The 72089-nt window shown below is 38.2% G+C and overlaps 3 protein-coding genes across 3 annotated transcripts; all 3 read right to left on the bottom strand.

The window, feature by feature from the left end:
• Window positions 1-17911: 17911 nt before the first annotated feature.
• On the bottom strand, window positions 17912-25336 carry LOC139709763 (uncharacterized). The gene is made up of 10 exons (XM_071621727.1): window positions 24996-25336; window positions 23856-23924; window positions 23390-23458; window positions 22932-23000; window positions 22505-22573; window positions 21555-21623; window positions 20639-20701; window positions 19390-19647; window positions 18815-18955; window positions 17912-18595 (listed from the first exon to the last, which is right to left on the bottom strand). The coding sequence occupies exons 1-10, from the start codon at window positions 25275-25277 to the stop codon at window positions 17912-17914; spliced, it is 1773 nt and encodes a 590-aa protein (XP_071477828.1). The 5' UTR covers window positions 25278-25336.
• Window positions 25337-28235: 2899 nt separating this feature from the next.
• LOC139710247 (uncharacterized) lies at window positions 28236-31096 on the bottom strand. The gene is made up of 2 exons (XM_071622181.1): window positions 31033-31096; window positions 28236-30187 (listed from the first exon to the last, which is right to left on the bottom strand). The coding sequence occupies exons 1-2, from the start codon at window positions 31085-31087 to the stop codon at window positions 29277-29279; spliced, it is 966 nt and encodes a 321-aa protein (XP_071478282.1). The 5' UTR covers window positions 31088-31096; the 3' UTR covers window positions 28236-29276.
• Window positions 31097-39267: 8171 nt separating this feature from the next.
• LOC139710237 (mitochondrial glutathione transporter SLC25A40-like) lies at window positions 39268-66179 on the bottom strand. The gene is made up of 11 exons (XM_071622170.1): window positions 66115-66179; window positions 53971-54194; window positions 53322-53381; window positions 49729-49847; window positions 49036-49103; window positions 47059-47186; window positions 46352-46525; window positions 44490-44599; window positions 43656-43740; window positions 42839-42910; window positions 39268-39477 (listed from the first exon to the last, which is right to left on the bottom strand). The coding sequence occupies exons 2-11, from the start codon at window positions 54110-54112 to the stop codon at window positions 39380-39382; spliced, it is 1056 nt and encodes a 351-aa protein (XP_071478271.1). The 5' UTR covers window positions 54113-54194; window positions 66115-66179; the 3' UTR covers window positions 39268-39379.
• Between the last annotated feature and the right edge of the window lie 5910 nt (window positions 66180-72089).

Here is a 72089-nt window from a genome sequence, read left to right as displayed (position 1 = left end):
TCCAAGCGGAGATAAGGTAGGCTAACACGGAGCTGTCTTTCCAAACACTCCACTATAATGTTATGTTCTTTCTTCGTTTCATCGTCTTCGATGAACAGAATTACGGCTGCGTAGGTGTTTTTGCATAGTTACAATATATATATATATATATATATATATATATATATAATGTTATATTTTTATGATATCTATGTTTTGATATTTTCATTATTCCCTTTATGCTTTTTAATGCCACGGGACAGTTGTAAGAAAATTAGTCTTCAAGTTTAGATGAATACGGGCGAGCAGATATTTGCCATTTTAAAAACAAAACAAGTAAGCCTCGGAAAACCATCATCTAGAACCATGAAATCTGGAAAATTTTAGATAAGGAAAAGAATCTCAAAATATCCCTGGGGTTAGGCAGAATTAAACTTGAAAAGTTTTCAAATTTTGATATCTGAAAAAAAAATCGTATTTTATTCTCCCCAATTATCATATTTGGTATTCTGTCTTTTTGTCTTTAATGGGTAACGTAGTAGAGTGCTATGTTTTACATTCATATTTTTACAAAAATGGAAGTATTGATATCTACTTACTGATATTTATTCCTGTTCCCATCTGAACACTTTCTGCAGGGTGTTGAAAATCACTTCATGGATGCTGCAAAGTATTTTGCTCTGGCGTTCTGGAAGCAAAAATGTCAATGTTCGGCATGGAGAAACCGCCTTGGCAAATGCATCGAGAATTGTCTTCAAGAATTTCGAACCTGGATATCTCACATGACGGTCAAGGGTGAGGGAATACTTGCAAACATCCTTACTGAATTAATTAAGTGATAATAAAGGACCCATTTTCAATATGAACATAATATTCTTAGATCATTCTACGCCTAAGAATTTGAGTTTGACACTTCGGACACATTACTGGGTTCTGTCACATAATAGGAGAATATAAAATAGGCAATTTATCTATTCTGTTGTTTTAATTTCGAATGAGAGGCCATTATTTATCTTCATCACGTTAAAAGTACTATGAACATTGCCTTAATTGGCTCCGAAGTATGATAACTTTTTAATTTCCGTATATTTCACACCAAACAATATTCTTTTTTTTGTAGGCAATGGTTGACAAGTAACACCGCCACTGTCCCCTTTGTCATCTCTGAAAACATAACGACGATTACTTAAATCAAAATCTGTTCAGTGTATACCTATAAGGCAACAATTCACCTAAAGCTACTTTAAAATCTGCGTTACATTTAACATGGCTCATCCTTCTTATCGAATAATCCAGTGAGGTGAGACCTCCCTGCTTAATCCCACTCGATATATAAATCTGATTCAGTCAAACAGATCACTGCTGCATATTTATTGTGAATGCGTCAGTATATGTCTTTGTCATCGTATGTATACAGCAAAATGATCATATCTCTGTTTTCACGATGTGTAAGCGACAAGACATGAAACACTTGGAATACATGTGCTTATGCTTATCAGAAAAAGAATTTCTCTCGAAGCTTTTAGTTTGAACGACTTGAAGTATATAGGCAGCTTTTGCCGGTTATCAGGCCGATTATGTACTGATGTTAAACCGGAGAGCCTATCCCTGCAGAAGCTAACATAAACGGTATATAGAGTATTGAAATGAATGATAGAAGTGTAGAGCTTGCATTAAGATAAAAAAAGGTAAGACAGTTATAAGACAGCTTTTCAAATGCTGGTATGCAAGCAACTGTTTACTTTATTCCCTCTTGTAAAATGAAATTGAAGAAATAACAAAGAATAAGGTCTATACATTTAACAACGATATCTTTCGACCATGGGGATATTGTTGCTTCATAGATTTTGCTTTATAAAACAACATTTTCATATGAAAACGAATTCTTGTGCTTGTGCAATTGTGACGATTAATCTGCTACATGAAAGACATGATAGAAACAAATTCATTTTCATTTTCTCTAAATATGTCAGATAGTGATGAAACCTTCATTGTTTGTATTTTACTCAGCGGAGAGACATTTGTGTTCAATCAAGTGCTGGGGCACTTCAGAATATCATCATCCTGTTATTAATTGGAACTTCTGAATTCTACTTCATATCTTACATTATGTTCGTAAAATCTACACGAAATCAAAACAAAAGTTACAAAATCCGTAATTTTGTGAGAGAGACATATTCTATAGGCTTCTAATATGTCTGAGTTTGAAATTTGAAAAATCCTGAGACTATAATCTGGCAACTAAACTTAGTGTATGAAGAAACAAGGAGTGTAACTTGATACAAAATACTTCCTTTTGCTCTACCTCACCGACGAACATTAAAAAATCATGAAATAAGATCATGAAGAAATCATAAAAATCAAAGGAATATGTTTCCTGAGACTAAATTGGTTAAAACTTAAGCAGTATGATGTCACTTGTCATCCTAAAATTTGGGGGAGAACATAACGATGTATCTAGGTCCCCAATACTACAATGCTGAAAAAAAAAACTTTTGATGCCAGATTAAACACAAAAAGTAACGGGTTTGCTCTTGTGGTTTATGTTGATAACTGAAATCCGTTCACTCGTTGCATTGCGTTCTCTCATGTACAGTCAAGGCTGCTAAACTGGAAGAATATCTTGAATGCCTACCAAATTATCACTCTAAAGCGGTTGGTAAAGTGATGCTCGCCCAATATGCGTACAACATTGGCCTGGAAGCATCCCAAACCGACGACTACAAAGAGTGTCTAGGGTATGCCATGCTACGTTTCATTTATAGTAAAACATTATTCATTAGAATTTAATTTGATTTAGTACGGTAAATGATAATTTGAAATTTTCAAATCCCCTATACTAAATATAATCCCGATTATCATATAAGTTATTTCCAATGAAAAGGGGAAAAAGAGATGTGTGGTTGAAAGTGCATGTATCACTTTATGTTTCTGAATCGGCCGTATCGGTAAGCAGTGTCGGTCTCGTGGGTCTTTTTTTTTTTTTTTTGCCTAGTGTCGGACTCATGGGTCACTTATTATCATACCTCATACAAGATCGCCTTAACTCAGCAGGGTTCAATTTCACCCCCTCGGGACATCATTCTGCTACATTACAAATTCATCATTCCGGGGAAACTCCCAGCAATGTTCAAGTTTATATCAAATGAAAAAGTTTAGTGATTGTAATGAAAACGGAATTAATGGAGTTATGGAATGTGTCGATGTAGAATGATTTCTCGTCAAAGCGGCATCGATGACAATCAAAACGCAGTACGACGGATGATATTGTCGCGAGTCCATTCTTGCATTGTTATTTTGCTCTGTGAAGATATGAGTCCTTTTTAGAACGAAATACTTTTGGTCTATGAAACAGGCAGTAGTCTCTCTTTGAAAGAGTCATCGCTTAAGTGCAAATCAAGAAAACTGTATGTGTTTCCGCTTTTGGACATAATTATTACATGGACATATTTAAAAATGTGTACATTAAATGACTTATTCACAGGTAATTAGGAAATTTGAAATCTAATGACGTCGTCACTTCCTTAAGAAGAGTTTTCAGAGCTGCTTGTGAATTAAGCACAATGAACATAAGCCGGTCTGTTTCTCACACATTATTAAACGATGACGAACTTTGTCAGAAAAACAAAATGAAATGCATTTTTTCCTGTAATATCTATTCAAAGATTTGATTCCTGTCACAATGTGTTTCAGGTACATGAAGAGATGCTCGCTTTTGTTGGATGATGCCGAGAGAACGTGTGGCGGAGAAGCACATGTAATGACAAACGTGCGTACCCTTCGGAAGAATGTGGAATGTGTGCGGAAGCTCGTGGCTGCTGCAGCAGGTTCGTATTAAAATAGGACGCAATAGAAATGGGACCCGTATAAGCGTACATGCATGCACTTGTCTTGATAGGAGGGCTCCTTTTCATAACCCATATTCCCTAACAATTATTGTGACACGATGAGATAGCCTCCGGGTGAATTTAAAGGACATCTTCCTGCTGTGGATGTACTGATCTTCCCCGAAATGACGTGTATTCTTAGTTTTCGACCCATCTTTTTCTACATAGTCTGTGCTTTGTACTGGGCCATCTTGTCGCGCCAGGTATTGTACTGTGGTATAGATTATAGAAAATAATTACATGGTAGTATCCACTTTACACACACCCACCCCCCCCCCCCCACACACACACATGTCACACAACTGTATATCAAGTGTGTGTATATATATAATATATATATATTTATCATCAAACACAAAACTGAAACAAAGTTCATTCTGTTTTCGAGCGATTCGCTCTTTCTGAAGTGTTGATACTGAGAAATCAACACTTGAGAAAGAGCGAATCGCTCGAAAATTTGTGTGACGAAATAAACTGTTGGTGAATCCAACATAAGCTTTATTTCAGTTTCGTTTTTGATGATATTATCACGCCAACACGTGGACAACTTACTCAATAATTCTTATAATAATAAATATGTATATATGAATAAGGCAACAAATGTTTGGTTCTCATTATATCAACCCCATAAAGCCCAAGCTATTTTGACCCCTTCCAGACCCAAGGCGGGGGGGGGGGGGGGGGGGGCACATTGTGCCCATTGTGCCCCCCTATACAACGTCTTTATCATATGACGTTTTACCGTCATATTTGGCACATGGGTAGCGCAACTCATACTCTACATAACTGAACATTTGAAATTTCTCAAGGTCCCCCATTGAGGGCGCCAATTACCAAAATATAAAGAAATACATTGGAAATATATGCTAAAATCGTGTTTTTTCTTTAGATTTCTTTCTCCCCAGTATACATGTTTTTGTTTTGTATCAATCATTTTCATATTTGACAGAAAGGAAAAGCAAGTCAAACGTCACTATTTGTTACTGTTGAAATTTCTCAAGGTCAACACATGGGGGCGCTATTTATTACAATGCAATATAAAGAAATATATGAGACCTATGATATATTTCTTGGGATAGGTACATTACATTGGTGTAACATTTAATATTTCCATAATATTGCAATTTTCAGTTTGCAGATTGAAAGACAAATGGGCCGTGACGCGAGAAAAAGGCCTTAGCGCCGCTGCGCGCAAACGCCAGAAAACGGCGCGGTAGTTTGACAAAGCAATACGCGCAAAAAAAAAAAAAAAAAATCAACCTGCTAACTGCGCGCACATCCATAGACGCATCAAAAAAGTGACAGGATTTTGGACAAAACATGCTTTTTTGAATGTCGTAATGGGGTCATTTAGGATTGGAATTTCAGAAAAACGTTTGCATATCTAAATACGTCAGAGTTCCTTCTGTGGAGGTAAAAACTCATTTTCGGTATTTAATGCCCTAAGGGCCCTTTTCTCGCGTCACGGCCCATGATATTACAGGCAAAGCTTGTATAAAAAATGACACAAAATAAAACGGTATAGTCTTTGGAAAATGCATTTCGATTATTTCTATTATATCTGTTGTTTGATGCCTGTGTCATTTGAAAATAAAGGAAATAATAACAAGACCATTTCAGGGTAATTCACGATCATTATTACTTCACATTTTGGTCCTTCAGCAAATTACAGCCTAGAAAACCCCATTTCATCCATTATTTGAAATTGAAACAGAAAAACATGCAAAATCTGAGTGACATTGTTGTCAGTTTACGGTTACCATGGCAACCAGCAATATCAGACATAGCCAAATCATATATCAAAATGATTGCAATTATATTTTATGAAAAAGGTATAAAGTCACTTAATTTGATTGAAAAAATCGGGTAAAGGGCGTAGGAGTGGCAAATTAAAATATGGTGCATGGGGCTCAATGTCCCCCCCCCCCCCCGCCCCCTTGGGCTTTATAGGGTTAAAGCTGATATTTTTGTGTACGCTTGCTCAGTGTATGTCCTCATCCCATAATCATGTATCAAAATTATTGTAGAAACAGCATGTCTTGTGCTTATCAACACCATTCAAGTGCATTACGTGCAAGCTTTTCCTCCAGATTTGAATTAAAGAATGATAATGTGGCATGGACTGTTTAGCTCTTAGACTGTTTCAAGTTTCAAACATCAATGCCTATCCTCTTGTAGAACTTCAAAGACGTCTGGAGCGGGAAAAGCAAGCGACTGAGAAGAAGAATATAATAATGGAGTCACTGAAACCCAAGCTGAAGAAACTCGATTCACTGATGGCAGCTCCCCTGTCCCCTAAAATGCTTGTAGAGGAGCTCTTCGACACTTGGCCCCCTAAATCTAGCACGGTTGACATGAATAAGCACGCAAAGCCATCGGGATCAGCGATGAATTGCCTTCTCGTAGCAATCGCCTGCTACCATCCCGACAAGGTGGACAAAGCAGCCCATGGGATGGGGTAGTACTACTTCTGCACCAAAGTCACGAAGTGCCTCTACAAAAGGTTGGCAAAATACGAGTAGTAGTGCAAGAATGTGTTCCAATCGCCTTCACGCACAAAAATTGAATTATACCTGTCTTGGATTGCGATTCAAAACGAACTACCTGATCTAGTGATCTGCTCGCATGGGATAAGATTATCCCAGCTATGAAGAAGATTTTAGTCATCCATCCCTTAAAAAAAGGAAAGTGATTAAAATTGGAACGTTGAGAGGCTAAATCAACATAAAAATTGATATTCTTCTCTATACGTGTACAATTCCTTGAGGATTCATGGCAATACCACGATTCAATTCAGATCAATTTCAATTAAAATTTTTCCGTCATTCGACAGTAACATATTATGGACCTCACTTCCTTAGTGGCAGAAATCATGTAAACCAAATAATTTGGATTGAATAGAGTAAACCACAATAATTGTAAACTTACAGAAATTTTACGGTAAGGATACATTGTAATGAGACTGAAGTAATCAAAGTGAAAAAGCAATAGATGCATTGTGCGGAAAAACAGAGGGACCCACTGAAAAGACAATGCTTGTATAGAGTGTGGGCCCCTCGTGTAGAAAAAAAAATCCATGAAAATATTGATAAAAACCGGCATCTAAGCAACAACAAAAAGTTTTGAACAAAAAAAAAATGGGACAGCACAAAATTATTGACGACACGTTAGAAAGGACCAGACTAACACAAGAGAGGCAACGATCCTCGGAGGTTCGACAATAAAAAGAGCAATACGATACCTATCTACGTTATCATTATGTAGCAAACTATTATCACACTATACTTTGAGCAGAAGCATTTCACCTGAGGACAGGCTGAGAATAATGTCCTAAACTTTTTGTGACATTCTACTCCTCTTTCACAATTCTTTTGACATCCTTATGTTGAAATCTTCTATCTTTCCCTCTCTCTCTCTCTCTCTCTCTCCCTCTTTCTCTCTCTGCCTGCCTCTCTCCATCTCTCTCTCTCTCTCCACCTCATTCACTCATTTAGGTTACTTGTAACAAATTTTGAGGAGCAAGATATCCAACTTTTCAATGATAATCTATTTCCGACCAAAAGAAGTTCACAACATGATACAAAGCAAACGTTTCACAAGTCATATTTTAGCACTGTTTTGTATATAAGAAATATGTTTCGCAGACGGTGACTCATAAAGTACGATTCAGAATGTACAAGTACAACATGAGTTTACGGCTTCTACCAACCTTTATAGCAGTTTTGTGGGCTATAACTTTCATTCACTCCTGTGGGCTTCCTCAAGCCAAGTGATCACACATAGTATCTATTTGATCTCTACTTGTCTTCTGATCGTTGAAGCGAAGATCGGAAAAAAAATGTAGCCTGAATCCTTGTTGAATGTTTTCTCTATAACAAGTACAGATTTATTTAATGATAAATAGAAGCAATGCACATAGACCATGAATGGTTGACAATAAAAAAATGATGTGACGATGAAAAAGACTGATCCACAGAAAAGCAGAGCTTGTAAAACGTTGATCACTTAACAAACAATGTGAAGGTAACATATCATCAAAAATTGCTATGTACAGCTACAGTAATGTGAATTTGATCTATATAGGTTTTGTAATATAAAAACAGATTGTGAACAGTAATCATCTTAAGCTGAACAGGAGATACACAAATTAGGAATATAATACCAGTGGCGGAGCCAGGTGGAGGCTCACCGGGTGCGCGCCTCCCTTTTATTTTTTTCTAAACAAAAGAAAAACAGAAAGAAAGGGGCGTGCGCCCACCCCTTTTTTACGGAATTCCTGGATCCGTCCCTGAAAATTATAGTTTTAATTTACAGTACAACATGATTATTTTCTCAAAATCTGAACACGAGATATCACATCAAAACATCCAACGTTTTCTGCACGAGAAACGTGATCATACCTGAACATCGTGTGAAGAAGTTTAATATGTATATAAAAAAAAAACACGCTTTTTGTGTAAATGGTCAAATATTCGATATTGTTTATTTCATCAAAACCATTCATTGCCAGTTAATTGTCGGTATGTGGGTGAAAGAAGTGTGTTTTGGGTGTCTTTTGGTATTAGTATCACCGTATGGCGTTTCCACGCTAGTTTAAGTTAATGAAGTACGTGACGAGGTCAAGTTGTTACATTGTCACAGTAAGTTGTCCTATCTGTTAAATGTTATGGAGACGTAACAACTTTATCTCGATGAATTTCCAATGAATACATGTTTTGTGTTTCTTTTTTATACTTGATACATGTAATCTGATTTATAATGTCATGTGGTTTTTCGTATACCTCAAGCTTATGTCAGACATTATTCGATCAATCATATTCCAATGTAAAGAGCTACACTCTTCAATCAACTCTAAATTATATAAGTGTCTTGCATGTGAGCATTGCTGGAGAACACATTCTCCCACAGTATGTTCTCAATGTGTTCTCCTTATAGTCGGCTATCTTTAGTGAAAACGCTCGAACTTGACAGCGTGAAGATGATTCACATTGTGGCGTGGTTTTCACACAATGGTCACGTAGTCGTGTTGTCATCATGAATTGATATAATTCACATGGTGTTCACAATGTTAAAATGTTCGAATTTAACAGTGAAGACATTTCACACTGTGCATGTTCACTATTTGTTCACACTACAACTGTTCTTTGCAGCAGGGGTATAGCTACGTGGAAAAAATACTTATGCTGCATGATTTACCTATGTATCACTGTTCGGTACTTATTTCATTTACTTTGCTGAGAAGAAAACTTGCTTTGTAATCACGTGGTAGTGAAGAGTAAACTTAATTTATCCCGTTCATTCATGATCAATGTCGTTAATGTGAATTTACATGTATCGTGTCGTATCCATCTTATTTTTAACTTCTCATGTAAGTGTAGCATCCCATCTGAGTCACGCACACGATGTGCACTCGCAAACAGACAGACATGCACACACATACACATGCACACATAAGCGCGCGCGCATATGCACATGCATGCATATACAATCCCTTGCATGCATCCAGTTCCGGTTCATCTGCTTGCACATCAAAAGAGAAAATGATACTTTCAGAATTTACTATTAAAAATTAATTTTTCAATCTTGCGAAAGTTTATCTCAATTCCCCATTCCGATATCACACTGACGTCACTATAACGGTGTCTGTCTGCGGTATAATGTGTAGCAAATGGACAAATTTGAACAATTTCACTGTGCCGCTGGACTATATGCAAAAATTTGTTTTGAACTCTCATTGTGCTATACATAACAGGCACTGCATTTTCAATCTTGCGAATGTTTCTGTCAATTCTTCCATTCTGAGATCATTATTGACGTCATTTGACCATTTCTGTGTGTAATCGGTACTGTGTAACAAAATAACATACAAATTCAAACATTATTATTTCACTATGCCGTTGGACTATTTGGAAAAATTTGTATTGAAACTCTCTTTGTCTACATAATACTGCATTTTGTCAATCTGGCTCATGGCTCAGAAACGTTTTCAGACTGTTTAACGATTTGTGTTTGTATGGCTTAGGTTATCGTTGTTTTAAAGTAATATTGTTATCATGCCTTGTCATCAGCATTATATCATTTGCATGGTAGCAGTAAAACGCTAAATATTATTCTATTTTCATGGTTTATAATAAAAATCGGTGATAATCCCAGTAATAATCGTCTCGATAAAAACGAAAATATTATCTTATCTGCAGATTATGTGGGAGTGGCCACTAGTCCTATACTAATGCACTGACATCTTGAAGAAAAAAAAACATATCAAACTCGGGTGACGAGGAATCTTGCAAGCGCAATACAGGTGGCTATTTCGTTATGCTCTGACATACACTCGTGTATTTCATTTCTTTCTCCTGCCTTATTTGCTCTCTTTTCCTTTACGTCCCTTTCCTTCTTTTCATTGTTTTCGTTATCCTTAAGAAGACAACATTGTCATCTATATAGGGACTTTTACATTACAAGCTGTGCTTTTTAGTGGGTCCCTCTCATTTCATGATTGTAAAATTGCCTTCTCTTGTTATTTGTAATTACGACGCTATGTCCAGTCTTATGTTCAATCATTTGTATCATGCTATTTGTGTTTGAGATGTGGAACAATAAATCAAATCGAATCAAATCAAATCAAACTAAATATTTCATCGGAATCTGCGTAAGTTATTTCTTTCTTTTCCGATTCCAATGAAACTTTCACCCGTCCACTCGTTCGCTTGATTAAGTTTATTTATCAAAGTCAATTATACAGTGGAGGGATTTTGTTTTCTCTTTATGTGGCTATACAAATGAAAATTGTCAATATTTCCAAGCATGGAATTCATCAAGGATACCGAATACATTGAAAATTCGTCTTCACACATAATTATTATGTATAATATATATATATATATATCGCAGTTATTCTTTTGTGTGAATGGGGCTACAGCAGCAAGAGCTAGGAAGGGGACAAGCTTTGAAAGAATCATCCAAAATTTTGATTGCAATTTGAGGGCTTACTATAGTAATCTGCCGTAATAGACTGCGCTCTTTCCCCCTTCACTTACATGGAATCGTTGCACCTACTTACACAACCATCATGTGAGAACGTACCCTGGTATATTTATATAAATATAAATGAATAAATGAATAAATTATATATATATATTGTTACGACCAAAATCACTCCGAGAATGATCGCACAAAAGAAACAATCAACTGATGTTCAGGCGGTTTATTAACAGTGATATTGTTGGTACAGACTGGTAATCGGCGTCACATCAGTACAACAATGATCAATAGAAACAGTTATAAATCGGTAGTGGAATCACTTACACGGATTAAGTAATCCTTTGAAAGTGTCCAGATACGATGTTCGATGCACAGACGAATGCTCCTTGACGCACCAATGAATGATTCCTCCGACGTAACTCCAGAGGTGCAGGTAACGATAGTCCACGGTATAGATCCGGGGTAAAATCCACGATATATGTTCACAGCGAAACGTGCAGAGTCCAAACGTTATGACGACCACGTCCAGTCGATGCGTTGAATGATGATTCACTTTATATTGTCCAGCTAGGAATCCAGCCCATCACAGCTTTGCCGTAGCAATGTCCATTGACACAAACATGGTGTCTATCTCCAATGAGGGCACATTAATTCTCTGCAGGCAAAATGTCTCCCAGGCCTTATCTCCACAAACATAACAGGTCAGCAGGTAACACAGGACTGACTATAAGAAGTCGCTTCAGAGCCAGAAGTGACGTAACTCTCAGAGCAGAGGTGTTGGGTACTCTCCCTACTGCAGAATTTCTCTGGCTTATATACTATCCATTCACCCCCTTCTAGCACATTCTGTAACTCTCTCCAACCTGGGGCCACACATTCTAGCTAGTCCAAGTTCCAGGAATCCTGGATGATTCACTGCCTATCTATGTACAAAACATCATTGCCAAGAATAACTACCAATCACATTGGGCTACAGGGACAGTGCCTCACTCAGCCAAATATGTTAGCACTTCCCAGAACATTCTGGAATGGGTGAAATCGATCTAGATTGAGTGAGCTATAATGTATTTCCTGCTACATGCATGTACTGTATAGCTACATTGTATACCACCTAGAAAATTCTCCACTGATCTGGTCAGCCTGTATGTACTATATCTATACCACATAGAATGTTCTCCATTAATCTGGTCAACCTGTGTACATACACATTAAAACAACCATGCATACAGTACATCATACATAATATGTACAGTGCACTCCCGTTATAACGAAATGCTCGGGACCGGCAGTTTTCTTTCGTTATAACGAAATTTCGTTATAACCGAACAAATACAATATATAACGAAAACAAAGAAACCACGTATATATATATCATATTCTGTTTGCTGCATACTCATCATACACTGGAAAGCTATGTGAAATGTGATGGGATAACTGTATTACAATAATAAACGGAAGTTCCCCTCAGATACTGTGCGTGACACAAGGAGCGAACACACAGTGGTGTGAAGCGTTCACCCTATCGCTTGCCCGGAAAAAGGGAACGAGCGCGCGAATACGCGTAAAAATAGATTTCGAGAAAATCGCAATTTAAAGTTTCAATTGACTATATCTTTGATATTTGAATATCAATACTGCTGAAAATTCACAAGTGAACAGATAATATTCCAATTTGGTACTAGCTAAAGTGGCTATAATGAATAATCTACAAATTTTATGATATTGCTTATGATTTTACCTCATGTCCGTTCGTTCCCTTTTTCCGAGCACACAACTTGCGGGCGGTGTTCCCAGTAAAAGGAAACGGAGCTGAGCTGAGTGACTCGTTCCCTTTTACCGCGTAACCGGGACGCGTACACGCGCGCAATGTTACCAGTAGAAGGACACGATTCATGTGTTTGTACAGGTTTCTGTGGAATGCGCGAGTCGGTACGACATACTGCTCACTGTGTACCCACGTATGCATTTTTCTGTGGTCGATTAATAAAAATTCATCTGAGGACCCAAAACAAAATGCGGGCTAAGCTATTGAAAATTTCATATCACAGCAGGCAAGGCGAAATACAGCTAGATCTGGGAAATGCAGCAGGTCAACCGTGTACTGTAATAACTCGGGCCTGGGCTAAGTAAAGCCTGTCATTCTAGTCTAGGGTCCTAGGCCTAGCCTAGTCTACTTTAGTACCGGTACTTTATTTTAGGCTAACTTATTAGAGTCTTAGTAGTAGAGTCTAGAAGTACTAGAGTAGGCCTACTAGTAGGCTATAATTATTGTCCAGATCTCGACAGATCGGGGTCTAGGTTACGGTTTAACTTGAGCCTTAAGGTACAATATGAAATAGGCCTATGTTTTTTTCTTTTGGTTTTCACTTAGGAAACATAATAGGCCTAGAACCCTATAACGCAAAATCAACAAGTTCCCCCGCCCCCCTTATTTACCGTGATGTGTCTTGCTGCCAGGCCCAGGGTTCATGGTCCATGACCTGAGGTTGGGGCAGGATCGGAGTTCTAAATCTATATTCAAAGGCTTAAGCCACGTTCCCAAACTTTGGCTCTCAGCGTTCGGGTATGGAAATGCAGCACGGTGACAAATACCGGTAATTGATGTGAAAGCGGACTCATGCCATGGGACCCTCTATACCGTAAAACGGGGTGAATAGGGACAAATTTAAAGTTCTCATGATTGTATTTTTTTTCATGCAGCCCAGAGACTCAATCTTATGTGGGGATTTTATGTCCACCTAAAATACCTTTAATTTGGTATTGTGAAAGAAAATGAATATTTTGGGGAAAAGTATGTTTTTTGATAAAATGATGCTGTCCCTTTTGACCCCAAATTTGGGGTCAACAGGGACAACACTTAATTTTGATCCAAAAAAAGCTGTTTGAAGGCATTTTTTTTCAATCCATCCAATGAATTGGATTAAGAGAACAACTACAGAGTTTAAAAATGATATACAAACATTTAAGAGCAATCTATTCCATTGTTAAATCAATCTTTAACAAAAATTTCAACAGCCCAACAAAATGAGCTGATATAAAAAAATGTGACCCATCAGGTCAAAGGTTAAGATTGAAAAGTAAGTCAAAACTTTACTAATCCATTTAATTACACTCAAATATTAACCCATTTCTTCTTCAAGTGGCAAATCATGATGTACAATCTTATTCATACACTCTAAATTCAGTGTAACTTGACTCTTATGATGTCGGGAATATTTTGGGAGTTCTTACAGCAATTATAAGCTGGCACCTATAGTATGGGTCTGACCCAAACAGATGTGTTGTTGGCATTAAAACATGCAGAAGACAGAGAAAAGGGTCATGAAATACAAGTGGTAAAGTCCTAGCCTGTCTTAGGCAGTGAAAAAAATTCCCAAGAGGGTGGGTGGGGCCAGGGTTCCCAGACCCTTCCTCCCCAAGTTAGGGTTAAGACAGCGAAGTTCACTCTCATCTATGTATACAAAAGTGAAGCCACATATCCAAAGATCTTATTGCTCTCTTGTCAAGAGATTTAGAATAAAAATTCACACTATTGGAAATAGCTGGACATAACAAACATTTCAGAGCAATTTATGACATTATAATAGTTAATCATACAGAAAATTTAAAGGGCCAATCAAACAACACCATGGTGTCCCTATTCACCCCAGTCTAACTGATTTTTTGCCCAAGAGAAGAAAAAATGTGCTGTCACAAATTCCTGTTGAAATAATTATTTCAAATTTAAAGGTATGTTGTAGGACCTAATAGGCTAGATTCATGAACCTTTTTTAGCAGATTTCATTAATCAATGGCCACAGGAGCAGAAAAGTTTTGACCGCCCTGATTTTTTTGTGATTTTTTGAAAACTTTTTATTTGGACCTCCAGTACCCTTTTAAAAAATTTTCACATCAGGAGGACCACTTTCTGGACACTGTTGGATGGTCCTTCCATCCTGTGATAAAAATAAGAAAACAAGTTCAAGCAAATTTGAAACATGCACATTCAAAAAACTTTTCTCGGTTTTGTCCCTATTCACCTCGCCGTCCCTTTTCACCCCGTTTTACGGTATTCTGTATTCCAATGGGAACTAAAGCTTCTTGTTCTTAATATGTGACTTTTAGCTATGACTAGAGCCTACATTTTATTTTTTGTTTCAGTTTTTAAGTAATTTTTTAATGAATTTAAATGTAGAGTATATCCAGCATCTATTTTTTTCCCATGGAGCTGAAAATTTTGGTCAGCTTCGCATTAATTGTAATAATGACCTCCCAACATTTGTGAAGCCGTGATATTATTAATCGACAGAGCCTTATCGCCTTCTATTTTGGGGTTGAGTAAATGTACTTATAGTTATACATCCTACTTAATCGAGACATCCGTATTGACTTTTAATTTGGGGTGGGATGCATACAGATTCTGTCTATAATTACCATTAAACTTCGGTTTATTTTTTCTTGTAAATTGGGAATAGTTTTCTTCCTTGTATTTTGTTTTCCAATCTAGGATGGGGTGAACCCCTGTACATTAGTTGTTTTTATTTTGTGTGTGTGTGTGTGTTTTCTTTCTTACATTCTTTTTTCTTTTCTTTTTTCTTGCCTGGAGAGCTGGCGAGGCCTGTAACACTTCCTATCTAGAACGTATAAAAAACAAAAAAAAAACCAAATTAGAGAGCATACACGTAAATGAAATATTCATCGTTTATCTTCTACTTCTAATGACCTTCAACCATACCCTCACTTCATCAGACAAGGAATAGTACAGGGAGAATGGAAATATGCAAAACATAAATCTCCCCCCCCCCCCCTTTAACCTCTCACTCACTTTCATCTACTGTATTTCCTTTCAGCCTTATCAAATGAAATAGACACAGACACACAATTCCTGCTCACATCTTGCTCTTCTCTGAGACAGTAGGAAATAGATATTGCATTGTTCCTTGTTATAAGGTATGATAGTATATTTATTTGAAAATAAATAAAATGGAGAGAATTTCATTCACAACAGTAATAAATAAATTCATCAATAGCAATTAGACAATTCATAAATTATTCATTAAATACAGCAACATCAGTGTAACCAAAATGAATGCCTTAAATAGATCTACTCATGTAACTATTATCCCGATATCTAGAGTCTGCATTTCTTTCGGCATTTATGCAACATTCTCCAGAAATATATATGTATGGTCTTCAAAATATGATCACATTTCTAAATGAAAAGTACACATTTCATCTTTGATATTCATCACCTCAATATAAGCTCCTAAAATCCATCAGCATTGTTTCATGATAAATTATATGGGTATATAATCATCTCTTTCTTTCCTCATGTACCTAAAATAGACAGTTTTATAAAATAAATTATGTCCCTAAAACACCATAAGAGTTCTAAATTTCCATTTCTAGTGTGTCAGGAATCAAGTGGTTACAATTTATTTTAGTCAACAGAGCTGCAGTCCTACCAAATTGAGTCATATCATTTCTACAAAATGTTCTCCAAGCTTTTTTTTTTCCAATATCTAACTTTTTTTAGAGCAGATTTTTTTTTTCAGTTAAGATACAACAGTAACAGTTTCAGCATCACTGTCTAGGAGGTTTAATTATATTCTAGTGAATTAAAAACAACTGTGTTTAGTATAAATAATTATATACATATATATATATATATCACTAAGGAAGCCAATCCTGGAAAAGAGCACCTCATTCCAGTGAAAACCAGTAGGTAAATATGTATATTTCATGACAATCATCATTTCAGTCATTCACAATTAAACCCATTAGACCAAAGAAATTACTTTGCAGACTTTACAATCCAGTTAACAGCTTCAAGTTTGAGTCATACTATCATTTGAATAATAAACAGTAGATTATCATTACAAGAAAATTATATCTAAACTCAAAATTAAAGAAATGATTAATTTTAATTTATTAATTAATTTTTTTCAGGAAAATCATGATTTTTCCCAATCCTGAGTGCAACACATGTCAAATGTTGAAATTAGCTTTAGCAACAGCCACGTTGTGTTTCATACACTAAGAACTGAATTGCATTCCATGAGCAAATGCCCACTCTCAAGATACTTCTGATCGATGATACTGATGCGTGAAGTCCGAACAATATACATCAGAGCAGCCGAAATAAATCTTTAAGATGAAAAGCCCTTGGTTTAACTCGTTAAAAAGTTAAAGTTTTAATGTACCACTGCACAACAAAAAATTATTGGAGGCATACTCTCAGTATACATTGTATCTGATAAACATTTAAGATTTTCTCTTCAACTACACACATTGAAGATTAGTTTTTCAGCGCATCTGAAAATCATTGGAGACATTCTTGTACACTTATGCAAACACGAACATCACTAAAGACTAACTCTTCAGCAAACTTGAAAATAATAGAACAGCTAGTCTTCAGCAAACGTGAATATCACTGAAATTTTACTCTTCAGCAATCCTGAAAATCATTGAAGACTTGCTCTTCAGCAAACTTACAAAACATTGAAGACTTACTCTCCAGCAAACCTGAATATAATTGAAGACTCGCTCTCCAGCAAACCTGTAAAACATTGAAGACTCACTCTCCAGCAAACCTGTAAAACATTGAAGACTCACTCTCCAGGAAATCTGAAAAACATTGAAGACTCACTCTCCAGCAAGCCTGAATATCATTGAAGACTTACTCTCCAGCAAACCTGAATTTCATTGAAGACATACTCTCCATCAAACCTACAAATCATTGAAAACTCACTCTCCAGCAAACCTCAATATCACTGAAGACTTGCTCTCCAGCAAACCTGAATATCATTGTAAACTTACACTACAGCAAACATGCAAATCATTGAAAACTCACTCTCCAGCAAACCTCAATATCACTGAAGACTTGCTCTCCAGCAAACCTGAATATCATTGAAGACTTACTCTCCAGCAAACCTGAATATCATTGAAGACTTGCTCTCTAACAAACCTGAAAATCATTGAAGACTTACTCTCCATCAAACGTGAATATCATTGAAGACTTGCTCTCCGGCAAACCTGAATACCATTGAAGACTTGCACTACAGCAAACTGAAGATCATGAAGAGCTATTCTACAGCATGCTCCACATAGCTCTCATTGTCTTCAACCTGTGAGCCAGCAGCATGTGCAGGAAGATCTCTGTAAAAGGAATGGTATACACGAGGAATAACCAGGGTGTCACAGAGGTTGATGAGATCTGACTTCTTTGCTGAGCTGATCTTCAACATGTCCTTGTACAACATCTCAAGTTTGGGTACCTTCATTCTGCGACAAGAGGCAGAAACCTTGAGTTCACTGAAGTCGTCGTCAAAGCTGTAGCGAAACTTGATGGTCAAGGGAGATGCCTTCTCATACCTCAAGTGTTTCAGTTTCATCCACTGCACTTTGTTCCCTTCCACATCTCTCTGTGTGTTCGGGAGGATTTCAGAGGCCAGTCCTTTCAGATCAAAGAACTCTTCATGGCTCATTTGTTTAACCTCATAGGGCTTCTTTTGGCGGGACATGGTGACAACTGTGGACCATTGATTTGGGTGATACACTGCCACTTTGCGTTTTGTACGCTCTATCGCACTATGAACTGAATCGCATTCCATTTGCGTATGCCCGCTCTCAAGATACTTCTGATCAATGACCTTGATGTGTGAAGTCCGAACAACATACATCAGAGCAGCCGAAACAAACTTGTTTCTGTTTTGCCCCCCACAGCAATCGCTGTAGAGGGTTACATGCGTTACTGTGTCTGGCAGAGCCTGGAGAAGATGAATAAGGCAGGAACCAACTTCACAAGACCCTCTGTTACCTTGAACCTCACTCCAGAGAAAACAAAGTACATCACTGTTTGCCTGGTTATAGAACGTAAGATTATATGATGATAATTTACGTTTGTAGTAGAGTACAGATGTAAAAGCAGATGGACAACTCAGGACCTGTTGCAAATCAAAGGTAAATGAAGCACTACTTTGACATGCCTGGGCCCTGGCTTTGTCCCGCTCTTTCTCGTCTCTCGCCCTCTGCTTGTTGTGCAAGTGCTGCTGGTGCTCTTCTTGCAGATCTTCTCTTTCCTCCAGGGTGGCATTGTCATACCTTGTGCAACTTTTGCACTCATCTTTCTTCGGAACAAAGAAACCCAGGTTAAACTCGTTGTTAAACACTTTTCGATAGATCTTACTTGATTGTGTGTTTGTTGATGATTCTTTGTACATATTGTACATTTTTGAGATACTCAGCTCTGTAGGAAGATACTGGCCGGAGCTGGAAGATCTGCAATAATGGGAATCAATGACCTTGAAACTCTTGATATGAGAGCGAATTTTATCTAATGCCTCTTCTGGGGTCTTGTTTTTAGGTGACTGTTTGCCCCTTTGGTCTTTTTTTGGAGAAGGAAAGACCAGCTTTCTTTTTTAAGGTGTAGTACACCGTCTTAGCCTTGATGTCAAAGGTACTCAGGAAAAATTTCTGACATACTTTTTGCAGCCCATTGGTGGTAGGAAGGAAGTACTTATTGCGAGGGATTTTTTCCACCTGTAACCTTTGTTGGCTTTACATGCTGACAGATAAAATCTCTTTGCCTCTCGTAAGAGCCACACTCCCAATAGCTGTTAAACAGCTCCTCCCTTACATCTACTGAGATCTTAGTACTACACTTAACTTTACAAGAAGCTCCGCATGGAGGGCCTACACAGCGTGCTTGGTGCTGTTTCCCATCTCTGGCCTTGTATGGGAGCCCATGGCTCCTTCGCTCTTTGCGCATGTGTTGCTTCCACCTGGTCGGATCTGCAGTCTTTTTTCTTGCTTTCCCATTCTGTGAAATAACAAACATATGAGAAATTTATTAATGATACAATATGCATGTGTGTGTGGTGGAGGGGGGGGGGGGGGGAGGGGAAGTGATATAACCACCTAATTTTTTTTTTATAATTACAAGCATAAATTACCATAATATTGTAATCTTACATTCTATACCCAGACAAACAGTGATGTCCTTTTTTTCTCTGGTTCAAGGTAACAGAGGGTCTTGTGAAGTTGGTTCCTGCCTTATTCATCTTCACCAGGCTCAGGAGACAGTAACATATGTAACCATCTATAGAGATTGCTTGGGGGGGGGGAGGAGAACAAAACCAAGTCTGCTTTCGGTTGCCCCGTTGTATGTTGTCAGGTCTCACATGAGATTACAGGCCATAGGTTTCTTGGATACAGAGCAACAGAGCACCAAATGCGCAAGGTGGCTGGTTATCACCCAATTTAGCTGGGCATACGTATCATGGTGTGCCCAAGTCATAACGTGAGGCCAAACAAATGAGCCATAATGAACTCTTTGATCTGAAGCCTGGGGACATCATTTAAGTTTGGAAGTCAGTATAGTTTTACCTATCAAGGAGGAATAACTGCATATGATGTGTCACGCAGGGGGGGGGGGGGGGGGGGGAGCAAATAAGAGTGTGATCAGTTTGTCACGGACAATCTGAAAATTTTCAAAGTTTGAAGGTCTGTCATAAAGAAAGGATGATATGTGATGAATTGGTTTATGTTTTATTGTAAAGGGTTCCACTAAGTTTATTGGCAGTATCCCGAATTTGGTTACCATGGTAATCAATCTGCATGATAATCCATGAAATGTGCAAAATCACGGACAGACCAGATAGAAATCTGGTGCTTTCTATTACTCTTTTGCGATCTTTACCTTAAGAGCTTTGATTTGCCCAAAACTTTTAATTGCAGATGTTAACCAGATATCTGTAAGATCCTATGACCTACGTTTAGTCAAATGCCTGAACAGAATGAACAAACTTTACCTCAGAGAGTCTTGGAATGTCCTCACCAACACGAGTACTTGACAGGCCGCATACCGGTATTGGCTGCATTAAAAATATGTACATATGAATGAATATTATAGTAAGGATTGTTAACCAGTTGAGTGTCAATCAATCAAATGGTATACAATTGACACAAACATAAACTTAGAATTCAAAACTTTATTCAGGTACAGCAAAACTTTTAAAGCCATAATTTAACATTTTCCACATTTAAGAAATTGGAGCTGCATGGTCCTACATGCTATCAGAATGTGTAATGGGGTGTAAAATGAATCTGTGAAAAAAATTATGCTTCCTTGTTTTCATTTAGTGCTTCAAAAAAGTGAACACCTAAAATATCACCTCCATAGATTACTGTGTTGGCTTATTTGGTGGGAGATGCTTACATAATAAAAGAAAATGTGAAAGGAAAGGGTTTGGAAACTCAGTGTGAGATTCAAGACTGTTCAATTCCCTTTTTTATAGTAGGCCTAGGGGGTGCATCTCTGGTCTGATAGACTATGTAACAAAACAGTTTTATGCATATTTATATATTTTTGCATTTACATTTTGTCACAAATTTGGCCAGAGTAGAATTTTCAATGTGACTTTGTTACTGAAGCAAGACAAAATATGACCACATGACCAGAACAGTATTCTGGCACCTCAAGGCCAATATAATGTAAACATGCCAGCACTAAGCCTCATACAAAGAATCTTTAAAACAGCAAACAATGTCTACTGGCTGTTTCACGGATATTTTTCAAACTTTACTAGCCTGATGCCTTGTAAATATCACAAGGTAACAGACGTTTCAATGATCTTGGTTAATTACGACATTGAGGTGTATATTGGAAATATTTGCAAGTGAGATCTCTCGTCTTTAAATCATAAATTACAAGTACACGGTATTTACCTCAGACTGGAGTGTCTTTTCTTGACTTGGATCTAAAGAATTCCCATCATTTTCAGTAGATGCAGGTGCCTATTATGGAAAAGAATTTATGTACATGGACATCAAATTAAAATACAGCTATTCAAATCTAATAATTTAGCAATCTGGTGGGCATTTCATCCAGTGTTTTTGTCAGTGATTTCACTTATTAATGTGCTCTTAGCCAATCAGATGCAAGGATTTCAGTAGCTTATAACAACTGTCGGTGACGAGCAAGTTTCATGATATGCTCCCCTGGTAGATGAATATTTTTTTCATTCACTAAAGACCAACGTTACAAGGCAAAGTACTTCTGACATTTGATTAAACACTCAATCACAAGGCCTGATGCAAAGACTATAGATTAGCACACCGGCCCGTATTCTCGAAGGAAAACCGTGGTTTAAACCATGGTTTATGCAAATTTCATGGTACACCGGAGCACCACTGCTATAACACGCTCTGGTGCGTACACTAAGGTCCAATCATCCCGATGATAATCGCATGTGTTGGCAAAGGGCGCGAAGTTCACGCTTGTTGCCATGGTTTAGACCACGGTTTATGTAAATTCATTATGCGTCAATTTACATAAACCGTGGTCTAAACCATGGCAACAAGGGTGGAATTTGCGTCCTTTGCCAACACATGAGCGCTAATCATCGGGATGATTGAACCTAAATGTACGCGCCAGAGTGTGTTATAGCAGTGGCGCTCCGGTATACCATGAAATTTGCATAAATCGTGGTTTAAACCACGGTTTTCCTTCGAGAATACGGGCCACCATGTCTAATGGCTGTTTAATAGATATATTTGTTAAATATCTAGTCCAATCTCTTATGAACCTACATTTTAATGTTCCTGGTTAATGACATTGAGGTGGATATTTGGAACTTTGATCTCCTGCTTTTAAATCATAAATAACAACTATTTACCTCAGAGTGGAGAGTCTTTTCTGGACTTGGTTTTGAAGAATCCTGATCATTTGCAGTTGATGACGATGCCTATTATGGAAAGAAGGCAACTGATAAATTATATCGAAATGACAACAAAACTACTCAAAACTAATCATTTGGAAATATGGTAAATTACATTTTTTTGTCATTCACTGTCTTAATCTTGTGTTGAAGATCAAAAATCATAAGGTGATTATTTCTGACATTTGATGTAAACACTCCAGCACTAGGTTTGGTACAAAGACTTAATAGTACAGCGAACATTTGGATATGGATATTTAAATTCCAAATCTACCAAAACCTATACCTTATAAATTTCACGATTGCAACTTACATTTTAATGTTTTTGGTTGATTATGGCATTGAGGTGAATCTCCTGCCTTTACAATAAATAATAAGCATTTACCTCAGACTGTAGAGTCTTTTCTTGACTTGGTTTTGAAGAACTCTGATCATTTGCAGCTGATGAAGGTGCCTACAAGTATTATGGAAAGGAAATACATCTAGAAAAGATATCAAAATGACAACAAAGCTACTCAAAACTAATAATTCAGAAATCTGGTGAATAACCCTTTTTTTTTTTGTTTCATTCAGTGTTGCAAACTTGTGTTAAAGATCAACGACATAAGGTAGATTTCTTTCGACATTCGATGTAAACACACCAGCAGTAGGCCTGATACAAAAGCTTTATAGTATAGTACAGTGAACAATGTCTACCAGCTGTTCTATGGATATTTCTCAAAACCTACTATTACTGTACCTAAACCTTGTAAATTTCACAAATGCAACCTAAATTTCATTATTTTTGGATAATCATGGCATTGAGGTGGATTTCTGCCTTTATAACAAATAACAAGTATTTACCCTAGACTGGAGAGTCTTTTCTTGACTTGGTTTTGAAGAATTCTGATCATTTGCAGTTGATGACGGTGCCTGTTCAGGGAAGAATGCATGTGAAAAAGATCTAAAATTGACAATACAGCTAATCAAATATAATAATTCAGAAATCTTGTGAATCACTTTTTTTCTTCATTTGCTGTTGTAAGTGTTACAGATACATTATACGGCAGATTACTTCTGACATTCGATGGGGTATCTAAGAGGATATTAAAATGTAACATTCAATGTAAACACTCAACCATTAGGCCTGATAAATAGTTTAATAGTATATCAAAGAATATCCAATGGTTGTTTTATGAGTATTTTTTTGTTGTTGTTGTTGAAATATTCTAGTCCATTGCTTTGCAAATCTTACAAATGCTACTCACATTTAAACGTTGTTGGTTAATTGTGACTGCCATTTAATACATCATGAATTACAAGCATTTACCTCAGACTGGAGTGCATTTTCTTTACTTGATTCTGAAGAATTCCCATCATTTCTGGTTGATGAAGGTACCTATGCATGTGAGGTAGAAAGAAAAAACATAATTTAGAAAAGATATAAAAATGACAATAGAGCTTAATAAATCTAATGATTAAGAATTCTGGTCAATTCCTTTTTTTCCATTCACAGTTTTAAGTGTAAAAAATTAGTATTCTAAGGCAGATTACTTCTGACATTTGATGGGCTAAGTAAGAGAGCAATAAAATGTAACTGGAAATTGCAGATGTTTCCTAACACAACATAATTTCATAATGAGAAATCAAGTACACAAACACAACTGGATCTACAAACAAATTCCATTATTTAACTTTATGTAGTAACATGTTTTAAATCATAATTATTGAATTTTAATAGTAGTAGCCCATTTCAAGTGACTGCAAATATACACAAGAAATTCTTCAGATAACTGCTGATCCTAGAACAGTGCTTTAAAAAGAATTTTCAGCCACCAGTATTTTACAGATCAAGAAGCTGCAAAAAAAGGGATTTTCTTTTGTTTTTCTTTACTCTGAATTTGATGTGACATCATGACAAAATTCTAATTAACCTTTATTTCTTATAAGTGATTTAGTGATATCCTTATTACCAGCTTACATCATTTGTATGACAGTTCTCTATCAGTATTTCTTTCACAATACTGCAAAGTTCCAATAAAGTCATGATAATGATGGAATCCTGTACCTTTAAATCACGAATTACACAAATCATGAATTACACACAAACCCAGAATGAAGTGTTTGAGTGGCCATTTATTAGCTAATTGCATCTGCTGTAGACTACCAAGAAGTTGTAGGCCTACATGTAGTTGGTAGAAGTGCTAATTATGGAAATACATGAATAAAACAAATCAAAACAGTGATGAGGCAATGGATCAATCCCTCCCAATGCCATTCTTCCAATTTTTGAAGAGTTATCATAACTACTGTATACAAGATATTACATTTTGATGCCTATTTTGTGAGTATGCCAATTTTGTCAGCCAATTGTGATAAGATATGTGTACTTCAGTTACCATAACTTGCTCACCACTGTACTCACGGTTTTTAAAAAAATATATTAATTTTATGTTTGAATTGAACTTACTTGTGCAGAAAATCTGGCAAGCGGAATGTTATCATCTTCTTCCTCTGAACTCTCTGAATCCACCATCATACTTTCCTCTTCTTCTCCTTCATCCTTTTCCTCTGGAACACGGAGGACTGTGCCTTCCCATATTTCAGTTTTTTTTTTACTAGTCTTCCACTCCATGATAATTGTGGATCCTGGGTGCGGCGGTCCATCGGGGCAAATGATGTCCTTCACTGCAACTGTATTTTCTTTGCCATCTCTTTTCCACTGCACAAGGATGAGATCTTCTGGGTCCATTGATCTATCATTAACAAAATAAAAACAAAAGGAATCTTTACTCTTAATCAATATGAATCTTTCTCTACTTTCCCCATCTTTCTTTGAATACTTAATTAATCAATTTATAGATCTAAAGAGTTTTATGAAATATTTTATCATTTATATGGACATAAAATTATTGCATATAAATATATGTATAAAATAGTTCATAAAACTCTTTAGATCTAATGTAGTATTAAAAAATAGCTGGGACCTTAGAGAAAGACTGTGATCCTATATAGAGCAACATTGGCATATGAGGCAATTAATAATCATTATTCATCATTAACTACTTAAGACTTCTAAGTAAAGGTCAATTTAATTCACCAGAAGTTAATGGTACTATGTCTGGTCTATCAGCCAAAGCCTATTTTGAAAGTGTTTTATATTTGTGGAGCCCAAGAACTTGAAGCTCAATTTACCATACCAGACAATGACATTCATCTGTAAACTTTGATATAGACTTAGAAATTTCAATTTAAAAATTAAATTTGAGTCAAAAGCGTTGATAATTTTTTTTTCATTTGAAATGCCGGAAGTTGACGACAAGGGCTGAAGAGCACATTTGAATTTTAATCCGATCAAATACAAGTGTAGTCTGAACGAATTGTAAGATCTTGAATGTGAAAATATGGCCATGGGCCATCTTCGATCGATTCATTGCATTTAATCCTACTTATTAAGCCTGAGAAATGTTTCCACGTTTTAAATTTCTATTTTCATTTCAGTCAGAGCAGTCAACTAGAAATTTTAATCTAATTAAATGAAGGCGTAAATCGGCATTTAAAGATTATTAGATAAACTGTAACAGTACTAGACTGGACAGTCACTAAATCATTATAAAGATCTGGAGCATTTTTTTTACTTTAATTTGTTTTTTTGTATTTCTTATCCATCGAGTATTATTGTGGACCTAAAATTGATCGAGATCTTATGATTATCCAACTTAATTAGATCTAAGCCTAAGTGCGTTTAATACGCCTGCAGAGTTTGGGTAAGCGCAGTTGAAATATTTTTATTTCTAGAGTAAACCGATTTTAAACCTAAAGTTAGACCTTGGCAAGACTTCAGAGAATGAAGGACTCACTTTAGTTTAGACATCTATCAGATAGATCGACGGCAAGCAACTGCAACTCCTAATCCACACTAGTCCAGACAGTACGCGCACTTACGTCCAGTACTTACGCGAGTAATGTCAGATCCAAGAGTAATGCCTAAGACTAAGTCACAGATCCACTCTGGGGCCCGTACGGCGAGTAGAAATGCCAAACGGACATTTTGATCAGTGGCCGACCAGTCCAATGTTTTGTTCGGCTACGGAGATATATTCGCCGTTATTTGTTGACAGGTGACTGATTACCACAAGAAGTCGAAATCCAAGTGATTCACAAATTCGTACAGGGCCCGGCGGATATAACTAAGACTTAGGCTTACGACTAGAAGTGAGTCTTAAAGTTAGGCTAATCAAAATCAGACTTCGATTTCGTCACACCTACTACATATGTGTTCAGTTATAACAAGCTATATACTGACCACATACATGCAACCCATAGAAAAACTGTAGGACCAAACTTGCATCTTGACAGCTGAAATGTGCATCTAAAATAATTTCTCATTTTATTAAACTATTTTTGTAATCAAAACTAATATTTGAATGATACAAGTACTAAATCTCTGTTTGGTAACAGTTTTGTGACCTTGTACTCAAAAATGTAAAATTAAAAAATAAAAATTTTTACATTTTTAAAAAAAAATTGTGACAAAAATCTCTCGTGTCATACACTTTGTACATGTACAGTGTTTCACAGCATTGATATTGCACTGTGGGTGTGTGTGGATTTCGTATTCTATTGACTTTTGTATTTCTATCGACTATTGGAATGCTTTTCTTTATCAAATCGTGAATCTTGAGGACAGGCATATTCCTAGTACTATAAGTCTAGAATCTAGCAGAAGTAGCAGCTGTGATTGCGCGTTCAGAATTAGAAGTTAACCTGTTCAATTTCCATCATCCTTTATAAAACTTAAAAGTTTATTATTTACACAACACGTTGCACTGCACTACACAAAATATTGCGTTTGGGACTAAGCGTAGTTCGCAGTGATCGAAATACCGTGTAAATTATGTTTTGTAGAGAAAACTTGCGATCAAAGTGGCATTATTTATTACTTATTACAGAGACTCGTGCAAATTTGGGAAAGAGATATCTAGACCGACTGACACAAATTGTTTAATTCCTTCTTGAGTAACTTTTATCGGTAAACTTACCAGTTCTTTCTCAACACAGCAGACTAAAACTGTTGCCAATACTCGCATTCGTGCCGTTTTGCAGGGAAACGTCTGCGATTATCGTTGACCGGGAAAACGGCGCGTATGCATTCGTTCCCTTTTACCGGGAAGACTTTTCGGCTTTGGGAGCTCGTTTCCTTCTACAATTCATTGATTACGTCATAATGACGTTCATTTTGAGATTTTGAGTAACATCTCATAAAACTTCTTTACATTCCCTATCATTTTCTGTTAAAATTAAAAAATTGAATATTTTGATGAAATTCGGTGCTCGTTCCCTTCTTCCGGACAAGCGACGCGATGATGCAGAGACGCTATAAAATGCTTGTTCCGCTACGTATTTTCGAAAGCAATTCGCATTTCGTTATAACGGAGCACATTTCTTTTTTTTCCTTTGTCTGTAGCGCTCGGAGAAGACTTCGTTATAACGGAAATTTCGCTATAACCGTGTTCGTTATAAGCGAATTTTGCACCATAGACTTTAATGGTGATAAATTCGGGACCAGAATATTTACTTCGTTATAACGAAATTTCGTTATAACCGTGTTCGTTGTAACGGGAGTGCACTGTACATAACTACTAGTGTGTACATTTGTGACAATATATATATATATATATATATATATATATATATATATATATTCATTTCTGGTCAGTTTTCCTCTGTTTACGTTTGTTACATACTCAAAAAGCTGCATCACTTCGGTGATCCCTCGTATTTATCCCCAAGTTGAATTATCCTTCGGGGTTTATGCAAGGTTTAAGTGCGTGCGTGTATGTCACACACAAAGCGCACTGCTAAAGCTTCTGACCATCCGAGCATTGAGAATTTAGGGTTTCTGGGACGAACACTGAACTAGGGCCTTCTATAGCTCAGTCAGTAGAGCACCGGGCTAGCTCCGGAGGTCTCGGGTTCGAATCCCGATTGAATCCCATTTTCTTTGCTCAATTTTCCAATAATGAATTATATTCATTTCTGGTCAGTTTTCCTCTGTCAACGTTTGTTACATACTCAAAAAGCTGCATCACTTCGGTGATCCCTCGTATTTATCCCCAAGTTGAATTATCCTTCGGATTTATGCCAGGTTTATAAGTGCGTGTGTGTGTGTCACACACAAAGCGCACTGCTATAGCGTCTGACCATCCGAGCATTGAGAATATTTTAGGGTTTCTGGGACGAACACTGAACTAGGGCTTTCTATAGCTCAGTCGGTAGAGCACCGGGCTAGCTCCGGAGGTCTCGGGTTCGAATCCCGATGGAATCCCATTTTCTTTGCTCAATTTTCCAATAATATTTATTTCGATACATTATGCTAAATCACTAAAATCAAATTAATCAAGGACATTACGCTCTAACGTTATCTTCAAGGCCATAATAAGGTCCATCATCCTCGCAAACGCAAAGCCAGAATGTTTACCGCGGTCATTATAAAAGGAGGGTTAAACCCTTTGCACTGCATATAGACCTAAAATCGCCAGGGTCACAACACCTGAATGGCTACTTGGAACAAACATAATTTAACACCTTGTTGTCATTATTGACATTATATGCTAACATTTCTTTCCTTTGCCAATCTTCAAACTTTCAATGGTCTGGTTTCTTCCTAAACACGACTATCCCCTCCAAAATTGTTTTCATTGTATTAAGTTCAGATGAACAAGTAGAAGGAAAGACTGTCACGCATAGTCTATAGATACCAGAGACCGTATTCTTTGAATCTCTGGATTTTCACGTCGTAACCTTCTATCCAGTTACTATGCAAGACCACTGGATCAATGTCAGGGTGAGCATTTCGCCATGCTTGGTTAAAGAACTCGTTCCCATTTGGAAAGTAGACCGGGTCAAGGATGCTGATGTTAAGAGACTCATTGGAAACCGAATCTTTTAGTACGTCGTTAAGAAGGATTTGGTCCGGAACTTTGGGTTGCAGCTTGACGCGCTCAATCCATCGCCGGACGAATCCCCGGGTCGCTTCGGTTGCCCGGTAGAAGACGAACCCGGCGCAGCGAATATCTCTGTAGTCTTTCCCGTCGTCGTGTTGGTCCATTTCTAATTGTAGGTCGAAGTCGTTCCTCAAGAACGGCATGGGATTCTTCAGCCATACCGTATCGACATCCGTAAAGAGCACATCCATTTTCCGGTCTAAAAAGTACAAGATGTAAGTCGGTCTTCGGTTGACGAGCCGGATGTATTTGTCGGAACCAAAGTGCAGGAATTCCGTGTCGTTCGACAGTTCGGCTCTGTCTCCGAATGGGAGCCAGACTTGTAGGTTCGGATCCGATCGATTCCGAAGGAGACGAAAGGTGGGCTCGTCTTCGGCGACGATGATCACACGGTCGTTGAGTCCACAGCGTTTCAAACTTTCCAGCCAGTTACAGGTCATGTCTATGTACGCGTAGTTGGTTGTTGTTAAAATGACAACATGTTCGTTGTCAGGCTTCCTTACCTCTGAGGCAACAGATGGTTCGCGTTTTGAGCTATTTCGGAGCAACGAAAGTTGTGAATCTTTCTCAGATAGCAAGGATTTAGCGTTTGACGATCTAACAGAGTGAGATACGGGTCGTCTCACCATCGCAAAACCTTTATTCCATTTTAATCCTGCAGAAAAAACGAAAATGATGCTAAACGACGGTGACAATGAAATCAACTGAGATCAGTTATATTGCTTTTCACCTGTTTTCAGAGGGAAAACATAACCCACCCCCTTATCAGTTGATTTTTATTCTTGTCTCTGACCGCCATGAAAATCAAAAGGATAATCGAAATGGACTTGCTAGACCAAAATTGCAACGAATATTGATTTATCCACTCCATAAACTTGAAGTAACCTGCTCCCGGAATGAATGAAAAGAATAGTCCCCACCCTCTTTATGAAAAAAAAAAAGAAATTTAAAGAAAAGAATATTACTCGATTCCTATAGACACTCAAAATAATGCCAGTAGGGGTATGATAATAATGATTATAGCAGATGCAATGCATTGAGTATAAGATTTTGTAAGATAGAAATCACATGAATACTCTGATGATAATGTGTAAGAATCGAAAGAGGTTTATTCCATATAATCATTATCACTTGCAGTCGTTTTAAAAAGTATCTTGTGTATAAACTTTGAATCAATATACACAATCATACACAAAGACACACTACGTGCGTGCATATATATATATATATATATATATGATATATATATAACAGATAATATATAATATATATTATATATTTATTATATTATATATATATATATATATATATATATATATATATATATATATATATTTGATATAAAATGCGTGCATGCACTTAGATATGTCTGTGTAGGTGTGTGCGTATACAACTGAAAAATTCGTGAATTATTTTGCATAGGCCTATAGATTCAAGAATAGACCCTAGCCAACAACGTTTTGACATTATGTGACGGACATAAACATTGTCCCAACACACCTGCTTCGGAGAGCCGGCTTGAAAGAAAGTAGTAAGCAACACATAGCACCGTCATGCAGACAACCACCTGAAAAAAGCAAAGAAGAGAAATCTAATACTAGTACACAGACAACAACAATAACAAATGTAACTTACAGGTGTCATGAGATTTTCTAATGCTAAACATCAGTGCATACAATTATCAAGACATACCCCGTCCCTCATAGGTACGGAACATGAAAATGAAAATCATCTGGTTCAGCTACCGTCTTTGCGTAATCATAAGCCAGTACATCCAGTCATGTTATAATTTTGCTCCTAATACTAATTAGGTTGCAATTTTCGATCCTTTAAAAATTAGTGAAAGTTTATCATAATTAAATCTGTATACTTTATAAAACATGTATAATACATACATGTATACATACAGGACCTATAGACAAACACATAATCTCAATATACATCCGTGCACTCTAATAAATCAGTACAACATGTATGCTGTCAATTATTTACATCATAATTATATCAAAATCAACTAAAGACAGATGAATATAAGGTGTATGTTATTCATGATGTATATGGAACATGAGAATATGCTAACTTTGATTCAGCAAACTAAATGCGTAAATCATCGCCGCTGCCATTATTCATCTTTTAAGTTAATCTTTTCATCCTAACTCGTAAAAATAATAATTATGGAGGCGGTCGCATGCTGCGTCACCTGCTTCCCCAGACGTCTTCCGATCCGCAAACGCATGGTCACCCTCGTACACTGCTCCTTGCTCCTTGTTTCTTGTGTGGCTACTTCTATACCAGTGGTAAACTTCTGCTAAGATAATAGCAGGAAAAAACATAACAAGGAACTATCTATAATAATGGGGGAAACTACTGGGAATTTCATTACAAATTTTCCCACCTATGTATATATGTCTACATCTATGTAATTATATCATATATCTCTATATTTCTCTCTATTATATATATATCTTATATACATTTATATTTAATTAGATCTACCATGTTTCTAAATACATTATATTTCATCTACATTCACACACGAACACGTACACACACACACACACACACACACACATATATATATATATATATATATATATATATATATATATATATGTGTGTGTGTGTGTGTGTGTGTGTGTGTGTACGTGTTCGTGTGTGAATGTAGATGAAATATAATGTATTTAGAAACATGGTAGATCTAATTAATATATAGTCATCGCTATCAACACCTATACTTTTACTTCTTCCAATTCGATTCAAATGAAATTTCATTTCCAATAACACATGTTTGTTATCGATACAGATTCAAAAAATACAAAAGGTACAATGTATTACAACAACGAATGTGCATGTATACTAATATGGAACTAATTGTTCAAAGTAATTGTGGACTGAGTTGGGAAAGAGGGACCCACGTAAAAGACAAGCTTATAGGAATGTGGGCCAATCAATACATCGAACTTACAACTTCTTGTAATGAATCTGTTATCAATACACGTATCTACTAAATTCGAAATCAAAACGTTCCATATTGCCAGTCATCATGGATGGATTTTTTTTTTCTTCAGGTGAAAATTACAGGACGAGTCATCTCCTTATTGGTCTTGCAATGACCCAAAGTTCGCTATGATGCTCTGTGTAAATAATAAAACAGATAATCATCTTGGATCAAAGAAGAAAAACAAATTAGAAAATACTTACCGTAAAAAAACAATGTTAAATGATAAATCGTTCTGTGTGACGATGTCAAGAATATACGATCATCGTTGTCCTGTTTCTCAACGCATATCGGTCATTATAGAGTCACTCTGCTGTAGCTCTTTCTCCGAAATATGATTTTGCCAGGTATATAGTCCACTCCCCAGTTATTCTCAAAGGCCACAAGAATGAAATTAACTAATAACCAATCCATCTTCCTGCAGACCTCAAATATTTACGCTTGGCTAACATGAAGGCCTATCACACAAAGAGTTCACTCCCACTCCTTTCTCTCGGCTATACTAATCCCCAAGTTCGAGTGACACGAGAGATCCATTTTCTTATTTCTTTGAAGATGAGTATATTAAACATGTAGGGAAGACATATTAAGCACTTTTGTTATGTGGGTAAAAAGTGTGTGACTATTCCGTTACTTTGTACAGCAATATCAGCTTATGATATTATAATTGTATTGTTTGCATGTTGATACATAAAGATTATTGCAAAAAATAGTGCGCACGTTGTGTATGTGTGTGTGTGTGTGTGTGTGTGTGTGTGTGTGTGTGTGTATCTGTCTGTATGATCGACCATATTACAAAGTATCTGTTCATACAAAATCGTGCTTATTGACCTATATCCGTCATGCAATACTGAATGAAGTGAATGACAAATCACTCATGAAATCCGAATCCCTTAAACACCTGCGTCTTTAAAATAAATTGCTATCCCTTGAAGTGCTCGCAAGGTTTACATCTACTCATTTTAAAAGAATATGGACGTAGGGCGAAAATCCACCGAATCGTAAACGCGTGGTATTTGCAAAGATCTTGAAGCTGCAGCTCGCAAATATTTGAGGCAGCGTGGGCTCACTAGACCTGGAACCTCATAATATGGGCTGGTTTGATCTTACATTTTGGTCATCTTTAAGGACTATAATATCACACTACGCAGGCTATGGCTATTTATGATTGACACGTTATTCCGACACACACAAATATGTGCACTTTGTAATCTGGAGTATATAGCAGCAACATCAGGTATTCACATTGTTTACTGATTTGCCTCCACATACCTCGGATTTATTTTCTCTAAAAGTGTAAATTCTTCCACACATAATCAAGTGTGGATTCAGTAACCTGATGCAGAAAGAGTAGTGAAACATTTGATTAAAGGTTTTAGGAAAGTCGGACTAATCATTCAAAAGGTTGGAATTCGTAAAGTTTGGTTTGATTTCTTGTGCTACTCTCTCTCTCTCTCTCTAGCTCTAGAATGCACTTTCAATATATTTGGGTACATGACTATGTATACACACCAACCCAATCAATAATAATTGGGGATATTTTTCATGACAAGACATGATATGACTATGTTCATTGTTTGTAAAAAAAAAAAAAAAAAAAAAGAAATGTGCATTTTAAAGTGTAATCTTCATTATTAGTAATGTGAATTATAATCTGCAGTATCATGCAAACATTTCTCTATTCATTATACATGTTCTTACAAACTGAACATGATTATAAACTCGGTGTTTTGTGCAATATCCTGACCAGTTTGTTTGTTTGTATGTTTGTTAATGTCATCAGTAAACAGAAATTAATATTTTTCCTTTGTACATGTGTATGTGTATTGAAAGTAAATTGTTAATTATGGCATGTTTTGTGATGAGATTGTAAAGCGCATAGGGAACATTCATTTGTTTTATGCACTATATAAACAATTTCATTATCATTATTATTATTATTTGCAAAATTTACAATGTGACATTTTGCCACTAACACCTTGAAATATCCTGCAATAGGGACAATCAAATTTATTTTACAAAAAAAAGAAAAAGAAAGCATACATGTTCAGTCTGTTCCAAAAAAGATATAATACAATGATGACCATAATCTCGTACTGGGATATCAAATTTTATTCTCACAATGCATACAAGTGCATTGCACCAGGATGATTACACATGGGTGACATAAAATCATTTGTACAATACAAACCAATGCTGCCAAGTCCCTGCCTGGGCATACAAGATTTATATTTACAATTTCTGTACAATAATAATTAATAATATAAAGGCCAGGCGGGACTTGAGAGTATCACAGACATTTTGACTTATTATTTCTTTCAGTACTATAAAGACATGCATAAGAAACATAATATCTTCATTTTTTTTTCTTACTTCAAAGTTCATACACTTACTTAAATGGTAAGGGTTTCATTGTCAAACAGCATGGAACGGAAAGCATTGAGAACCATTTAAATTAATTTCATGCAGTTTTTGATCTAGCACGAGTGGGAGCGGGAAACAACACAACCGGCACTTTTCACCTCTGAGCATTACTAAAATGGCAATTTTTGATGTGTCTCTATCTTGATTCTTCTCTATCAACTATGAAATACATAATACTTGTAAACCCTGCAACACTGCTCAATATCAATCACCACAACTAATTATATCAAGCAAACCACCTTTGTATTAAAAAAAGAAAATGAAATTAGATCAGAGCAGAAGAGATAAATGACAACTAACTGAGATGTGAATAAAGGTTTTTTTTTCTGGTTTAGTGACTCCATTGTTTGAATTACCTTTAAAAAAATAACAAAATGAAAATATGGAAAAGCTGCTGGAACCCCTTCCCCTTAGAAAATGAATAGAGCAAAATTACATGGAATTGGAAACTGAAATTTGAAACTGTTACTAAAAAAAAAAAAAGTTTCAAACAAATGTATTGACAGCGCATATACAGTGTATCATATCCGCAGTGTCTGGTACCAAATTTCTTCTCTGTGAACACAGTCATATCAAACTTGATCAAATTGAAACCAACATATGAAACATGGTCCTGCAGAAGCTGGACATTTTCTGATTTTTTTTTTTCTTTTCACCAAAGCAAATAGAACCCTCCTCGCACACAGCAATCTTAAAATTTCACAGACGACTTTGGCAGATAGAACATTAAATGTGCATTACTTCCAATGCTAAATGATGATCCTTGGCAAGCCTGAGAAGGAAATTCACTAGATTTCTGGCATCCCCTAAAACAAGCACTAGCTACTAGACCCTCCATGTCCCTGGCAAACAATCCACTAAATGCAATCATACAACAACATGAGGCCATATCCCTTCTCCAAATCCCTGTTTCAACTAATCTGCCTATTAATCAGGGGTACCTTAAATAAATGTCCAGCAAAACAACTCAAACCCTACATCACTAAAGCAAAATGGTTTTAACTACATAATCCAGTGTCCACAACCAAAGAGAATTAAACATGAACATTAAAAAACTAGATATATCGCTACGGCGACTGATATGCCTCCGCCATAATGCATGGTTCTCCTAATAGGTCTATAGTACAATGTCTTGACAATGTGTGATGACAGTTTCACACAATTGGCAAAATATTAAAATGACAGGTTTGACACAAATGTGCTGAATGTTCACTTTCCTAGAACTAGGTTCAATTGGATGAATGATTAAAATGTAAGAGTGCAGGTATTTGGGGAACTAATGATTTTTACTTGACTTTTGACCTTTTTATACGTTTATGCATTGAGTAATTTTCAAGGTATTGAGAAAAAGCATAATTTCAGTATCAAATGGGAAAAAAGCATTACCTAAACCTGGCCTTTGACCTTTGACCTCACAGTTCCAAAGAGAATCACTGTTAGGTTGAACATGCATAAATATGTAAGTTTCATGATGATACCTTGAATTACTTTTGAGATATGGAGGAAAAAGTGCAATTCAGCACTTTCACTTGACCTTTGACCTTTTGACCTTTGACCTTTTGGCAAGAAACTTCCCACAGAATATATATTGGGTAATACCTGTATACATCAAGTTTAAAAAAAAAAAAAAACCTTCAGGCATTGCATAAATATAAGGAAAGTAGTGATATTTTGAAGAGTTGACCTTGACCTTTGACCCCTGACCTTTGAACCATGACCCCCAACTTCCCTCGATAATCACTGCCCATTGGAACAAGCATATATACTACGTTCCATGAAGATACCTTGGACCATTTGCGAGATATGGAGAAAAACATGAATTTTCAACCTTTTTTTTCACAAAATAACCTGTGACCTTTGACCCCGTGACCCTAAAATCCAAACAAAGTATTATCCCCCCAGGATATACCCTCATACCAAGTTTGATGTAAAACCACCACACGGTTCTAGAGATATTGACAAAAACAAAATGGGACGGACGGACGTACCGACGGACGGACGGACGGACGACCCGAAAACATAATGCCTCCGACCACCTTTTCTGTTTTCTTTCTCTCCTTTCTTTCTTTTGTATTGACCACCATTTTGCCCTGAATCGTACAGTAGGAGAATGTCATTTCTATCTTCCTAAGACTAGGAAATTCCCTCTTATGAAGGCTACTGCAGGGCAGACAAACAGCCATGCCACATTGTTCAAAATGAGATCAGCACAAAAAACAACAACAACACATCTGACACAGCTGCATTAGTGTAATACTGAGAAGCATTCGTCCACATCTTTTACAAGTGCATGTTAAGGATGGAAAACTAAAATAGATTTGTAAGGACACAAAATGGTTTAAAGCCATGCAAGAAGATGCTTCTTTCAGCTTTCGAGGTATGATGAGGAACAAGATACCACACAGCTAATAAAATTACACCATAAAACTGAACTGGAATTGGAGACAGATCATACAAAACATACCCATCATCCAATATCTCTCTTTTTTTCTTTTAATCTAGCAGAAATTTTGCCAGAAACTTGCAAAATTCTGGCTCTCATAGATATAGGTAAGATAATCAACAATACATGATTTAAATTTCACCTTGTATTTTTTCTCTTTACCTGAAGATTAAAACCCTGGTAGCCAAATCTGATAAAAAATCGCTGGTATCATGTTCTGTTGTTTCTCTCTACATAAACACAAAAACAGCAAACTCTGCATTGTGCCTTGTATTGGAAGCATTACTCTGACGTCTGAGGAAGTGATAGTGTAACTGAATGGCCCGACAAGAAAAGAAAAATGGAACTTCATCTCAACCGGCGTATTGCTTGTGGCCTTTTTTAGTCTGAACTAGCAGGAACACATTGCACATCTTACACCTTGCTTGTCTGCAAGTACCCCTGGGTATTCATTCCAATCATAACCAATATTCAAACAAGGCACAGACTATTTTTGAAGTCATTCTCATCTTATAATCTGAAGTATTAAAAAAAACTAGATATATCGCTACGGCGACTGATATGCCTCCGCCATAATGCATGGTTCTCCTAATAGGTCTATAGTACAATGTCTTGACAATGTGTGATGACAGTTTCAAACAATTGGCAAAATATTAAAATGACAGGTTTGACACAAATGTGCTGAATGTTCACTTTCCTAGAACTAGGTTCAATTGGATGAATGATTAAAATGTCAGAGTGCAGGTATTTGGGGAACTGATGATTTTTACTTGACTTTTGACCCTTTTATAAGTTTATGCATTGAGTAAGTTTTCAAGGTATTGAGAAAAAGTATAATTTCAGTATCAAATGGGAAAATAGCATTATCTAAACCTGGCCTTTGACCTTTGACCTCACAGTTCCAAAGAGAATCACTGTTAGGTTGAACATGCATAAATATGTAAGTTTCATGATGATACCTATAAGTGAGTTACTTTTGAGATATGGAGGAAAAAGTGCAATTCAGCACTTTCACTTGACCTTTGACCTTTTGACCTTTGACCTTTTGGCAAGAAACTTCCCACAGAATATATATTGGGTAATACATGTATACATCAAATTAAAAAAAACAAAAAACCTTCATTCATTGCATAAATATAAGGAAAGTAGTGATATTTTGAGGAGTTGACCTTGACCTTTGACCCCTGACCTTTGACCCATGACCCCCAACTTCCCTAGATAATCACTGCCCATCGGTACAAGCATATATACTAAGTTCCATGAAGATACCTTGAACCATTTGCGAGATATGGAGAAAAACATGAAATTTCAATTTTTTTTTTCACAAAATAACCTGTGACCTTTGACCTTTGACCCTGTGACCCTAAAATCCACACAAAGTATTATCCCCCAAGGATATACCCTCATACCAAGTTTGATGTAAAACCACCACACGGTTCTTGAGATATCGACAAAAACAAAACGGGACGGACGGACGTACGGACGTACGGACGGACGGACGGACGGACGGACGGACGACCCGAAAACATAATGCCTCCGGCCACTTCGTTGCGGAGGCATAAAAATGACTACAGTAAGCTCAAATATGCTCTCAATGAATATGCTCCCCATGAGTTAGAAAGAGAAGTTACCGGTATGTTAAGTTTAGAGGGTCAAATGTCTACAGAGGAATATCTATTATAAAGGAAATTTGGATGCAACAGAAAATATAATGCCTCTTCCACCTTTCATGGGTCAGAGCAAAGGGAGTGTTGGCATGAAACATATTGCCCCAAAACAGATGTCGGGTTCGGAAGCAAAAATTTTTACCGGCAGTTATCCTGAATCCACCGTCATCGTCTATGAGTTCTGTGCTTTGAAGTTCTGCCTCTTTAATTGGTATTTCTCTGCAGCTACTGGAGGTGGCTACGTCATCCTTCTAATGTGTTTGAGGTGGGCGGCGGCTGCGTGCAAAAAAAGCTGAATGACATGCTTGGTTGAGACTATCTACCGTGACCGTGGAAGAAGGCCTTCCCCATTTCGTACGAGCCGATCATGAGGGCACATGCTGGGGTGATCTTGGCCAGTCTCGGTAAAGTACCTGTGCAGGATGCAGACAAGTGGAAAAAACTTACGTTAGCAATACGAAAAATATCACTATATTAAAAGATCAAGATGGATGTTGCGCTGATTGGGACACATCACAAGATCTGTCCTGCAAAGGCACAGAGCAAAGGAGGGAGGAATGGCAGACTAAGAGAGAAAGGAGGATGACTTTCGGGAGTGAACAGGTTTGATGCTGAGCGATGCTATGAGGAAATCAGAAAAGCGAGAAGAATGGAGAAAGCTGGTAGACAGGTTTCCTGTGGGTCGGGGGGGGGGTGAGTTATAAAATTCAGTTATTTATGTAAGTTGGCAAAAACACAAGGAAACTAGAGATTGTAATTTGTCATCACTGACAAATTAAGGTGATCCGATTTTTTTTTTTAATCAATGATTCGAGGTCTGATCGCAATAGGCAACACCATACAGGTTTCATCTGTGTTTAGAGACATTGGTTGTGTGATGTTTGGATTCTCATTTAGAAAAGGGAGTCAAATCTGTCATCTTTGGTACCAAATTCTGTATACACTAGATAACGAAGATACAGCAACAAATATATAATTTAGGCATGACCATACAGGTTTCATCTGTGTTTAGGGACATTCGCCGTGTGATATTCGGAATCTCATTTAGAAAAGCGAGTCAGATCTGCCATCTTTGGTACCATATTCCGTATAACACGTCATAATAAAGAGACAGAATGAAGTATATTTGACCACTGACCTCACTTTGCACAGCCAGGATGGCATCTAAGCAAAATGTGGTTATTTCGTAAAATGATTCTTGTAACATGGTCTTTGCGTGTGCAAAATATGGAAGAGACAGGACATGTATTCACTAAGATACAGAATGAAACATTTATGACCTTTGACCCTAATTTACATACCCAAGATGGTGTCTGATCAAGAAGTTGTTATTTTATGAAATAATGTACGTGACATGAACTAAACATGTGCAAAATTTGAGGGTGATAGACGCTGTTTTTCTTGAGTTATTGCAAAGAAAGTTGCAGAAAGAAAAGAAACATCTCAATACATTGAAGATAAGCTTTAAATTCAACCACGTTTTTTAACGTGATCCCGACATCGTATGAAAAAAACGAAGGGTAAAATACAATAGCCCAAAGTCTCAGCTACAACATATTAAGATCTGGGAGAAATTCACCGAAGCATAAGTGAGCTATTGCTCGAAAAAGATTGTCATAGCTTCATTCGCAGAAAAACTGCACTCCCATAGAGATAACACGTCATAATGAAGATACAGAAAGAAGAATATATGACCTTTGACCCCACTTTGCACAGACATGATGGCATCTGAGCAAAAAGTGGTTATTTTGTGAAATGATTCTTGTAACATGGTCTTTGCGTGTGCAAAATATGGGAGAGATAGGACATGTATTCACCAAGATACAGGATAAAACATTTATGACCTTTGACCCTAATTTACATACCCAAGATGGTGTCCGATCAAGTAATTGTTATTTTATGAAATAATGTACGTGACATGAACAAAACATGTGCAAAATATGGGATTAATAGCCATTGTTGTTGTTCATCTATTGCACAGAAAGTAGTAGAAAGAAAGAAAAATAAAGAAAAAATTATGTTATTTTTATAGAAATTTGAAGGAGAAGCATGAAAAAATCAGAAAAAGATAAAGTTAGGAAAGGAGATTAAGACTAACTAAAGAAAAAAAAAGGAAAAAAAGTGTTCAAAAAAAAAAAAACTGGCAGGGGTGAGCATCGAACCAGGGACCTTAGGATTACGAGTCGGATGCGCTATGCAATGACCTATTTCATGCTCCATAGGCCCTGTGTATTAAGCAAAATGACGCTGCATCGAAGCCACATGCAATTTTACAACCAAGTTTTTCGATGTGATACCAACGTTGTATGAAAAAATGGAGGTCACAATTACGATAGCCCAAAGTCTCAGCTACAACATACTAAAATCTGGGAGAAATTCACCGAAGCATAAGTGAGCTAGTGCTCGAAAAAGAGAGTCATGTCAATTTTCACTGCCAGAAAAACTGCTCTCCCATAGAGATAACACGTAAACTGGTCAAATCTTACAAGGATACTTTCAATCCATTTTTACGAGGTGATGACGTTATCCAATCAAAATGTTGTTATTACATTGATGAAAGAACATTTCATAAGCTACAACATACTGAAATCTGGGTGAAAATTGGCGAAATTTAAGTGAGATACGCTCGAGTGAATTTGAAATTTGATGACGTCATTTGGAAAATTTACTTTGTTTACTTTATTAAGAAATTTGATATCTTTTAATCATTTTTTCAGTATAGCCAACCCATGAAATGACATGTACAACTCATCAGCTTTTAGAATATGTCAAGAAAATGGGGGGTCACCGTCCATCCTGACGAGTAAAATCCGATTTAAAATTGGCGGTTTTTTGGCATAGTTGCACAGTGTATCCCCATTGACGCACGCGCGGAATTTTGAATTTGACGGGCCCGTATGACGTCATATTGAGTCGGATCGACTTGAAACTTGATAGAAATATTCCTTGACATTGTGGACATCCGATCCGTGTGAAAAAACTGAAAATTTCTATTGCATATGAGCTGTGCGTGCGTATATGCGCGCGCGCGTACGCGTCCGTCCGATTTTTTCAATTTTTCAAAAAATGCTCCAAATGGTCTGAAACGTGTGCAAAAAAAATTTGAGCTCGATTTGAGCATACAAATATTTCAACGCGCGCGTACACGCGCGTACCAAGAGAAATGTGAATTTTGAGAATATGAGTAGAATGCGCATAACTTGAAATATATGTGACGTAAATTTCATTGAAAAACTTCATTCCATTAATGAGATATGATTGAGAATGTGTTTTCATATAATGACGTCATAGTGACGTCACGGTCGACTGATCACTTTGATTTTAGTTCGATTGCCGTCTTTGGGACACGATACATACATGGTATAAGTTTGAACTTGATAGGCATAGTACTTTCTGAGCTAACCTCTGCACAACTTTTGGGGAGAAATAAAGAAAGAAGAAGAAGAAAGAATCCGTACAGATACAATAGGTGATCCGAGAGGATACTCGGATCACCTAATTCATTTAGCTTCAGAAAATTATATGCTTTCCGAGAATTTGCTTAATGTCAGGATTGTTCTTTTCTCTTTCCTATTTCTTTTAAACAGATATGTTGTAACTTCATTATTAATGATAACATCCCTTGTTTCTTTTGTTTCCCAAATATAGCATCTGTTTTGAATTTGCACATGTGTTCAAATATCTAATTTTCAATTTAAAGGCAAAAGTAACAACTATACAGCTTTTCACGCACTGCATTTCATACACTGATACTGTGAGAAGTTGTTGTGTTACCTGCATAAAGGCCATTGATTCCCCTGTCAGCATACAGCTTCTTTGCGATGTCTACAGTGCTACTGGAGGCACCTTGGGGAAAGATAAAAGAGAAAAGACATCATGGAGTCAATACAGATACAACATAACACACACCCTGACGTGAATAACGCCTCCAGAACCCTTTGAAGCAGAGGCATTAAAACAAAAAACAAGGCATTATACTGCACTGTGATGTTCCTCTTAGCGTCTGTGTTGCATCTGAAATCAGTGTGGCTCGTTGCAACTGAAATGTTAATTGTTTGCAACTGTACCTTGTGAGTTTCATTCACAGACAACCTTCCACATATGAGATTAGACAAGCAAAATCCATTTTATAAATATTTCTTTTATCTGACGCACCTCAGTGCAACAGCATCAAACAAATCGAAAACTTGATCATTCTTGGCTCTACCACCGAAACTTCCATATTCTGGTTTTTTTTTCCCTTTCTAAACCATAAGCATCACCACTTTCAAAATCACAATCGTGACCGATTGACTCTAATGCCATAGTTTGGTCTGTCCATGATACATACGTTCCCCACTGAGTGCAGAAATGGTATGTAACATCATAAAAATTTTCAGCTAGGCAAAAATTCTAATAGATTAGTGTTAGAAGCAATTATGGGGCAAAGCTATCTCTCATTAAAAGTGTTTAAAAGATTGTATTGTGTGGGGGAGTTAATGCACACTCAAAACATAAAATAACTTGACATCCCTGAAAAGTATGCTTTTAGTATTGAAGTACCGATACACAAACTCCTGTGGTATAAGAAATCTATGTGATCTTTGCTCACTTTTTCTCATCTCCCCAAGCTCGCCAAGTTCAATCTGTCTGTGTGTCTTTATCACATCAAAGGGTTGTGTCAAGACAGCTGCTATCTGCAAAGGCAAAGTGTGAGGAACATGGTCACAGAAAACAATCCAGAGAGCATAACAACTTTCAACACTGTCACATTCATAACACAGAGCTTGTTAACCTGTTGAGGACGAGTCCCGAGTATACTCAAGTAGGTGTCTATGGAAAATGTGTGTTGTAGCAAAATAAGCCCATCCTCAACGGGTTAATGATGCTTACTCAGATTCTTTGAGTTTCATTTGTTTATTTGATACTTTGTTAAGACTTGCTCACAAACACACAACGCCAGATCAAATTCATTGCACATTGGCACTGCCCTGTTCATAGAAAGCACTATGTTTGCCAGTGTTTGTTCTGTAACTATCTTCTGCAGAGGTCAAATTCAGTGTTTTCACAGAAATAAATCCTACGGCCTATCTCATCACTCCTTAACTGCTTTTCGTCAGGCAAAAATAAACAGAAGGAATAACATAACTAAGAATAATTGAGATTTGATGACAAACATATCTTCTCTTTTTTTTTCAATATTTCAATGGAGTACCATCTTCTTTCTTGAGCATGTTATTCATATGCACAAAAGTTGCCAAATTCACATTATATTGGGTGCAAAAATTCTTGTAAAACTGGAGATTGAGAAAACATCAGAACTGAAAAGATCAGGCACAAGCCCGCAAATGACAACATCCACGTTTATATTTCAAAATTTGTTTTTTTTTTTATCTTCTTGTTGTTGTTGTTGCACCTTTGAACAGACAAGAAACGATCAACTCACTGTTCCTGACATTGCTGCCGCTGTAAATGCCATTGTGAATGTGGGTGTCTTCACTCCATAGTCCTGACAGAGCTTGGCCTTCATCAGCTCATAGCTCAACCACAGCACCACTGGAAAAAAACAAAACAAAACATGGAACACATGATAACATTATATTGTCCTCTCGTGTGAACACGGCTGTGACAATATTTGAGAATGCAATGCATCTTCACAAAAACCTGTGTATTTTCTAAGTAACCTTACAATTTTGCTGAAGATGACATGTGTATCTACAATGCATATTTGTACATGTGTGAGTGTGTGTGTATATATTTATATACATATATATGTATATATATATATACGCATTATTTTCATATGTATGTATGTGTTTTGCGTATATGCTTTCTCTTGATATCAATACAAACAGCAATGATAAGTTGCATACAAATCGGCTATTTCTACAAAGGCTGCGTTTATCAACTTTCCCCTGTTTGAACGGCTTTCAAAAGCCGTTTCCAAAGCCCATTCGAAAGCCGTTTCCAAAGCCCTTTAGAAACGGCTTCCAAAATAGTTGCGTTTATCAACTCTTCGCGAACACGATAACTGGCCTGTCACTGCACAGCTGCATTGCGCAATTCGACCGGAGGAGAGGAGGTCATATAAGGTGTGCATGGTTCGTAACTGCAGTACAAAGCCGTTTCAAAACAGCCTTGCGTTTATCTCGCTTCAGAAGGCTTCTAGAAACAGGTTTCTGGAAACCTGTTTAGGAAACCTGTTTCGGAAAGCACAAATTTGCGGCTTTCGAAAAGGCTCTCCGAAAGGGCTTTCAAAACAGCTTTGCGTTTATCAACTTGTAAAAAACCTGTTGGAAAACCTGTTTCTGCCGAGAAAAAGAGTTGATAAATGCACCCAATGTCACCCTTAAAACAATCTTCTTGACAAGCTTTAGGCATTCATTCTCAATCAGAACTGTTTTTGAGGAAATTGTCAAGTGAATGATAGCATACCAGTTTAAAACCAAAACATAGTTCTCAGAAGGGCTCAAAATTCATCTTCAACCATTTGGAATTTGCTTGCAATATATCGAAAGACTCCATCTAGAAACTTGTCTGGTTGATGTGATTTGCCAGGATGAGGGGCATTTCATGAAGCGTTTTGTCAGGCATTTCGTCTAACAAAACTGTTAAAAGCTACTGAAATCCTTGCATCTGATTGGCTGAGAGCAAATTTGTCCGACTAAGTAGTCGGACAAAATGCTTCATGAAATGTCCCCCCCCCCCCCCCGGGATGTTTCATCAAGTTAGTCAGTGCTGACAAGTTGTCAGTCTCTGACAATCACCATAGTAACAGTCAGTGACCGGAGCATCTCAGCCAATAAAAAACCAAAGATTTTGCTGAAATTGTCAGAGACTGACAACTTGTCAGCGCTGACTAAATTGATGAAACACCCCCAGGAGCGCCCTCCCCATTCAGTAGTTGGTAGGTAGAATGTTGCGTGATGATATATCATGCCCTCGCAATGATACTTTCTCACAAGTTGCATGCCATTCACTCTACCGTGGAAGATTGGTGGATACTGCTGTGGCCTGATTTATCAAATATTGATAATCAATTATAAAAAAATAATGTAACAACCATGATCAGGTATACTCAGAGACTGTAGCATTTCCGGCATATCATTTTGGCCAATATTTCAAATTTTTGTCATCACCCAACGGAAATCATGTTATCATAGCTTTATTTCACACATTTCTTGTGCGTAAGTGTATATATAAGAGCAAAAAATCGACATTTCTGCCGGCATATAAAAACTGAAGTTTTCCCTTTAAAGTACTATCTGTACAACATATGGTGGAAGTTAACAGCAAACCTGAACTCACCTGAGAAGGGAACGTCTCTCCAGACCATCGGACTCCAGCCTCGCCAGAGGGACATGATGCCGTCCTCTCCCACCGCTCGCTGGACGCAGTCAACGATTTCTCGGTAGGTCAGGGGTCGCGATTGCATCTTGGTTCGGATGAGCTCCAGAGGGGCAATCACACTGCAGGCAAACACTGGAAGGAGAAGTGTTGATGGGACAATGACAAATTTCTCCACACAGGCAACATTGTGTCATGTGCCCAGTCAACCAAATTCAAGTGAGTTGCCACCTGAGACTCCTGACTAATATGATAGTGCAACTTACACTTCACAAGCTTTTATGATCAACCATAGGTCTAACCTCTGGCTGTGATAAAAATAAAAACCATTCTCCTATAAAACAAGTCATAGAAACTCTCTTTGGTGAACTTAATTTTACATTTCATACCAACAAAAGTTACATAAATGTGAGTCCTGGCCACAGCAGAATTTCATGTAATTACTTCCATATGCCCGGAACTAAAAAAAAAACCACACAAATATGAAGCAAAACAAAATACAAATTGTTCTTGGGCGTTTACAGACATATGAATATCCATACTGACAGAGCCATAAATCATGATGACACAAGTCATGCGAATGATCACACCGACACAACATCAATGAAAAGGAGAAATGGCTGTAGACCATTTAGGTGCTACTTGGGTAATAGCATCAATGTACTCACATCTTGCTGTGCCCCCTGCCACCATGGGCTTCCAGTACTGTCCATTGATACCCTGCTCAAAGCCCAGGTGGTACCTGAGCTGGTCGTAGCTGGTGTAATATAGGACAGTGGCTGGTACCGCCATCACCCTGCATGCACACACAAAATAAAGCAAAACAAACATTATCTACATATTGTTAACTTTTACTAATAAGTTTGATTCCATGTCACCAGTTCTCCGTTCCTTACATTGGTTACCTGTAGAAAAAAGGATTATTTTCAAGATTCTGTTATTAGTACATCATTCAGTTCATTCTTTTTTCCCAATTTACATAAGTAATTCTGTTCAAAAATACAATCCGACACGAAGGCTACGTTCATCATCAGACGCATTCTTACTCCAAACACCCAGAGTAAAACATGGGTATGGTGATCGTGCTTTTTCCGTTATGGGACCAAAATTGTGGAATCAGTTACCTCTTCTTAAGGGAAGTGTCATCTACAGAGTCATTCAAATCCAAACTTAAAACTTATCTGTTCCTTTCATACTGAGGACTGTAATTGCTGTATGTCATTAATATTGGATCAATATTGTACAGTCAAACCTGCCTTGGCGGCCACCTCTCTATAGCGGCCACCTGTCTATAGCGGCCACTGAAAAATCCCCCCGAGAGAAAAGCCATGTTAAAGACCCTGTGTATAGCGGCCACCTGTCTAACGCGGCCAGCGGCCACAAATTTTGTTTCCCGCGGTAGATTTTAACCTGTCTATAGCGGCCAAAAACCCGATGGAGCCGTAGCCGAGCTGATAATTCAGGGTGTTTTTCTGCTTTTTAGCCGTGCCAGTCATTTCTGGGCAACATTCAGTGATCGCCACCGTTGCATTCATCACTTATTCAGTCATAATAATGCACTAATTCATGACTGTGCACATGCTACATCTAGTGTACTGTGCAACAATTTCATAAACACCGGCATTGTTCTATGCATGATACACACGTGTGCATACGTACACACATAAATGTACATGTATATACAACAATGATACATGTACATGTAGGCAATGCACACAAAGTTGGATTACCTGTCTATAGCGGCCACCTGTCTATAACGGCCACTTTTTCCGTATCCCTTGGGTGGCCGCTATAGACAGGTTTGACTGTATTTTTAATTGGTATAATGTTGTATTCTTTATTTGGTATATATTTGTTTTTGCACATTTTCTTATTTGTTGAAATGTTTGAATATGTATATGCATGTAAATATATGATATCTTTTCATTTTTGAAGCGCCATGAGCATTGAAAAGTGGACCTGTGCGCTATACAAGTAGCCACTATTATTATTATTATTATAATAACATACTAAATAGACACACTGAGCTAGGTAAGGAGAAAGGTACCCATCAAAAGATTGTAATTGTGCATCAGGTTTTCAGGGGGGGGGGGGAAGGGACAAAATGGGTTTGATAATCTCTATTTTCTATTTTTTTTTTTAATCTTGTATACCATTTACCTCTATCTACCTCTAACCTCTATTCCATCTTTTTATCTTGTACACCATGAATTTTTTCACATGGACCCCATTGAAAATCAGTCTTTAACTGAAAGGGTACCTATCCTGTGCATGGAATTGAACAAATAAACTAAAAAATTTTCAGAAAATCACACTAATTACAATGTGATTCAAGACATTGCAACAACACAAAGAATTCATGTTAGCACTTCATGCTTTCTTTCAGCTGTGCAATGGATATACATTGTACGAGGAAAAGCTATATAAAGGGTATAAAATTGTCACAGGCATGTGTTTTGAAACATAGCCAGGATTCGATACAGTATCTAGAAACAACAATTGTCAAGGCATTATTGCCGCTTGCATGCGATTGAGAATTGGACAGACTGGTGGAAATTCTGTAACATTTTGTTGTCCATGAACAACATACGGAGTAGACACTTGATAAACAGAGATTTTTTTCTATACTAAAACAAAAAACTTACAGTGTTGGAGAGAGCCCACTCCATAGCTTGAAGATGCCCTCATTCCTTGTGATCTTTACAAATGCATCCTGCAAACACATCATCAAGTGAGAATGGTCAAGTTCAAGATTACATCTATCACATCCAATGTTGACACAATCAGACATCATGCTTAATCCTTTCTATGCTAAACAGTCAAATGTGTATAAATTTCACAGACAAACCTACGGACAGGGAATTAGTATGGCATGCAGATGGTTAAGTACAAATCATGATAATTATGACAATTATTTCTGGGAAAAAGGTAGTACTTGAGTCGCTGTCTCAGATATGTACTTTGGGGTTTGGTAACAACCATTCATGTACTTCATGTAGAAAACATATAACTGCATGGCTGGAGAGTAAATGAGGATTCAGAATTATTTCTCATATCTTCAAGGTATTTCAAAGAGAAAACCATGTACTTGAAAAAGTTCTCATGGCCTTTCACGATGTATTCCACAAGAAATGTAAATTTGCAGCAGCAGCATGCAGTTGAATTCAAATATTACCATTGAAATGTTCTAAAATGAAGAAAAAGAGAAACAAAACAAACGCCTTGTGGAGGATATCATGAGGACATTAAGTATATAAGTGTGGACCAGCAGAGAAAAATACTTTTTAACTCTCAACACAAAGGGTATGAGTGGCTCAAAGGAAAGAAAGCCCACTCACCAGCGTTCCAGTGAAATGGCTGGGGGCCTTGTACCATGGCTTGAGGGTACCAGGCTGTGCCCCATTCAAACACGTGCAGACATGGTCCATGAGTCCATTGCAGTAGATGAAGCACTGACCTGGGTTTTGAGATTAACGAAAAGATGGAGGGGGTTGGGGGGGGGGAGGGGGAAAGGAAAATAGGGGAATCATTTGAAGCACATCTTCTTTCCAATTTACTAACTATGACAACATTTCAGGAGAATTAAATATAATTTTTTAACACTGAAGCAATTTCAAAACCATGCAGAAAGATGGTCAGAAGAAAACTCAATGAAGCCTCCACATAAAAACCTGGTGATTTATAACCCATAATCTATACAGGATCATGACATAAAAGATGACTCCAGACTGAAAATAAAACATATTGTTCATACCAGTCAAAGTGTGTCATGAATCATTGCCAGATATATATATATTTTTTTTTTTTCAGGAGATGCATACTGTAAAACGAGGAATTTTCGCGTGCATTTTAATTTCGCGAATTTTGCGAGCGCCAAAATTCGCGAAATTAAAATGCACGCGAAATGTTTTGTCTACACTACACGCATTGAACACCAGTGGCACTTCGCGAAAATTTCATGCCACGAAAATGGCTGTCGGCTCCAATTCGCGAAAATTTCATGTCGCGAATATATCATGTTCTACAGTATTGACTCACTCTAGTTTAAAGATGCCAGCCTGACAAAATATTTCTGTATCTCAGCAATGCACACCAACACATTTTTTCTGCTGGTCCAACATGTTCCTGTTGGACCAGTAGATACCCAGTTTCTACACTGTTTATTAGTCTGAACATAAAATCTACAGGTCCCATTCTGTTTTTTTTTTCTTCTTTTTTTTTTTTGACTGGCCCCAAGAATTTTGTTATTATTATTATTATTTTACCAGTCATGTCAGACCAGTAAATTTCATAATTCCTTGGGGTTTCGCCCAATGCCATGAGGAAACTCAAGCAGAAAGTGAGCAAGAAGGTGAAAGATGACACTTCACTGCAAGAATTTCAGCACATCTTGCAGAGAGCATGGGCCAACATTGAGCAGCGCCAAGTACAAACTTTAATTAACAATACGAGGAAGAGATGCCGGCTGGTCATTGAAGCAGATGGTGGACATATTATTTATGAAATACTTCACTGTATGCTTATGAAAAGAAAGAGATAGAGAAATATGCAATAAACCATGCTTATAAGTTCAGAATCATGAGTGATTGTTTGAGTATTTGTGTAAAAGTCCATGCAAATCACTAAAGTGCAACTTTTTTTCCCATGCATTTTGACATAAAGAGCATTTTTTTCACACCAATAATGATATCTGAAGGCAATGATATGCCATTCATGTTATGAGTAATAAAATTCCCTATCCATTCCCGTTTGAATTATGAAAATCGGTAAAACGCTTTTTGAGATATATCCAAAAATGCTAGGGGGGAATTTCCTTTTTTGTTGAGTGTATGTATATGTGACCCGCTACAACAAAAAGGTCCTAAAGTCGCGCACGGTCGAAGCCGTGAAAATCGAGTTTGAAGTCAGAGCATTAAAATTGGTCAAAACTTACAATTTTCTGATTTTGATATATTATTGGAGTCTAACATGTCTTCTATCATCTGTCGAAATTTTGAAGCAAAACTAGAAATATCACTTAAGGTGATTAATACCCCCACCCCGTGACGACAGTCTTACCCAAGGAATGATCTTTCCTTGATCTTCTGCCATTTAAATGCCGTTACCATGGCAACGCAGCTTCCGACACGTCCGAAAAATATGTCTTGCACATCTTCCCACCAAGACTATTGTGTGCCACATTTCATAAGCTTTTGTCAAAAACTGAGGAAGTAGTTCAATCCACAAGATCTTTCCTTGATCTTCCACCATTAATATGCCGTTACCATGGCAACGCAGCTTCCGACACGTCCAAAAAATATGTCTTGCACATCTTCCCACCAAGACCAATGTGTGTGCCACATTTCATGAGCTTCAGTCGAATACAGCTCTAGGAAGTAGTTCAATCCGCAAGATCTTTCCTTGATTTTCTGCCATTTATATGCCGTTACCATGGCAACGCAGCTTCCGACACGTCCAAAAAATATGTCTTCCACATCTTCCCACCAAGATCAAGGTGTGTGCCACATTTTATAAGCTTTGGTCAAAAAACTGAGGAAGTAGTTAAATCCGCAAGATCTTTCCTTGATCTTCTGCCATTAATATGCCGTTACCATGGCAACGTACTTTCGGGTACTGTCAAAAAATGCGTCTTGCACATCTACAACCAAAGGCACACATCTGTACCAAGTTTCATGGCAATTGGGCAAAAACTGAGGAAGTAGTTTGCAACACAAAATTTTCCATCATTTTGGCTCATAATATGTGAGCTGTTACCATGGCAACATACTTTTTGTCACTGTCAAGAAATGTGTCATGCTGACCTATATCCTAAGACAAACATTCAATATGAATTCCATGAGAATTGGAAGAACACTGATGAAGCAGTTTTGCCATGAAGCATTTTGCCCTATATTTTACCAATAACATGCCGTTACCATGGCAATGCACTTTTTGCTACTGCGGAAATATGTGTCTTGCACATTGACATATTCAGACGAACATCTGTACCTAATTTCATAAAAATTGATCAAAAACTGTGGGAGGAGTTCGCGACGCAAGATTTGTACCCATTTTTGCCCATAATATGCCGTTACCATGGCAACGTACTTTTGGGTACTGTCAAAAAATATGTCTTGCACATCTACAACCCAAGGCACACATCTGTGCCAAGTTTTATGGGAATCGGTTGAAAACTGAGGAAGTAGTTCGCGACGCAAGATTTGCAACGGACCGATCGCCCGACCGACCGCCCGACCGCCCGACCGCCCGACCGACCGCCCGACCGTCCGCTGATTCCTATATACCCCCTTCAAACTTCGTTTGGCGGGGGTATAATGATCAAAGGAAAGACCAAAAATAGCGTTTTTCTGAGCCATGTTTTTTGGCGTTTCAACGAAGCAGAAACTGGTTTGAAAATTTGGATTGAGCGTTGCAGATAGGTTCCGCCCCTAACAACGACCAGAGTGATCTCATTGGTCAGTTTGCTGCTTGCTGCTGACCGAAGCGTGAAGCTCGCTCACTGCCCAGTCGACTGGTGCGTGCGGGCGGGGTGAGCTATGCTCAGCCGCTTCTCACATCCTGGTCACTGATTGGTTGGTGAGGAGACCGCCGACGCTGATGTGCTTGAATGAACTCTTCGGGGGTTGCTAGGCCTTACCTTCTATTGTCCAGAGGTGAAAACTGACTTGCCTGTCCCTTGATCGCGATTGCGTCAAAAGGAAGACTTTTACGGCGCTTTTCTTGAAACAGTGATTTTCCAGACTTCTCGACATGCTCTCTTTTAAACATCGATATCTCCGCAGCCGATTATTTTTATAAAATGTGTTATATATCAATTTAAAGCAGAAAGATTAAGGGATTATATAATGCAATTTTCAAATAATCGACCTCGCCCGACTTTAGGATCATTTTGTTGTAGCGGGTCACATATATGCATATGATGAGAACTTACCACTCTTCATTGGCTTGGCTTGAGCCTGCAGACGAATCTTGACAACGTCCAGTGGAGTCACTGCATTGAAGAAAAAATTTACATCTTACAGATTAGCCTGATAGGTTGACATTGATTACAGCAAAAGTGGCATGAATTCATTTCATACTTTACTGTTTTCTAAGTTGTGCATTTTTCATGGGCTGCCATTAACATGATGTATCAAAACAACAAACAACTTTTGGAACCTGAATAATAATTCTTTACATTATAAAATTGTTTGTTCTTCATATCTAAAAAGATATCCTTTGTTTCTTTTTTCCCCCTCTCAATAATTCCATTCCTTAAAATATGTATTACTTCACTAAAAAGCGTATGAAATCCTGTTCACTTTGATGCACAGTCTTCACAGATTCCAAAAAGTAGGAAAATTGTTTACTTTGTTACTGTAGCTACAGTTATGACATAGCTGAAAATAGGGAACTTTGTTTGCTCTCAGAGTGATCGTCAAAGAATGGTTTGAGATTTCTCGTCTAGCTAGCACAAAACTCATTCGAGAAAAGTTGAAAGAAAAAAAGACGGGCATATATCGCAAAAAAAAATGATTGTTTGCTAATTCACCTCGGAATATGATTGTTCTGCCATATCCAACATGGAAAGACACACTTACTTGTCAGTGCAGTGACAACGGCCCCTGTTCCAGAGGCGATCATCTGTTGCCACGGTTTCAACGCATCTGATTTTCGGACTGCCCCCTCGGTCCGGCTGGCCGGAGTGCGTGTAGCCATACCGTCCACCTTCTCATCCACCATTGTCCACACGGCTGCACAATCACCATGAGGGAGTGCGTACAGTGTAGTTCATATACTCACAGTTGAAGACACATCCATGAAGCTATAAAGGGAAAATAGAAAGAGGAAGGGGGAAAAGGATAACAGAAGCCTACCTGCATCATTCCTTTAAGAGTTCTCTTCATGGCTATCATCTCAGTACTACCTATTTCCCAAAAGGTACAATGAGAAAATAGCAGAACACTTCAGACACTCACCTTCCAAAGGATCAAAGGATAGCATGAGTGCAGGTTTAGATACATGTAGCTATTGATATGAAGAGCTCTTATTAGCAACAAAGTGTGTCCCAGTACACAATTCTCCTGACTAGATAACTAAATGAAGTTTCTGTCCACTCAATTCAGTCACAGTTGTCCCTCACAACTTCTGTTCTTTGATTTTGTAACAAGTTCACAATGTGCAGCGCAAGGGACATTGCAGATATGAGATACCCCACCTCACCGGATCAAATACCATCTGAATGACAGTTGGTTACAGTCAAAGTTAACTACCACTCCCATCAGCCCTCAGCCATTCCCTACAACGTTGTCGTACCAGCAGGTCATGGTAAATCTCTCCGAATTCTACTATGAATGTAACAGTACTTGAATAGGTGGTTGAAAGGAAGAAAACCAGCCAGGCATGTGAGCAACAATACCAGGCACCTACTGACTGCCTTCACATGATGTTGGGGTGGGTCACATGGAGTAAGCAGGACCTCACCTGACAAAATGTGCTACAAAAGAGAACGTCAAGATTCATTGAGTACAGATAAAAACCTGGTAACGGTTTCATGAAATTATTTCTTCCGCTTGACTGACTGGCCATGGGCCTTTTGGCAAGGGACAAAGGGACTTTACTCTGAACAAGTACAGTTTGTAAAATCCTACTTATTTTTACTGGCGCAACAGTGAGCTTTGGTAATGTACACTGTATGAAGTATGCAGTCCCCTCTCCCCCAGCATGACTAACACACGGCCTCTCCCCTTTTTGTCCAACAGTGTGCACAGAACAAACATCGACTTGTACAAGGCAGCATCAAACATTGAACAGAATTTGCATTACAAACAGTTTACAATGATAGTAAATTTCACTAATCAGTTCACATTTGACCCTAGCTACTGATTTTGTTATGCTGACAAAGCAAGAGACAAGGTTCCAAGGCAGCCCACCATGTATACTCCCACCATGTACGATGTATATCCCATCAACTTGTATTGTACAAACAATACCACATCATGCTCCAACTAAGTGACTTCGATAAACAGTAAAATCAACATATGATGATAGACGTTTCATAAACCTGTACAATGTAAATAAACAAGAAATTTACAGAATTTTATAGTTCCATGCTTTCACTAGAAATAGTGAGGGAAATCACCAACTGCTTATTTGCCTTACAATGTACATGTATGACATCTAACTCACAATTCTCCCACTGGTTTTCGCACAAAGGTACCATAAAATCATGTTTAGGGTTAACGATTTGGCCTCTGTGCATACAAACCTTTTCTCATAAAGCCTCAATTGCGGCGCTATTGCAATACAACCTACTATGATGCAAGAGATACATATTTTTCTTGTTTCATTTTTCTTGTTTCTTTCTAATTTCATTAGATTTCAAAGCACTCCTTTCTTTCCTGATAATCAGGAAAGAAAGGAGTGCTATGAAATTCATTGAAGCTACAAATTGATTTTTACTCATGATTCTTCACTGCATTACAGTCGAAATTGAACAGGATGTGGAATTAAAAACTACATGTTGTAGGAACTCCTGTAGGGAGAGACTACAACTGGGTATTGTAGATTGCACACTCCATGTGAATACCCTGCTTGTGCAGAGTCATAATTGTTTTAAAGCTGTTATCTTCCCCTCTCTGGGCACAATAACTTTGACCCTTGATGGACTTAATGGTAAAACATAATACCACACATTGAGCACGACTGCTAGTCTAACCTGTTCATGTCCCACTTGATGTGACAGATTTATTGTTTCTTCAAAGTAACCTAAAACAGTACATTATACAGCTATCAAATTTAGCATATATGCAGTAGGCCATAATGAACTGCACTTGTATGAAGAAACAATGCATAATGTCACAGCCACACAAGATGCACAGGTCTGTTAGGGGCGGACGTCCACTTGGGCGCGGACAGGCTCCGGAAGGGTTGCGGAAGCAAATTTTGTTATTTCGGCATCCCTGTCCGCGACAGACGCGGAATAACTTTGTGAATCGGCTTGTCCTGGGGACATTTCTAGGACTGTCCGCGGACTGTCCGCTGACTGTCCGCGAGACTGACTGCGGACATTCCTAGGAATCACTCCGGAAGAGCGCGAAATACCTCGGAATATGCTAATCGTAAGCCGGGCAGCGCGGAAACATCTAGGATTACACCAGGAATGAACGCGGACAATCAGGATGCCTTCCGGACAACACAAGTTAGGCCATGCGAGACAAACTGCGGACAATACCAGGAAAATGGAAAGGTATAAATTTGGCGCTGACTTTGACTTTTGGTCATTTGACTGCTAGCCGTCATTGATGCTCCTTGTTGTGCTTCCGCAGTAGCGGCTGATATTATATTAATATGATTGGTCAATATTATTTGATAATAGAATGTGACCACCAATAGTCGAAGAATAGGATTGTCTGCATGTCGGCTGACGACTCATTTTTTTTTTTTTTTTTGATTTGTCTCATCTGGGAGAACAATTTTTTCTCTGCCTACAGTCACATGGATGATATTCGCAAACTTTTTGAACCATATATATTTATGTATATTATATATATATATATATATATATATATATATATATATAAATGTATATACATATATATATATACTATATATATATATATATACAGTATATATTTTTTAGACCTGTGCTTTATCCATCGTGAAGTATATACCGGTACAGTTTTGTCTGATACTTCTGTATAGAGCATGCCAAAATGATCCTAATCATTAAATTTGTGTTTCTTTCTCTGATTTTTACCCTTGTGCATCTCTAACCCTCTCTTATTTTGATCACTTTTGAACATTTTTAAGTCCGAGAATTTTTTTTTCATGCTTAGAGCTTACTAGCCTATTGTCAGTGAAGTGTAAAAATGGGGAAATATTTTTAACCTACTTTAATTTACTTTTTTTTTTGGGGGGGGGGGGTTCAGCTGGGCTGTCAAATTGGACAATCGAGTTTATTTGCAACTAAAACAAAAAGAGAAGAAATATTATCAGGTAATAACAACTACAAAAATCATTCAGGTAAAGAATATTTCTGAAATGATTTGTGATGCTTAATGCGCACTTAAATATATACACTCAGCAAAAACAAAAGAAAGACAGAAATTTAACACTTTTTCGAGTTCATGATTTATTGCTTTTTCTCTCATTTCACTTGAATTTTGAAGTGACAGAAAATTCTTCATTTTCCTCCATCATCTTTAGCTTTCATTGTTATTTTGGGCTTCAAAGATATTACATTGTAATGAGACCACAGGTATATCTTTGCAATTGAATTCATGCTTTTTAGTGTGATGAATTTGTCTTTTGTTCTAATATGTTGTATCATTAGAAAGCATTTACGTATGAATAACAACTTGTTCATGTTTATATAATACATTAACATTTAGCCAAAAATTCTATGCTTTCTTTTTCTGAGTGCACTTCCACCTACTTTTGTGATTTTTCAGCTGGGCTGTCACATGGGACAACATAGTTCGTTTGCAAATAAAATACGAAAACCACATAAAGGAAAATGTACTATAGTAAGTAATAGGAACCAGGAAAGTCACTCAGATGAAAAATAATTTCTGAAAAGATCAAATCAAAACAAACTTACTAGGAAATTAGGGGGCTGATTTCACTTCTTTCTGGTTGCTTTTGGCACAGTCTCTACTACCTTCTTCTTTGCCTTCTGGGACCGGAAATTCCTTAGATATACCTGTTCTTCATCACTAGACGAAAGGTGTGCCTGTGATGGAGATATTTGCATGGGGGCCTCGCCTCCCTTCTTGCTCATTTTGCGTTTCATTGGCATGACGCTCGCGGAAAGTGTCGACATTTTCGTGTCTCGATCACAAAATTTCCGCATAGGTTCCGGACACTTGCATATATAGATCCGCATCGGCTCCGCGCTGTCCTAAAACATTCCTGGTGTCTTCCGCTTTCATTCGGAAAGCTTCCACACACCGCGGGATTCTTTCCGGAGCGTGTGCGGAAGGAGCGGAAGGGTTCCGGACAAGCGGGACATCCTCAGGACATCGTCAGGACAAGTCGCCGAAGGTGTCAGGAAGTTCATTTCCGCGTCCAAATTTTGGTCTCGATCAAAATTTGGACGCGGAAATTTTTCTCTCTCCCGAAGGTGCGGAAACGCCCGGACATGTTTAGGACAGTGAGCGGACACGTTCAGGAACGTGCGGACAGGTTCCCGAAGGAGTGCGGAATACCAAATTTGCATTCCGGGGCTTGTCCGCGTCTTGTCCGCGCCCTAGTGGACGCCTGGTCTTAGCAAAATATGGAAAATCCACATGTATACAGTACCAGTACTGTAAAAGTGGTTTCTTTCGCGTACAAAACTTTCGCGGTTTCCATCCGTGCGGACTTTTTCGTGTGTGTTTAAATTCGCGGTCAGCAATGCTAGCGTAGTACAAGCGACGAGTTCGAAACATTTTCGCGTGATGTTAAATTCGCGGTTCAACCTCAAAGCGCGAAAAGCGCGAAAATAAAACCACTGCGAAAGAAACCACTTTTACAGTACCTTGCAAGAGGATAAGCACACTGTAGGCTCCAATATTTGCAATATATACCGTTCCTCTAATTCACTAAAACTGACATTGAGAATAATGCTGCCAATCATCAGGAGTCACTACCTGACAAAAGGTGAACGGGTTGTACTATCACTCTTGATAGACATAATCAGATGTGTGTGTGTGTGTGTGTGTGTGTGTGTGTGTATGTGTGTGTGTGTGTGTGTGTGTCTGTGTGTGTGTTTGTGGGGGGGGGGGAAGGGATTTAATATACCCAGTAACCCTGAAGGCTATGGTCTACCACATTTATCAGACAGGTAAATATCCACAGAGTTTAGAGTCCAATGGCACTTTGTCCCAGGAATGATTGAATATTTCAGGAGGTTTCAGGATTTCAGGAGTACCCGTAACTGATTAAAAAGACCAGTATGACTATCCAACTAAACAGGCTAATGGGGATTCAGGACTCTTCTGTGTGTGTGTGTGTGTGTGTGTGTGTGTGGTATTTTTCAGCTCCAGAACTCTACAATAATTTCAGTATCCCGCAGCGACAAAATCCTTGCCACACTGCGATCTGGTAGCAAAACAAGAAAATCAATCCGACACTGTAAATATTTGCACATGAAACCTGCTTACACACCTAAGACGGCATACAATTGTAAGTACCAAGTTGTAATGTGAACATCCCCAGCTGGTTTCTAGCATAATGATTAGCACATACCTTGCATATATCACTGTAGTAAGTAGCTCCTTCAAAATTTGGGATGGAATGATACTACCCTTAACATAAGTAAAATGTTGACAGAATAATTTTTGTTACGGCAATATAACATTTTGCAGAACTCTCTTCAAATTTTCTACACATCATTCCACCACTGTGACATCAGAAATTGTAGTAGCCGCCTTTTTCACTGATCATTTTATCTATTTGTAACTTTAGAATGTATCGTTCAATTTCCTCAGTATTCACTAATGTGTTCTTGTGTGTTTTGCTTTGCTTCACTGAATTCACATACAGTGTACAATGTACAATGTATGTCTGGATCGTGTAAGAGCCTGCCAAAAGGTGCAACGTCATTGATGCCCTACTCTCAAGTTGACAGCCGTGCCTCAGAAAACCAATTAAGTGTTCAAAATGATCATATCTGATTTTTTCATAAAATGTGACAATATGTGGTTTTATGATTTCAAAAATATTTCACGCTTATTTATATATACAATTAATATAAAAATAAATAGTAAACATGTATTTATAAATAACTAGGGATGACGAGCAGAACACTGCCGGAAAGAGTTGTGCATCGATGACGTATGACTCTCCACCAAGACTTGCTCATTTGCAGAGTCACACTTTTTTAACCGAAATGTACGAGCTTATTTGGTGATTTGAAAGTTTGTTTTTGATGAAAGAAGTTCATTGGAGGTACCAACAACAACATATTTTTTTTTAATTTCGTGAGGACTGCGTCCCTTTAAGGAGCGTACAGAACTACATGGTAAACTTGAGAATTGAAGTGGATTTTAACAAAAGAAATTGACAAACAAGTTGCTCTTCCTGTAGAGTCTAGAGCTTGATTTACATTGTATTGTAATTTCTCGATTGCATGGCACATCAATATCTAGCACACACAGCAGCATTAATTGTAGAATTCACTTGAAACAAAGAAAAAAGTTGCAGCTCTGCTTTCAGTTAGTTTTAGCAGGCTTAAGTGCGAAATATATCATCATTCATTCCGCAGACCTGTGTTACTTTACTATCAAAGATGTGAGTCATGTCACCATCAAAATGTAATTGCATGCAATGTCCAATGATGAAATGCCTGAACTGCAGTAAATAGAGCAGTGACATAAATCATATTAATGCCTGTTGACAATGTTGCAACACAAATAGCATTCATCATGAAATAATTCATCCTAGACACCAGGCCCTATGCCCTACACATTGACAATGCTTCCAGTTCCAAACAGCAGAACCAGGGAGGTAGAACCCCTCCCCCACCTCCCCGTGGGTGTAGGGTACCCAGTTCTATGGTAGAGAACTGCAGCTACTTGTCACAATTGCCTTTGATATTAACAGTGACCAAATGACGATGTAGTAGTGGAAAGCGCCCCCAGAGCACAACCCATTTTACCAGCCTTGTTCGTGTCAGTGTTTATATGCCGTCTTTTCATATCCTCCTGGAGCGTTGTTCATTCATTACTCCGCAATAGCCTTGTCACTGCCACCTTCATTCGTAATCTGCTTTATTTTTTATAATTATCAGTTACCGGTACCCTCTTTTCAAGATAAAATATGCTGATCTCTACATAACTATGAATGTGCCCTTCGGTATAGATATTAAAACGATTTGTTACATGTTTTTCAAATAGTATTCTGAAGGGAGGCAGTTTGCTCCAAGAGGGGGCGTCCAGCATGAGCAGGGGCGGGCACTTGGGGGGCACTTTCCACTGCTATCACTTAAACGGCAGTAGTACAGTAGCAGTGCGGTAGAGACTAGAGAGTTGACCGAAAGATGGGTCTTTATCTGGTCGCCGGGGATATGTTCTGCGGAGACTGTGTCTGGCTTAACAGATCCCCTACGGAGGAGAGGGTCTGCTCCGATAAAGTCAAAAATGATAAAAAGACACCTCCGGACAGACAGATTTTTCTGTCTACAAATGGTCTAAGTAAACTACATACTGTACTAGTATAGCAGGTGTCCAACACATCAACACTGTACAGTGAAACCGACACCCCTCTATTTATAGCACTGCACGTAAAGAATGAGCTTTCACACATGATACGGCACTACGCGCAGTGGTTTTGTATTCTTCACTTGGGATGTGAAGAAAACAAGGATACTGTAGCTTATAATTATGCACATTGGAAAAGCATTAAATCATGACTATGTACATTTCACACGTATTGTCAATAGAGGGTAGGGGTGTTGAGACTGGTGACTATTCGTTTCAAAATTTTGGCGCAACTGAGTGCATCAAAATTGAAATAACCCACGCATTCAAAGCAATTGTCTTAAACTATATAAAGTTGAAGCATACATGTAGGCCTACCGCAAATCACATTTTTAGTGCATGCATGCTTGTGAATTCAGACTCAAGAGTATTTTCTTTACATGTGAGTAAAATTTCAAGCAAATTTGAGATACATTTTAAAGGACAAGTTCACCTTCATAAACATAAGGATTGAGAGAATGTAGCAATATTAGTAGAACACATCATTGAAAGTTTGAGGAAAATCAGACAATCCGTTCAAAAGTTATGAATTTTCGAAGTTTTTGTGCAGTACCCGCTGGATGAGAAGACTACTGCAGTGTATGAATAACTTAGATGTCACATGCGTACAACAATATAAGGAAAATATGAAGAGAATTTCACAAAATTCCATCTTTTGAAAAAAGTACACATTCCCCTGACTCGTTACCGATAAATGTTATGGGTAATATTATTCCCCCTGCCTTTAGAAAGAGGCAAGTCAATTGCTCTTTTATTATGTGAAAAAAGTGAAAATATGTTGAATTTTCTTTTATATTTTCTTTATACTGTTGTACGCATATGACTCACAAGCTGTAGTAGTCTCCTCATCCAGCGGTTCCAACACAAAAATTTAAAAAATTCGTAACTTTTGCATCGATTGTCCAATTTTCCTCAAACTTTCACTGATGTGTTCTACTAATATTGTTGCATTTTCTAAATCCTTATGTTTATGAAGGTGAACTTGTCCTTTAAGTATCTATTGAATGAAAAACATAAGGGTGCCGATGTGTTGGACATCCGCTGAGAGTTGACCAGTAAAACTTAATTAGCAGGTCCTACCCCAAGATTGGAAACTACCCCAAGTCTGGAAAAAAGCCAGGGTTACCAGTATCTACAAATCTGGCGATAAAAGTAATCCAGCTAACTATCGACCAATATCATTGACATGCTTGTGCTGCAAGATAATGGAGCATCTTATCCTCAGTCATGTTTCTAAAATCTCGCCATTAATGACATCCTTGTGCAGAACCAGCATGGATTCAGGCAACACCTGTCTTGCGAAACCCAACTGACTGAAGCTATTCATGACTGGACCTCATCAATCAATCAACAACACCAGACTGATGCCTTATTCCTTGATTTAGATTTGCTAGATCTAGAACTACTGGTAGTAGATCTGGGACTGTAAGCTGGGGTAATTTTACCGCAGCAGCGACCCCATAAGGACAAATGTTACAGCGCCCCGCGACGGGGTTAGGGTAATTGGACTGAAGACAGTGAAGACACGCAGCACACCCCAGCAGCAAACAATGCCTCGCTCACACTCAATCAATAATGCACTTGCCAATTGCAGTCCCGGCCCATGGGTACCCGGGGATGGCCGGGACTTGCAACCAAGTTGAGCGGGGATTTCAGCACTTTTTTCGCCCGGGTGGGTCGGGAATAGACCGGGCTTTGTAGGGGGAAATTCACTTAATTTGCCCCGGTGGGCCGGGGATGTACCGGGGTGTTGTCGGGGAAATTCAATTATTTTGCCCCGATGGGTCGGGAATGGACCGGGCTTTGTCGGGGGAGATTCACTTATTTTGCCCCGGTGGGTGGGGAATAAACCGGGGCTTGTCGGGGGAAATTCGCTCCAACCAAATGGCAGGCATTTGGGGGAGGAATTTTGGCCGGGATTGAGCCAGATTGTACCATTTCCAGTACGGTAATGTGACCATAAATTATTTCGCTTGACTAGCGATTCCCCGCTATTGAGGACTCGGTAACATTGCTCAAAAGTCGCGTAAACGTTCCGAGAATCGCGTAAGAAAATAGAGCCTAGCGCGAAACATGCGCGATTTGCGCATTTCATGAAGTTTTCTGACGTGGAACCTCCATTGATCGTATTGTCTGCGGATGTGCGCCGGATAAGCGCTTTACGCAATTCCATGCGGGCTCGGTCACACTGCCCAAAAGTTGCGTAATCGCATAAATCACGTAAGAAATTTGGTTTTGCGTGCTTGTCCGTCGAGAATTTGACCATTTTCGCTGATTTACGCAATGAAAAATCACCGATGAATTGCGCAAGAACTACGGAAATATCACGCAACAATCATACGTGAGTTGTTAGTGATGGGATTAGTGATTCATCGATCAGTCTCGTATTACATGCGCTTATTTGCGTGTTCTCTTAGAGACACATAGGCCTACGCCAATATTTTTTTTTCAGTGATTTTCAGTGATACGTAGGTGATACAAGCGCGAAACATGCATCATTATTTATGTCTGCTAATCGTCAGTGGAGAGTCGTTGGTGAACGCGGATAGCGGCAACATTTTCGCAAATAATCGCTGATATTCCACGCATATTTCGCGCAATGTTCGCTTAAGAACCACGCAAACTACGCAAAAATTACGTAAAACAGCGCAATAATGCGTAAACTTTTACGCGAAGCAGAGTTTTGAGCTCCTCAAAACCCGGAAATTTGCGTAAAGCGCCGACCCGGCGCACATCGGCAGACAACTACGAAGGTTCCACGTTGTAGACCCCTAGACAAACTCATGAAATGCGCACTGGATTGCGCATGTATCACGTAAATAAGGCTCGAATTTCTTACGTGATTCATGCGTTTACGCGACTTTTGGGCAGTGTGACAGGTCCTCAAAGGCCAGGTTTTTGAGCAGCTCAAAATTTGGCTTCGCGTAAAAGTTTAGGCAGTATTCCTCTGTTTTACGTACTTAGTAATTTTTGCGTAGTTTGCGTTGTTCTTACGCGAAAAACGCGCGAAATATGCGTGGAATATCAGTGATCGTTTGCGAAAATGTTGCCGCTATCACGTTCATGTGCAAATCATGCGCGATTCATACGCAATTCATTGTGATAAAGCGCAGATTATGTGTGATTTTCCGTGGACCTCAGTCGACGCGCACTACCACGAATTCGCCCTTTTATGGGCCTTTGCGTGCCTATGCGCGGAAAGTGCGTGGTTAAGTGATTTTTTTGAGTGATATTTCCGTAGTTCTTGCACAATTCATCGGTGATTTTCATCGCGTAAATCAACGAAAGTTCTCTACGGACAAGCACGCACAACCATATTTCTTGCTTGATTCATGCAAACTTACGCGACTTTTGGGCAGTGTGACCGGGCCTTGAGGGTCGGGACTTGGCCGGGGATTTCTATGCAAATATACCCGGCTTGTCGGGGACTTGGCCGGGGATTTCTGCACAAATATTGCCCGGACTGTCGGGGAATCGGCCGGGGATTTCAACTTCAATTTTGCCCGGCCTGCCGGGGGCTTAGCGGGGGATTTCCGTGAAAATTTTGCCCGACCGGTCGGAGACTTGGCCGGGACTTGGCCGGGTGGTGTAATGTGTACATCCCAAAATTGCAGGTGTGATGCAAGTCCCGGCCATCCCCGGGTACCAGGGGCCTAGACAGAAAGATCCGTCTGTCCGGAGGACTCTTTTTATATTTTGCCATTAACGCTGTCCTCCGTATACGGAGGGGATCCGTGAAGCCAGACGTAGTCTCCGCGGAACATTTCCCGACGGACAGATACAGACCGATCTTTCGGTCAACCAGGGGCCGGGACTACAATTGACAAGTGCATAAGTCGTTGACATTAATCTTCAAGTCAAGGTTGAGCCAGAGGCAGAGGCTACATCATATTACAAGCTGTGTGTAGGGCCTATGTAAATTACATCAGTCATTTTCAAATAGAATACAAAACACTGGGTCACTGTATCTTGTAAGTTGTAATTTATGTCATGCCTAACCCCGTCGCGGGGCGCTGTAACACAGTAGTACAGTACCAGTTTGTCTAGCCCCGGAGACCGCGCCGCCAGGCGTGTGGCGGCTGTCGCAGTTACATAAGTCGTTGTCATTAATCTTCAAGTCAAGGTTGAGCCAGAGGCAGAGGCTACATCATATTACAAGCTGTGTGTAGGGCCTATGTAAATTACATCAGTCATTTTCAAATAGAATACAAAACACTGGGTCACTGTATCTTGTAAGTTGTAATTTATGTCATGCCTAACCCCGTCGCGGGGCGCTGTAACACAGTAGTACAGTACCAGTTTGTCCGTATGGGGTCGCTGCTGCGGTAATGTCATGCCATGGTGGGCATGATAGTGAACATAGGCCTAACTAGTAAACTAGACCCTATTAGTGATTACACAGCCCAGTCGCTGTAAAAACGCGGCGTCTGGTCGGACTAACCAATAACGTACCATTTAATTTCTCATAAAGCAACAATTGTGGCTGTAATACCGGTAACTCACCTCAGATATCTTGAGTTAACTGAGTCAGGCAGCACAAAAAGAGAGCGTCTCGATACAAGCTTGTGCCTGAAGCATTTACACGCACGTCCACATTATAACAAACACATGATGAGACGACTCACGCACGAGCGATGTGCCCGTACCCGTCCATGAAAAGTGAGCACCAAGACACCTCGGCCACCAATCATTCAACATCAAAGTGTCGCTTCTCTTTCACGGAACATTGTGTGACGTCCTGTCTAGATCTTTTCCATGTACATTATACTGTAGGCCTATTGTTATTATTTTACTTTTATTTTTCTGTACCCAAACCAAATTCCAACGTCAGAGAGTTTAAGTGGGATTTGAAAAGTTAAAAGGACTGCACAGTACTGGTTGAGGTAGGGATTCAGGTTTTGAACATTCCTAAGTGAGATATTAATGAAAAGCCTCTTATGAAATATGACAGAGCATGTAATTTTAAGAAGAATTTAACGTTTATTTGATGGAAATTGGTTTTCAAATGGCTGATATATCCAAAAAAGTGCTAATGATAAAAGGCGACATGCCACAACTTTATTAGGATCTCTTTGTTTCACCTTGTTTTTGGATATCTCAGCCATTTCAAAACCGATTTTCATCGAATAAACTTTTGATACCCCTTAGAACTTCATGCTCGTCGACATCTCATAGAGTGGTTTCTGAATATCTCGCAAAATTTGAATAGCTAAATTTTCACCTCGACCAGAACTGTACACACCCTTTAACTGTGGAACTAGTATCTTTATGAATAGACAGAAAAATCCGTCTGCACAGGCATTTCGTTTCTTTTTTCGTTTTCTTTTAATTTTCTTCTCCTTTTTCACTTTTCCGTAGGTCCTCCGTGAAGCCAGACGTACTAACACTCGTCTCCGTGGAACATATCCCTGGTCTTTCAGTCAACTTTATGAATGATGAATATATTTACTCGAGACAAATGCAGACAAAACAAGGTATGTTAGCTTTAAATCACTGGGGATCCATTCCTATGAAAATGTGGTTATCAACCGTTTAACTAACACTGGCGCTCACTGTCCACTTTTTTATACATCGATAATGCATCTACATGCATTGTCAATTTATATTCAAATATTCTACAAATTGTTTTAATCGCATATGTTCAACAATGTATTCCTTGTGACATATTATTGTTCTCATGTAATTTTTGTATTGTGGAAACTTTGAATAAACTTGAACTTGAACTTGAACTTGTCTCCTGAAAATGATAGTGTGCCGTTTCTGAGTGTTTTAAAAAGTCAAATCACGGAGGTACGTTGTACCGTATACCTCCATGGTCACTATCATATTTGTGGAGTGTTTGCGCAAGATACAGAGTAAATGGTAGCGGTATGTCAATTCAGAATTACCTAGAAAGAAGCATGAAGAACTATGAACAAGTAAGAACAGCATTTTGTATTACCCTAAGACATAGGCGTAGCCAGGATTTTTTAAAGGGGGGTGTTTAAGATTAGATCTATTCTTTATCTTAACTGAAAATAATTGATTGACAGGAGAAGCGGGAACACTTTGGAAGTATGGTGGAGAGAGGGGGTGGGAAGCGTGAAGAAGCTCAAAGGAGTTTCGATGATAAACCTGAAAAATGGTAATAATAACGATAATAATAATGACAATAACAATTATGATAATAATGTGAATTCAATCAATTCATCGTTTATTGTCCATATGGGAATTTGTTCTCTTTACATGTAACTCAATGGAAATTACATATTCAGAAGATACAGAGACATGTAGACATAAAAATAAAACATCCACAAATATATGAAAGTGACATTAACAGGAAACAAGGAAAAGGAAATGTCAGATTTAATTATTTCATATCAATCTGAACTATTTCTGTCATTCTGTTTAGTATTATTATTATCATCATAATCATCTTTATTATAATTATTATTATCAATCATTATCGTTATTATTATTGTATTGTATTGTGTTCGTAGTGATCTCATCTGAAATTTCATTAACTTTACTTCTCTTTTTTTCACGGTACAGAAGTGTGATTTCGTCACCAAAATTCACCATAAGCCTCTAAGATAATTCCATCACCTAAGCTATCAGCCGAATATGACTCTGTCACTTCGCTTGCCGTCCGTAACCATTCTGCGAGCGAGCGACCGACAAGAAACTTTATTTTCTTTAAAACGTAGATTCGTCATCAAAATACAATAATTGATTTTTATTAAGTACATCTTCATGCCGCATCCGAGGATAGTTACCCAAATATTATGATATTCAGGCATCACGCTACTGGAAACCATCTTGTTCCTAGATTTTACGAGCGATAAAAAATTGGAATTTTGTATACTGAGAACAGGGGGGCATTTCATGAAGGAACTTGTCTTATAAAATATCTGACAAGTCATATATCCGACAAGTTTTTAGAAATTCTTAAGTCTGATTGGCTGATTTCTCTGAACTTGTCTGATATAATTGACTTGTCGGACATTTTATCCGACAAGTTCCTTCATGAAAAAACGCCCCCCCCCCCCCCCCAAGGTTCTAGTGTATTGTTTCTCCATTCTCATGATGGTGTATATTTTATCGGCATCTTCCGTTCTCATAGTGGGTATGATAGGAATAGGCTATTGGTCACAGGCCATTATCCACTGACATTCATCTATTTTAGGTCAACCTCCGCCCGATTCCTTGCAGTTATAAAATTCTTTATAAGTAAAAGAATAATATGACATTAGATAGAGACACAAGATACAAACCAATTCCCTTTTATAAGAATAGTAATTATTAATATAACCTGCATTGCTTAAGAAACTTAAAGGGGAAGGCTAGTAACTGATCAGTGGGAATCAGTGGAAATGCTGGGAGATGATTGTTCCAATCCTTATGGGATTCATTCAAGAGTTCATTGTATATCTATTGTTGTGTGAAAACGATTTGCTTCAAAATGGTCTCATATTCAAGTAATGTGCAGTTTAATGCTTCCAGGTTAGCGTCCCTGGTCAGTGACGGAGCATTAATCTGCATATTACTTGAATATGAGACCGTTCTGAAGCAAATCATTTTCACACAACAAATAGATATACAATGAACTCTTGAATGAATCCCGTAAGGATTGGAACAATCATCTCCCAGCATTTCCACTGATTCCCACTGATCAGTTACTAGCCTTCCCCTTTAAAATGCGAGTGAGAGAAGGGAGCAAACGCTTCCGGGTATTTCTCTTCCACTTTCTTTTTGTTTGCTCTTCTTTCCTTTCTCTTTCCTTTTCTTTTCCTTTCTTTTCCTTTCCTACTTTCGTAAATGTTTTGTTGGGTTTTTTGACCAGCCAATTTGAGGGGACATGTGCCCCCCATGCCCCTTCCCGTAGTTATGCCAATGCGACTCATGGGCAATATGAACTAGAAGGGCCGTCGAAGGCGGCAAACCCACGTCTCTACAGTGCCAGAGCCCTGTTGTTACGAAGGAAATTTATCTTGATTCTTTTTCTTACGAGTTACATTGAATTTTGCTTTAACTTATAGATGTAATGTAGTATCCAAGAAAGTCACTGGGTTAAACATGCAGAGGCGTCACCAGCTATTTTTCAAGGGGGGTGCGTTTGGACAGTAAATGTAAACTGTGAGATTTATTTTTTTATTTGGTTTATTGGCTCCTGTGTCATCATGAACATTAACTACACATGCTCTATAGTATGTACATGCATACATGTAATTGTATACGTATACACGAATCTTTCGCTATGAAGGACTATACGTAACGGGGGTACATTATGTGACGGTGTGAGATCCTCTGCGATGATCCATTCCACTCCTTCAGTGCGGAGGGTGTGGGAGGGGGATACCCCCTCCCACGGTAGGAACTTTTTTGTAAAGACAAGAGTGTAAAAGTCGCGTTTATATATAGAGCATAGTGAAAATGAAAATACTATGAAGGACTATTACGGGGGTACATTATGTGACGGTATGAGATCCTCGGCGAGGGAGCGAAGCAACCGAGCGGGAGAGGGTGTATAGGAGGGACTTTTTGTAAAAAGAAAAAAAAAAGAGAATTGCATAACAATTAATCCGTCCCATACTGAATTCTAAAATCTCCATAGACTTAGTACACAGGCCGCCAGGTTCCCGTTATGGAATGGGTTAAATACGAGCGAGCGGAGCGAGCGAGCTTGAAAATTTTGATATTTTACAATCCCCAAAACTGCCGTTTGTAGCTATATTTTTTCGCTTTGGAAATGAAGGGGCGCACCGGGCGCAACTGCTGGCAATTCCTGGCGCAACTGCTGGCAATTCCTGACAGCAACATGAGGATAATGGCATAACGATTAAATGCGAGCGAACGGAGCGAGCGAGCTAGAAAATTTTGACATTTTACAGTCCAAAAACTGCCGTTTTTAGCTCTATCTTTTCGCTTTGGAGATAAGAGAGGGGGGGGGGGGTGGCACACCGGGCGCAACTGCTGGCAATTACTGGCAGCAACGTCAGGAGAATGGCACAACGATTAAATGCAAGCGAGCGCAGCGAGCGAGCTCGAAAATTTTAGCATTTCACAGTGTAAAAAAATGCAATTTTTAGCTACATCTTTTCGCTTTGAAAATTAAGGGGGGGGGCACCGGGCGCAACTGCTGGCAATTACTGGCAGTAACATCAGGAGAATTGCAAAGCGATTAAATGTGAGCGAGCTTAAAAATGTTAACATTTTACAGTCAAAAAATTACCGCTTGTAGCTATATTTTTTCGCTTTGGAAATTAAGCAGGGCGCACCGGGCGCAAATGCTGGCAATTACTGGCAACAACATCAGGAGAATGGGATAACAATTAAATGCGAGCGAGCGGAGCGAGCGAGCTTGAAAATTTGACATTTTAAAATCCCAAACTGCGGTTTGTAGCTATATTTTTTCGCTTTGGAAATGAAGGGGGCGCACCGGGCGCAACTGTTGGCAATTCCTGGCAGCAAGATTAGGACAATGGCATAACGATTAAATGCGAGCGAGCGGAGCGAGCGAGCTTGAAAATTTTGACATTTTACAGTCCAAAAACTGCCGTTTTTAGCTCTATCTTTTCGCTTTGGAGATAAAAGGGGGGGAGTGGCGCATCGGGCGCAACTGCTGGCAATTACTGGCAGCAACGTCAGGAGAATGGCACAACGATTAAATGCAAGCGAGCGAAGCGAGCGAGCTCGATAATTTTGGCATTTCACAGTTTAAAAAATGCCGTCTTTAGCTACATCTTTTCGCTTTGAAAATTAAGGGGGAGGGGGCACCGGGCGCAACTGCTGGCAATTACTGGCAGTAACATCAGGAGAATGGCAAAGCAAATAAATTCGAGCGAGCTTGAAAATGTTGACATGTTACAGTCAAAAAATTACCGTTTGTAGCTATATTTTTTTCGCTTTGGAAATTAAGCAGGGCGCACCGGGTGCAACTGCTGGCAATTACTGGCAACAACATCAGGAGAATGGGACAACAATTAAATGCGAGCGAGCGGAGCGAGTGACCTTGAAAAAATTGACATTACAGTCAAAAAAACTTCCGCTTGTAGCTATATTTCTTGCAGTAACATCAGGGGAATGGCATAACAATTAAATGCGAGCGAGCGGAACGAGTGAGCTTGAAAATTTTGACAGTCAAAAAACTGCCGTTTGTAGCTATTATGTTTTCGTTTTCAAAATTAAGGGGCTGGGGGCGCACCGGGCACAACTTCTGGCAATTACTGGCAGCAACATCAGGAGGATGGCATAACGATTATATCGTCTGTATCACTTCAGTCAATCAATTTTCCTTACAACGTTTTTGTTACCCCAAGGTTCCACAATAATTATGTTTTCTCAATTTACTTTGTTTTGATTATGCAACCTTAGGCCTATTGTATGTTACCAAAGAAAGTGAAATGTTTGTGTCCTTTTCGAAAAATGAAATAAAGTTTGAATTGAATTGAATTGAATTGAATAAAATGCGAGCGAGCGGAGCGAGCGAGCTTGAAAAT

Source organism: Diadema antillarum, unplaced genomic scaffold (genome assembly GCF_040938485.1).
Source record: "Diadema antillarum isolate AM-2024a unplaced genomic scaffold, OU_Dant_1.0 scf00000038, whole genome shotgun sequence".
Taxonomy (NCBI): domain Eukaryota; kingdom Metazoa; phylum Echinodermata; class Echinoidea; order Diadematoida; family Diadematidae; genus Diadema; species Diadema antillarum.
The sequence above is the reverse complement of the archived record's forward strand: the minus strand, read 5'-3'. Positions and strand labels throughout refer to the sequence as shown.

Excerpts from the sequence above, each read along its gene's own strand:
- LOC139709763 (XM_071621727.1), bottom strand. The coding sequence starts at position 25,277 with ATGGACCCAGAAGATCTCATCCTTGTGCAGTGGAAAAGAGATGGCAAA. Across the intron at positions 22,574-22,931 it reads AAAAGACTCTACAGTCTGAG|GCATCGTCATCAACTGCAAA; the intron begins GTAAATGCTTAT and ends TTTCCATAATAG. Across the intron at positions 19,648-20,638 it reads ACATTCCAAGACTCTCTGAG|AATGGGAAAGCAAGAAAAAA; the intron begins GTAAAGTTTGTT and ends GTTATTTCACAG.
- LOC139710247 (XM_071622181.1), bottom strand. The coding sequence starts at position 31,087 with ATGACGGTGCTATGTGTTGCTTACTACTTTCTTTCAAGCCGGCTCTCC. Across the intron at positions 30,188-31,032 it reads AAGCCGGCTCTCCGAAGCAG|GATTAAAATGGAATAAAGGT; the intron begins GTGTGTTGGGAC and ends TTTTTTCTGCAG.
- LOC139710237 (XM_071622170.1), bottom strand. The coding sequence starts at position 54,112 with ATGGTGGATGAGAAGGTGGACGGTATGGCTACACGCACTCCGGCCAGC. Across the intron at positions 53,382-53,970 it reads CGTTGTCACTGCACTGACAA|TGACTCCACTGGACGTTGTC; the intron begins GTAAGTGTGTCT and ends TCTTCAATGCAG. Across the intron at positions 49,104-49,728 it reads GCCATTTCACTGGAACGCTG|GATGCATTTGTAAAGATCAC; the intron begins GTGAGTGGGCTT and ends ATGTGTTTGCAG.